The 72,089-nt window shown below is 35.8% G+C and overlaps 3 protein-coding genes across 4 annotated transcripts; 1 reads left to right on the forward strand and 2 right to left on the reverse strand.

Moving 5' to 3' along the window:
- Window positions 1–10,117: 10,117 nt before the first annotated feature.
- On the forward strand, window positions 10,118–10,897 carry LOC133815186 (uncharacterized). Its single transcript, XM_062248053.1, has one exon. The coding sequence runs from the start codon at window positions 10,118–10,120 to the stop codon at window positions 10,895–10,897; it is 780 nt and encodes a 259-aa protein (XP_062104037.1).
- An 8,649-nt stretch (window positions 10,898–19,546) lies between these two features.
- Window positions 19,547–20,671, reverse strand: LOC133815187 (uncharacterized). The gene has a single exon (XM_062248054.1). The coding sequence runs from the start codon at window positions 20,669–20,671 to the stop codon at window positions 19,547–19,549; it is 1,125 nt and encodes a 374-aa protein (XP_062104038.1).
- A 2,115-nt stretch (window positions 20,672–22,786) lies between these two features.
- LOC133818987 (transcription factor bHLH128) lies at window positions 22,787–28,105 on the reverse strand. Of its 2 annotated transcripts, none has more exons than XM_062252130.1 (6): window positions 27,302–28,105; window positions 25,990–26,312; window positions 25,247–25,378; window positions 24,778–24,843; window positions 23,750–23,818; window positions 22,787–23,199 (listed from the first exon to the last, which is right to left on the reverse strand). In XM_062252130.1, the coding sequence occupies exons 1-6, from the start codon at window positions 27,705–27,707 to the stop codon at window positions 23,146–23,148; spliced, it is 1,050 nt and encodes a 349-aa protein (XP_062108114.1). In that variant the 5' UTR covers window positions 27,708–28,105; the 3' UTR covers window positions 22,787–23,145. The 2 variants fall into 2 exon arrangements, with proteins under 2 accessions (XP_062108114.1, XP_062108113.1); XM_062252129.1 differs by having other exon boundaries at window positions 25,247–25,384.
- Between the last annotated feature and the right edge of the window lie 43,984 nt (window positions 28,106–72,089).

The following is a 72,089-nucleotide window of genomic DNA, read 5'->3' on the forward strand; positions in this document are numbered from 1 at the left end:
CCTTCATCTATTATGTCACCAAGTACTGCCTATTAGAAGAGGCAAATGGATCACGTTCCATCTACATAATATTTATTGGTGGCTTGATGTATGTAATGGTGTGTCATACCTGAAATTTCAAATGCTATGATTATGGTAAGTCAATTTGCATAATTCAGGCCACTGATATTTTGTTATGATAATAATAGAGGAATGCCATAATATTCTCTAGAGGCCGTTCTCTGCATATAATTGAGACTAGGAAAGAGTTATTTATGCTTATGACATGTTTGTTGCCAACTTGGGATTATGATTAATAATCCACATTCCCAAAATAGTTCCATTTGGGTGGGATCATTTATCTCACACTCAAAAGTGGACTCCACTTTACTATAATTACACATTCTAATACTAATAGATCCCACATATATTATTATTTAAATTAATTAAAATAAATAATTTAATATTTTTAAAATTAATATAATATTTATCTAATACTATACCAAACATAAGTTAATATTAAAATATATCACAGTCCCAATCTAATACAATCCTATTCAATCTTAGAAGGTCCCTAAGAGTAGCTAATAAAAGTGATTACAGGTTTCAACACTTTTTGAACTTAGATCAATATTTCAGCGCCCAACAGTGTATCGATGCATCACAATGAATTCTCGACAAAGTGGAGATCGGTGATTAATTGGCTCAAAATCATCAAGAAAAACTTGACCAATTTTGACTCTTGATATAGTGTATTTTTTTTTTCAGCATATCAACTTTAATAATTCTTACATATATATATATGCCACCAACTATTTTTTGCTCAAAAATACCCCTCCCATTTACTCATTTCTATATCTCTCTCTCAAGCACCACACCACCACCTATCTACAGTGGCAAAGCAAACCACCCCCACATGTTGCCACCGCCAATGATGTCTCCACCTCCCACTACCATTGAAGTCGCCACCTCCTATCATTATTGAGCTCTTTCTTCATTTTTTTTTTTAAAATAACAATGAAAAATTCAATCCAAAACTTAAATCGAAGGAAAAATTAACATATTACATTAATTTATTGGTTTTGAACACTTATGAACAAGAATTTTGGTTTTTATTAAGTTTTATAAGTATTTATCTTTTTCCTTGTATAAGTTTATACTATTTCCCTTGTATTTTATTTCTCTTTATTGTTTGTTATCCTAGTATATAGTTAATTTCTTCTGTTATTCAATTATGTTCTTGGTTTGTTGTGTCTTAAGATGAGTTAGTCAGGTTCTTGGTTTATTGTTCTGTTTTTCAGTTTTTCCTAAGAGCTATATATAGGGCCGTTCATTGGACCATATCCAATGTTTTTGGACCCATCCAGATCCAATCCAATTATACATCGGATGTTGGATTTCTCCAACCGATCCAATCCAATACTGTATGCTCAACCGAACCGAACCGATCCAATAAGTCATTGGATTGGATCGGTTCCATCCAATGGATATGAATCCCTGTATTGGATCGGATCCATCCAATATTTTTTATCCAATATTTATTAGATCGGATTGGATCCATCCAATATTTTTTATCCAATATTAATTGGATTGATTGGATCCATCCAATCTGATCCTTAGAAGAGTTAAACCTGATTTTTCACATAAACGACTAATATATTAGTTCAAAACATTACAAACCCAACATAAATCCAATGATATTTTAACTTTAAAAAAATATATATAATATATTTTTTATCTGAATATTAATTGGATGGTATTGGATCATTATTGGATTGGATCGGTCGGTTGGATCCATTGGATTTATATGTCATCCAAGAACCGACCAATCCAATATTGGATTTTTAAAAATGTCATCCAATCCAATCCAATCATGATTGGATCTCCAATTTTTAGCGGTCGGTTGACATTGGATCGGTCGGTTTGTTATTGGATCGGATCGTTTCTGCACATCCCTAGCTATATATATGCTCTTCTCTTCCTCTGTAGTTCATTCAATTCTTCAATAACATTCAGCTTGATGAAATTGTTAATCTTTATTTAATCCGCATTATGTTATCAGAGCGGGAACGATTAATCTTTCCCTGAGATCCTCTGGCGACCACGCTGCTCGACCGTGTCTTCTTCTCCGGCGACGGGCGTTCTTGTTCCAGTTTCTTCTCAATATCTCTAGTGCTTTTCCTGTTGTTTTCCTCTGCTCGACCAACACCAATCATCTTCATCTCAGTTGTTCCAAAGCTCCATATTCTTCGACCAAATCGCATTTATCTTTTTCAAAGAACTACGATCTCTTACGGTGAACTCTTTTCTTGGTATTTCTAAATACTCTTGATCTTTAATTGTTCACAAAATGTCTTCCCCGCCTTCTACAGAGGATAGTTCGATTCCCTCGACTGCCATCTCTCCAGAATGAGATGTACAACCTTCTCACAGTGCCCGGTCCACCCCGACTTCAAGAACAACGATGGAGGATGTAACTCCCCAAACTCCAGGGACCATTACAGTGTGCCTTGTAAACAGTGCTAAACTCGCTAATCGAGTCATTTGGCCAAAATCGTGTAACTAAGTATGATTAGCGGTTTAGGAATTAAAAATTTTGGTTAAGATGTAACGTTTCATTAGAACGTTTACTGTATACATTGGGATCCCAAAAATATAATTTCAGAGTCTATTACAGGAAAATATTTACAACAGGTCGATCTAAGCGGCAAAACAGGGTTTGTCACTAGTTCCTCTTTCAACCCTCGGTCGTGGCGGTCGAGCAGCCGCATATCTACACGTCGTCACCTAAGCTCTCCAGCTCAAGGATGGTCCAGCTTTCTTTTGCCTTTACCTGCACCACATAGCACCAGTGAGCCGAAGCCCAGCAAGAAAACTTAATATGCTCATGAACAGTAATAACATGTCATCAAATCATAAGGCACACGCCTAGCAGATATAGCCCTATTCTAGTAGGCAAACAAATCCACGTAATGTTGAGTATAACACATCAACCAATGGCCATAATAGTCATCCAGGGCTTTTAGCCCCAAATAGAAGAGTGACAGTTGTACTAGTCACTGAGGTGGGTTCCGTTCCCAATAGCCATGTGACGATAGAGTCACCGGGGCTTATAGATAAGTGATCCTTTCACTAGCTTAACCAAGATAGGTATCTGGTGAAATAGTCACCAGCATAAACCTATCGAGTAGATAAGTGATCATTTCACTAGCTTAAACAGGATAGGTATCTAGTGAAATAGTCACCAGCATAAACCTATCGAGTAAATAAGTGATCCTTTCACTAGCTTAAATAGGATAGGTGCATGATGACTAGTCACCAACATAACCTTCATCATGACCATAGAGTCATAACCATGGAACTCTGTTCCCTAGCCATGTGACAAGCAGTCACCTAGGCCTTAGGCCCTGGCTCTGAGTAACTAGTCCTAGACCAGCCAAACGCTTATAAGTTTCATCGACCTTAGGGTCGGTCCAGCATTAATACCCCATATGAGTCATTCAATGCTGATATCGATTAGATCTAATCTTCATTCAGCCCTACGTTCATGACGCTTATGCCGCTTTCGACTATTAGGTCTGTAGTACGCGACCAGTGCCAACCCTGACTAGTCAGTGCCATATACAATTAAGCAATGCCACCAAACATATATCATATATCAAATATTCGAACACAGGGCATTCAGCATGCTTACTTAACAATTACTAGCACAATTAGGATCATGCATAAACACAAAGGCTCAAGCTCTGAACAATATCATATTCAGTATACATAGCATGTCCTAATCACATGTTTCTCGTGCATTACATTTAAACATCCAGCATGCATCAAGAATAACCACGCATGTCACAAATACACAGGGTGCAGTTTTCTTACCTCCGGTTCGAGCGAGAATTAGAACAAGAATGACCCTTGAGAACGATCAATCATTAATCCTTTAGCGGTCACCTAATCATAACCAAATACAATCTTCGATTAATGAACATCAATAAAGATAGGGTCTTGACCTAAAGCCCACTCTCAGGACCTCGAAACATGCCAACACGGTGAGTAGATTTGATCCCGAGCCTTAAGGATTGAAACCCCGAGCCAAAAACCCTTAAAAACACTCAAAATAGGGTTCTGAAGAAACAGGGTAGCGCTACCCTCCTAGCGCCCCAGTGCTCTTCTCATAACCAAACCGCCCTAACCTCCCCAGCAGGTAGCGCTGTAGCGCCCTATACTGGGCGATGTGGCGCTACCTTCAGCCAGCAACTGCCCAGAAAATCCCTCCTTTGATTCCACCATTTCTAACCCAAACCAAAAGCTTCCAATCATCAAATTAAGTCCCAAATGAACCCAAATACCATCCTCACATGCCCCAAGCATCACAACCCCAAGAACCCTAGCCAAAACTCCAATCAATTCCCAACTTTTCAACTCCAAAAACCAGTTGAAACTTGACTAAGAAAACAGAGCAAAACCAAGAGTTCTAATGGCTAAAAACTCACCTCAATCTCAGCAGCACACCCTCTTCAATGGTGGAGCATAACCCTAGCTTATCCCAGCTTGGTTCCTCGAAAGAAGCTTGAAAATTCAAAGAGAAATGAGGGAGAAAAACCATCGAGAGAGAAGGAGAAGAGGACTGTGTTTTTGACAAGGTTCTACAGCCTTAATGGCTGATATACATCCTTAAGGGTGAAAAGACCTAAATGCCCTCAAGTCTAAAATATAGCCTTAATAGCCACCAAGGGCAAAATCGTCCTTTCGCACCTATTTCATTAATCATAATTAACACCCTCCAATTCCCGCTATTCTCGATATTCTCAAACACCAATAAATTATATCTCATTACCCCTTAATTCCTAGTAATGTTCTAACCATTAAAATCACCCTGAGACTCACCCCGAGCCCCGAACTTAAACCCGTTATGACCAGACTGAACACTTATATTTCATGATCGTCTCATGCCGAAAGGCTTGAACAAATCCACATATAATGTGGTACCATTCATAACTCACCCACATGCACGAAAATACACAATTACGCCCTCAACGGGCCAAATTACCAAAATGCCCTTATAATTATAAATACACCCATATGCATGCATTTATCATCATATAATAATATAATTCACATAAACATGCATATGATCACTAAATAACATAATAAATCAATTATGGTCCTCCCGGCCTCCTAATCAAGGTCCTAACCCTTATTAGGAAATTCGGGGCATTACAACTATCCCCTCCTTATAGAAATTTCGTCCTCGAAATTTATCTAAACAGCCCGGAATAAGAATTCCGCACAACTGATTCCAATTTCCCAGGTCGCTCCCTTGACCTCACTGTTCCAGCAACATACCTTAACCCAAGGTACACTTTATTCCTCAAAACCTTTTACTTCTGTTACAATCTGAACTGGCTATTCCTTACCGGAATACTTAACCTTAACCATCAGATTCTTATAACTCAACTCATGAGTTCCTTTAACCCATGTCCCCTGCATGAAAATACATAACACACTGCATTCAATTGACAGTGCCAAAAATAAGGCTAATCCCAAGTCCACCTAACCAGTCATATCCAGGATTCAAACTACCAAGATAATCTAGGGCTTAACTTGCCCTCAATTCCTCACCCCTTTCCATGGTGATACTTTAAAGAAGATACATTCTCCTACTTGGAATTCCACATTCTTACTTTTCCAATTTAGTAAAAATTTTCCATTTATTCTGAGAAGTGAGCATCCAAGCTTCAACCTCTACTAATCCCAATAGCCCCCTGAACCAACTCAGGATCCAGATATATATATTAACTCATTCATCTTATAAGATGTTCTTCCAATAATAATTGGATAACCCTCTCTCTCTGATTTACCATCAGTTTGAGAGTAATAAACTGTACTGAATCCATCTATATACTCATCGCCTTCTTAACTCTTCCAAAGCCTGGAAGTCACACCAAAGTCTTCATCTGATAAGATAGACCTTGAGTTTCATGAAGGCGCTCTATTTCTTTCTCACATAGAGATTTGAATACTGATCAGTTGTATTATTTACTCATTCTTACTGGTAGAAGTGAACTCACTTGGACTACTGGTCCATCATGACTCAATGCCAGCTCATACTGACCCACTAACCTGGCAATCCCACTGTGAAACCCATCGCGATGCTCTCTTATTTCCATTAATACTCAAAGGCTACAATGGCCTTGCTGATTTCTGACACTCTGTCCTGACCTGCTAACAGGCTAAGAATTTTACCACACATCCATTACATCCCTCTCCATCTCAGGCCATCACTACAAAGCTTTCATATCTTGTTACATTTCCATAATGCCCGAATGAAGAGAATAGGAGAATAACACGAGATTCATCCAGAATCTCCCAATTAATTCCAGTGTCCATCGGATCTCAATTCCGATCCTTATGCCTCAATAAATCCATACCTGCCACTGCACAACTCTTAGCTAATCCTGCTAAGACATTCTCCTCAATCTTCCTATCTGTGGTTCACTTAATCATCTTTCCTTTTTGATCTTCCCTGAGATAATAATCTCAAACATAAATATGGCCACCTGGCCCACCAGAAACTCCACTCTAGTTCTGGTCAGATCCTTTACTCAACACGTTGCATAGGCAATCATTTTTTTTTCTATTACTGAGATGTCATAACCACCTCCAAACTAATTCTGATCTGCAAGAAGACTCAGAATTAATTCCCAAGGCACCTGCAATATCCTTACCACCTAAGGAAACTCTTGCTCCTAAGGTGTTCCTTGATCTTGGCAAATCTTCGCAGAGAAAATATCACGATACCATCGTCCAAGACGATCACAATTCCATTCAAATAAACCTTTGAATGCTCTGTACATCTGATTCACAAACACTTGGCATTAAACAAATTCCCAACACATAACTCAGCACTCCCTGTGTCCTTACCTGATACAAACAATCATTTATTTATCCTTTTCCCTGATCTCTAACTGGTACTAACCAGTTCAAAGATCCACCTTAAAGAATACCATATTACTCATTAACTGGGCCTTTTATTCTTACAACTCTGTTGAGCCATTCAAAACAGTGCCCCAAATCCTGTTTCCATTCCTGGCATTAACTCAATCACCATTCTATCTCTTCACATAAAAGAAACCCTGGCAAGTCCCCTGGAAACACATCCAGAACTCACAGACCAATCCAATCTGTCCTGACCCCGTTGGCACAATCTAAGTGGTGTCCACCACACTAGCTAAGAGTTCCATGCATCTCTCTGCCATAGACTGTAGCTCTCACTACATATGTCATAAACATATCAAATCCATGCACAGTGCCAACTGTCACAAGGCTTCCCACTCTTAAGCTCAAGAAATACTATTCCTTCCTTGCCATTTAAAATTGCTCCATAATTACTTAACCAATCCATACCCTGGATCAAACCCAGGCCAGTCATAACCAGCTTTATCAAAATCACTAATGAGTCCTTCCACAATAATTCACCTGATCTCTTAAATCACCAATACAATATCACTTTTTCATCATAACATAACCATATGACCTGTATATCAACTTTATACCTCTCTATATACAACAAATAAAGGACAACATGGCACCAAATCAGTCAGCAATAAATAAAGGTCAGAACCAGAAATTGACCTGCCACCCCTGAGGAACTAGTCTCGGTCTCAGACTCTGACTACCTCGGAATAAACACTCGAGTTGGAATTGAGCTGTCTATCCCCTTTTGCTCATGCTCTCCTAGCCTTGGGAAATCCTTCTTGAAATGCCCAACCATTCCATGCAACCAATGACCATAATGTTGAGTATAACACATCAACCAATGACCATAATAGTCATCCAGGGCTTTTAGCCCCAAATAGAAGAGTGACAGTTGTACTAGTCACTGAGGTGGGTTCCGTTCCCAATAGCCATGTGACGATAGAGTCACCGGGGCTTATAGATAAGTGATCCTTTCACTAGCTTAACCAAGATAGGTATCTGGTGAAATAGTCACCAGCATAAACCTATCGAGTAGATAAGTGATCCTTTCACTAGCTTAAACAGGATAGGTATCTAGTGAAATAGTCACCAGCATAAACCTATCGAGTAAATAAGTGATCATTTCACTAGCTTAAATAGGATAGGTGCATGATGACTAGTCACCAACATAACCTTCCTCATGACCATAGATTCATAACCATGGAACTCTGTTCCCTAGCCATGTGACAAGCAGTCACCTAGGACTTAGGCCCTGGCTCTGAGTAACTAGTCCTAGACTAGCCAAGCGCTTATAAGTTTCATCGATCTTAGGGTCGGTCCAGCATTAATACCCCATATGAGTCATTCAATGTTGATATCGATTAGATCTAATCTTCATTTAGCCCTGCGTTCATGACGCTTATACCATTTTGGACTATTAGGTCCGTAGTACGCGACCAGTGCCGACCCTGACTAGTCAGTGCCATATACAAGTAAGCAATGCCACCAAACATATATCATATATCAAATATTCGAACACAGGGCATTCAACATGCTTACTTAACAATTACTAGCACAATTAGGATCATGCATAAACACAAAGGCTCAAGCTCTGAACAATATCATATTCAGTATACATAGCATGTCCTAATCACATGCTTCTCGTGCATTACATTTAAACATCCAACATGCATCAAGAATAACCACGCATGTCACAAATACACAGGGTGCAGTTTTCTTACCTCCGGTTCAAGCGAGAATTAGAACAAGAATGACCCTTGAGAACGATCGATCCTTAATCCTTTAGCGGTCACCTAGTCATAACCAAATACAATCTTCGATTAATGAAAATCAATAAAGATAGGGTCTTGACCTAAACCCCACTCTCGGGACCTCGAAACATGCCCACACGGTGAGTAGATTTGATCCCGGGCCTTAAGGATTGAAACCCCGAGCCAAAAACCCTTAAAAACACTCAAAACATGGTTCTGAATAAACAGGGTAGCGCTACCCTCCTAGCGCCCCAACGCTCTTCTCAGAACCAAACCGCCCTAACCTCCCCTGCAGGTAGCGATGTAGCGCTACCTTCAGCCAACAACTGCCCAGAAAATCCCTCCTTCGATTCCACCATTTCTAACCCAAACCAAAAGCTTCCAATCATCAAATTAAGTCCCAAATGAACCCAAATACCATCCTCACATGCCCCAAGCATCACAACCCCAAGAACCCTAGCCAAAACTCCAATCAATTCCCAACTTTTCAACTCCAAAAACCAGTTGAAACTTAATTAAGAAAACTGAGCAAAACCAAGAGTTCTAATGGCTAAAAACTCACCTCAATCTCAGCAACACACCCTCTTCAATGGTGGAGCATAACCCTAGCTTATCCCAGCTTGGTTCCTTAGCTTGGTTCCTCAAAAGAAGCTTGAAAATTCAAAGAGAAATGAGGGAGAAAAACCCTCGGGAGAGAAGGAGAAGAGGACTCTGTTTTTGACAAGGTTCTACAACCTTAATGGCTGATATACATCCTTAAGGGTGAAAAGACCTAAATTCCCTCAAGTCTAAAATATAGCCTTAATAGCCACCAAGGGCAAAATCGTCCTTTCGCACCTATTTCATTAATCATAATTAACACCCTCCGATTCCCGCTATTCTCGATATTCTCAAACACCAATAAATTATATCCCATTATCCTTTAATTCCTGATAATGTTCTAACCATTAAAATCACCCCGAGACTCACCCCAAGCCCCGAACTTAAACCCATTATGATCAAATTGAACACTTACATTTCATGTTGGTCCCATGCCGAAAGGCTCGAACAAATCCACATATAATGGGGTACCATTCATAACTCACCCACATGCACGAAAATACACAATTACGCCCTCAACGGGCCAAATTACCAAAATTCTCTTATAATTATAAATACACCCATATGCATGCATTTATCATCATATAATAATATAATTCACATAAACATGCATATGATCACTAAATAACATAATAAATCAATTATGGCCCTCCCGGCCTCCTAATCAAGGTCCTAACCCTTATTAGGAAATTCGGGGCATTACAGAGGACCCTTCAGATCCTTACTACCTGCATCACGCCGACAATCCAAGCAATATCCTGGTTTCGCAATTAATCACAGGCCAATATAACTACGCCGCTTGGAGTAGAGCCATGAACAAAATAGGATTCATCGATGGTACTATTCCTAAACCCCTTCCTTCTGACAATGCCATGTATAATGCCTGGTACAGGAACAACAATATTCTCATCTCGTGGATCTTAAATTCTGGATCCAAGGACATATCAGCGAGCATCATTTACGATGAATCAGCTTTGGAAATATGGCAGGACCTTAAGACCCATTTTCAGAGGAGAAATGGACCTCACATCTTCAATCTTCGACGGGCTTTGATGAAACTCAAGCAAGATATTCAATATGTTAGCAGCTACTATACAAATTTGAAATCGCTATGGGAAGAACTCTCTCAGTACCGCCCTTCTTGCACTTGCAACAAATGTACCTGTGGAGGAGTCAAATCGCTTCAAGAACACTACAACATGGAGTATGCCATGTCTTTTCTCATGGGGCTTAAAGAATCCTACTCTCAAGTCAGAGGAAACATTCTTCTAATGGATCCTTTACCCTCAATGAGTAGTGTGTTTAATCTAGTCACACAAGAAGAAAACCAAAGGGACGAAGGGACTCAATCTACTCAGTCAGACTCAACAAGCAATCCATCTATGGCCTGTGCCTTTTCAGGTTTGAAAAATAATCCTTCCAAACTTGATTCTGGTCAGTATAAGCAATACCCACCATGCAAGAACAGACCCTTTTTTTCTCACTGTAACATTCATGGTCACACCATTGAGAAATGTTACAAGATTCATGGTTATCCTCCTGGCTACAACAAGCCACGAAACAACACTCCAGCTGCTGCAAATCAACTTTAAGCAAGCGATGTCCCTACTTATAACAAAAATGGAGACAACAACAATTTTTTACCTCAATTGAATGCCACCCAATACCAACAGCTCCTTAATCTTCTTGCCAATCAACAAAATGGTAAAGTTCATTCTAACATCAATACCATTGGTGCAACCTCAGGTACAATCTTATCTACTACTCATGTTCCTAAGTTTAAAAATGAAATTTGGATTATAGATTCTGGAGTTACTAGACACATATGTTACAACATTTCATTTTTCATATCCATTGTCAATATTCCTCCTGTTAATCTGATTCTTCATGATAATTCTACTCTACAAGTCACTCAATGTGGTACAATATTGTTATCTGAAAACATTACTTTAACTAACGTGTTATATGTTCCTCAATTCAAATATAACATTGTCTCTGTAAGTGAATTAACTTCTAGTCAATATGTGAATATCAGCTTCTATACTGACTATTTTTCTATCCCGGAACTCAGCACAATGAGGAAGATTGGCAAGGGTAGATTGCATAATGGTTTATACACTTTTATACAACCTTCTATCACAGCTCATGTAAACTTTGTTAGTGATGATATTTGGCACACTAGGCTCAGTCACTTGTCCTCCAAACGACTAGAGTTACTTAGTAATACTTTGAATTGTAAAGTTTCTTATCTGCATTTAAATTCCACCTGTTATGTCTGTCCTAAAGCTAAACAAAGGAAACTTCCTTTCTCTAATAATAACCATTTTTCTGATAATCATTTTTATATTATTCATTGTGACATTTGGGGACCACATCATATTGTTTCTCATTCTAATCATAGATACTTTCTTACTCTTGTTGATGATAAGTCCCGTTTTACTTGGATTTATCTCCCACAACACAAATCTGATGTTGTCAGTATTATTCCACAATTTATTTCTATGATTGAGACACAATTTCACATGACTATTAAATGTTTTAGGTCCGATAATGCACCGGAATTAATTTTTAAAGATTTGTTTGCATCCAAATGTATTTTACACCAATTTCCATGTGTTTACACACCACAACAAAATGGTGTGGCTGAAAGGAAGCACCAAGACTTACTTAATGTTGCTCGTGCTCTTCATTTTCAAGCTCATACTCCAATTAAAATTTTGACTGATTGCATATTAACTGCTACCTATATTATTAATCGAATTCCTACTCCTAATCTTCATAACAGGTCTCCTTATGAAATCCTTTTTTATCACAAACCTGACTATGCTAATTTTAAATCTTTTGGCTGCCTTGTTTTTGCTTCAACTCTTCCTAGCCACTGAACTAAATTTGAATCTAGAGCTAGGACTTGTATCTTTGTTGGATACCCTCCAGGAATCAAAGGATATTGTTTATATGATATAAACACAAAATAATATTTTATATCTCGTAATATTGTGTTTCATGAGACGATTTTCCCTTTTACTAAATTGAATGATTCTACTGTGTCCATTGATCCTTTTCCTCAACATGTTTTGCCCTACAACCAATGTTACTAATACTAATGTGATGGATTTTCATAATCCTCCTTCTCCTACTGACTCTAACTTTGAGTTGCACCAAGACGATACTGATATTGCTTCAGATTCATCTAACAACCATTCTGTAGATAACATGGATGATTTGGTAGATTCAACTTTGATTTATGCTACTAATACACCTGTATTACGTATATCCACAAGGCACCATAAGCCACCTGCTTATTTACGAGATTTTGAGTGCCATACTTCCATTCATGCACCTTCTTCTACTATGTACCCTATTGACAAGTATATTTCTTATTCCAAGTTATCTAACAATCATAAGAATTTCGTTCTTGCAGTTTCCACACAAAAGGAGCCATCCTCTTACAAGGATGTTATCTTAAACAACAATTGGGTACAAGCCATGAATCTTGAGCTTAAGGCTTTTCAAGACAATAAAACATGGACTGTTACTTCTCTACCTCCAAACAAACGACCAATTGGGTGTCATTGGGTTTACAAAATAAAGTACCACAGTAATGGTACTGTAGAATGATACAAAGCCCGTTTGGTAGCTCAAGGATACACTCAACAAGAGGGGCTCGACTATTTTGATACTTTTTCACCTATAGCCAAAATGGTTACTCTAAAATTACTACTAGCGATTTAGCATTGGACCACCATTCAACTAGACATTAATAATGCATTTTTTAATGGTGATCTCAATGAAGATATATATATATATATATATATGAAAATACCACCTGGTTTACTAACTTATTCTTGTTCTCCTTCAGGAACTCCTCTAGCATGTAAACTTCACAAGTCTATCTATGGCCTCAAGCAGCCATCACGTCAATGGTATACAAAGCTTTCGGATGCACTTCTACAAGCACGGTTTGTTCAATCCAGAGCTGATTACACACTCTTTACTCGAGGATCAGGAGACAACTTCATCGCTCTTCTAATATATGTTGACGACATAGTACTAACGGGACCATCTCCAAACTATGTTCAGCAAATTCAAGACTACTTACATACCAAGTTCAAACTCAAAGCCATAGGAGCACTGAAGTATTTTCTAGGATTTGAAGTTGCACGATCATCAACTGGTTTATTTCTCTCACAGAGGCAATACACTCTACAACTACTTGATGACACGGGGTATTTAGCTAGCAAACCAGTTTCCACACCTATGGATCCCAAACTCAAACTTGATGATTTCCTAGGCACACCATTAGATGATCCTTCTTAGTATAGGTGACTCATTGGATGGTTACTCTACCTCACTCTATCAAGGCCAGATATTACCTTTTTGGTTCAAGCAATAAGTCAATTCATGGCTGCTCCGAGAACTCCACACCTTCAGGCGGTTCATCACTTACTTAGATATCTCAAAGGCAGACCAGGACAAGGGCTACTCTACTCCATAACATCCTCTCTTCAATTAAGATCTTATTCAAACTCGGATTGGGCTTCTTGTCCAATTACTCGAAGATCTACTACAAGTTTCTGTGTTTTCCTTGGAGATTGCTTAATCTCTTGAAAACAAAGAAACAACCAACAATTTCACGTAGTTCAACTGAAGCTGAATATCGTGCTTTGGCTGACAACAACCAACAATTTCACGTAGTGAGATAACCTGGATTCAATACCTGTTGAACGACCTACATATCCCACAATCTTCACCAGCTTTTATATATTGTGACAACAGCTCTGCTGTACACATTGCCAACAATCCTACATTCCATGAATGAACTAAGCATATAGAGTTAGACTGCCATTTTATTCGAGACAAAATTCAAGCATCTTCTATTCGGCTTATTTCTGTGGCTAGTCAACATCAACTTGCTGATACATTTACTAAATCACTCCCTTCTACAACTCTTCACTAACACATTTCCAAGATGGCTGTCCATGACATCCACAATCCATCTTGAGGGGAGGCTATTAAGTTTATAAGTATTTATCTTTTTCCTTGTATATGTTTATACTATTTCCCTTATTGTTTGTTATCTTAGTATATAGTTAATTTCTTATGTTATTCAGTTAGGTTATTGGTTTGTTGTGTCTTAAGATGAGTTAGTTAGATTCTTGGTTTATTGTTCTGTTTTTCAGTTTTTCCAAAGAGCTATATATATGCTCTTCTCTTTCTCTGTAATTCATCTAATTCTTCAATAACATTCCACTTGATGAAATTGTTAATCTTTCTTTAATCCGCGTTAGTTTTGATTGCGTTTTTTTTTTCTTTTTCAGATCTAATACTTAAAAATTTGTAGAAAAACGATATCTAACGATGCGGTAACGATGTGTTTGCTATGGTGGCTTAAAAACATGGTTTTTTGCCAAAACAATGCATTAACGATGTGGTAACGATGCATTTGCGATGGTGGCTAAAAACGACGCAATAACGAGGCGTTTGCAATGGTTGCTTGAAAACATGTTTTTAGGCCAAAATTATTTAACGATGCATTAATGATGCGGTAACAACGTATTTTCGATGGTAGCTTAAAACGATGTTGTAACGATACGTTTGCGACGGTGGCTTGAAAACATGTTTTTAGACCGAAACTATCTAACAATGCATTAACGAGGTTGTAGCGATGTGTTTGCGATGGTGGCTGGAACACATTTTTAGACCACACTATCTAACGATGCATTAACGATGTTGTAACGATGTGTTTGCGATGGTGGCTGGAAAACATGTTTTTAGGCCAAAACTATCTAACGATGCATTAACGATGTTGTACCGATTCATTTGCGATGGTTGCTTAAAAACTATGACTAACGATGCTTTAACGATTTAATAACGATACATTTGCGATTGTGGCTTAAAAACATATTTTTAAGCCAAAACTATCTAACGATGCATTTGCGATGATAGCTTAAAAATATGGTTTTCAGGCCAAAACGATGCTTAACAATTCATTTGCGATGGTGGCTTAAAAACATGGTTATTGGGCCAAAACGATGCCTAACCATCACAAACGCATCATTAATGCATCATTTTGGCCCAAAAACCATGTTTTAAGCCAACATCGCAAATGAATCACTACAGAATCGTTAACGCATCGTAAGATAGTTTTTTCCTAAAAACATTTTTTCAAGCCACCATCGCAAACGCGTCATCATCGCATTGTTATCGAGTCAATAGACATCATTTTTAAGTCACCATCACAGATGCATCGCAACAGAATCGTTAATGCATCGTTAGATAGTTTTGGCCTAAAAATATGTTTTCAAACCACCATTGCAAGCGCATCGTTTTAAGCCACAATTGCAAATGCATCGTTATTTCATCGTTAGATAATTTTGGCATAAAAATATGTTTTCAAGCCACCATCGCAAACACATCGTTATCGCGACGTTAGATATTGTTTTAAGCCACAATCGCAAACACTTCGTTAATGCATCGTTTTGGCCAAAAAAACTATGTTTTTAAGCCACCATCGCAAACAAATCGTTATTGCATCGTTAGACATTGTTTTTCTGCAAATTTTTAAGTTTTAGATCTGAAAAAAAAAACGCAGTCAAAACCAAAAAATCTTGTTGATAAGTGTTCAAAACCCATAAATTAATGTACTATGTCAATATTTCATTCGATTTAAGTTTTGGATTTGATTTTTCTTTGTTAGTTCTTTTTAAAAAAAAAATAAAGAGTACAATGGTAGTAGGAGATGGCGACTTCAATAGTAGTGGGAGGTGGATCATTGGTGGTGGCAACGTGTGGGGGTAGTTTGCTCTGCTGCCATGGATAAGTGGTGGTGGTGGTGTCGTGGTGGTAGAGAAAGTGAGAGGGATTGAGAGAGTTTGAGAGAGAGATAGAAATGAGTTAATGGGAGGGTTATGTTTGACCAAAAAATAGTTTGTGGCATATGTAAGAATTATTAAAGTTGGTATGTTGAAAAATACATTATATCAAGGAGCATAATTGGTCAAGTTTTCCATCAACAATTAGGTAGAATTATTCCTCAATACTCACCTAGGGTGAAAATTAGTAGTTTTCTAAGCTCTAGAGATGATAATCAAATTCAAACAGTGACAAACTATATGGCCTTCAATGCACTCTTGAGTCTTGAGCACGCTTTAAGCCCGTGTTGTTCTTGTGTTCAAGGCCATACCTATTATCATGATCACATTATTTATTTTTTTGGGTAAATCAGAACTGTGTATTGCCCAACTATCAAACAATTTACAACCTATACAGCACCAATAAAATTAGGCCTGTAATATTCTATTACAAATTTTCAAATCATTCTCTATCTATCAATTTTACTTTCTTTGGCATTACACCTTGTATTCTATTTTTCACATCACTTCGTATTCTTTTTGTGAGCACCAACACCGTACAAACCCCCTGGTTCCATATTGCAACATTCCGGCAATGCCAGATCTGGTATACTGTAGCTGCAAGTGCCGCTGCCAGAACCTGCTTCCTGAAAGGTGAGAGCTTTGCCCGAGCAATCCATCTTAGCAGTTTTGGAATTGTTGTTGTAAACACCTTCCAATCTAGCCATTCTTTTATGCTAAGAAAACTGAGATTACTTAAATGACAATCAAAGAATAAATTATCTCTAGTTTCCTTACTCATTCCACACATTACACATTGGTCATCTTGGGTTATCTTGAACCTGTGAAGCCTTTCTTTCACCTGTAATCGATCAAGGACCGAGAGCCGTAGAATAAATCTATGCTTCGGAATGGCAAGTCTATTCCACACCTCCATTCTCCAATGGACTTTCGAATGAGATGAGCAAAGGAGAGTGTACCCTTCTGTACGCCCTGGTTTTCCCACGGGCTTATTAGCAGGTCGAGTCTCGGACTAATCATGGTTTAGTCGAAGGACTCCCCCAGGCCGGAGATCCTGTTTCCAGATCGTACCTTCTTAGCTCGAGGGATCCTCAAAGGCTCGCCAAGGGCCCCCAAGACCGGAGGAAGGCATCAGAAGACCTGAAGGCTGAAGGTCGGTTCAAGGAGGCAGCTCGTTGTACGAGCTGGCCATGGATCTCTGACCCTTTGTAAAGTCAATACACGCAAGATAAACGTGCATATATCTGACATCACGTGTCCGATATCCCCCTGACTTCTCGGACACGCAGCAGGAACGTGCGCATTCAGACACCCACGGCTGGGTTGGGCCGTGCGGCCCATTATCTCCTTACATACTGATTAGACCACACTTATGTGTCAGGTTTAGGAATTAATCATAATTGTCGCAGAGTTCATATGACAAATGGTAAGGTCACAGGATGACCTCCCTACCAACTTCCAGGTGCCTTCTCCTATAAATATGGGGACCCTGAGAGTTGATAGGGGGTTGGGAAAAATAGTCTCTGAAGAGCCATATACTTTGTAAACCAAATACCCAGAATATATGAATAATATTGACTAGTAGAGTAGAAGGATTTTAACCTTTGAACCACTTAAAAAACATGTCTGGAGTCACCTAGTTCATTCTCTAAGATTTCGTATCTGTGACAGTTCTATTTTCAGTACTAATCCCTTTCTCTTCTTCTCTTAATTACCTGTTGGCGAAGAACCGCGTCAACACCTTCTTTAATTTTGTATTTACCCAAGGAGATCAAGTGGACCAAGTTGAGTTGCTTGTATGCTTCTTTTACCCGAACAATCTAATGCCAGTACCAACTACTGGTACTTGGGGCCGTATAGGCCCACCAATCCCCATCACCTATGTAGACCGCATGTACCCATTGTACCCATAGTGTATCTTGTTTCGAAGCCACTGCCCAAACATACTTGCCAATAGCTGCCTCATTCCACTTGGTAATCCGCCTGAATCCCAAGCCCCTTTCACTCTTAGGATGACACATATCTTCCCATGCAACCTGACCCGAACTAGTTGAGTCAACCATACCTTTCCATAAGTAGTTCCTACATATTGTATTAACTCTATGTAAGACCTTCTTAGGAATGATCATGATTTGCGCCCAATATGAATGGATAGCCATAAGAACCGAGTTCACCAAAGTAGCCCTTCCGCATAAGAAAGGTTCCTTGAACTCCAAACTCGAATTCGTTGTACCATCCTTTCCAGTATCACCTCACATTCCGCAGCTGGTATTTTCTTTGCACAGACAGGAATCCCCAAGTAAGTAAAGGGAAGGGAGCTTCTCTGAAAGCCTAATACTTGGATCGCTCGCTGTACTTCATATTCATTCATGTTAGCACAATAGATTGATGTTTTTTCCACACTAGGCTGCAAGCCTGAAGATTGAGAAAAGAGCTTCAAACCTTGTAGCAGGCGGTATATGGACTTGAAATCACCATGACAAAAAAGTAGAACATCATCCGCGAAGCATAAGTGATTCAATTGGAGTTTCTCACATCTATCATGGAACTTAAACTCCTCCTTGCCTATTTTCATTAGAATTCGGGATAAATATTTCATTCCAAGCACAAATAACAGGGGTGACATTGGGTCTCCTTGTCTCAAGCCTCTTTTAGCTTCAAAAAAGCCATGTAAAGAACCATTAAACATTAGGCTGAACTTTGGAGTTCTCACACATATCATAACCAGTTGAATAAAATCACACGGAAAGCCAAGTGCTTTTAACATCTCTTCAATAAAATCCCATTCTATAGTGTCATAAGCCTTCCTCAAATCTAATTTAATCATGCATTTCGGTTTGCCTTTCCCTCTCCCATAATGCCTCACCAAATCTTGACAAACCATGATGTTGTAAGCAATATATCGACCTTCGACAAACCCACTTTGGTTCTGAGCAACTATGTCTGGCAGCACCTTCCTCAGTCGAGAACAGATCAACTTTGTGGCAATCTTGTAAATGACATTACAACATGCGATGGGTCTAAACTCCATAACTGACCGAGGGCATTTGTTCTTGGGGATTAAGGTCAAAGTAGTGGAGTTTATTTCTTTGAGAAGCTTACCTGAGTGTAGAAGAGACTGCACCGCTTTGCACACATCATCCCCTATCATTTCCCAATTGTCTTGAAAAAAGAAGCTGCTGTATCCATCCGGGCCTGGTGACTTGTTTCCCGGAATTGCAAAAGTGGCATTTTTAACATCTTCATCTGTATACAGGTATTGTAGCATTCTTTTGTGAGTTTCATTAATCATTGGCTCTTATTTAATCACCCCTAAAATCACACTTTTCCTGTGAGCCATGGCCGTTCCCAAGAGATCTTCATAAAAACTCAAGAAAGTTGTGTGACTAGTTGAGGCTCGTGCACCTGGCAACCATCTTTATCCTCTATAGCATAAACTCGGCTAGATGTTCTTCGGGCTCTGATACTCACATGAAACATAGAAGTATTCGCATCCCCATCCTTAATCCAATGCAATTTAGCTTTTTGCAGAAGGAAGGAAATGAGACTTGAATGAGCTTCTTCATACCTCTCCCGAGCCTCCTTTTCTTTGATGATAAGCTCCTTATCCCTCGGATTATTTTGAAGTTCCGACTGAAGGGAAAGGAGCTCCTGTAACTTAAATGAGGCAGCCACATTAATATCTCCTATTTCCACCCTATTTAAGTCTTTCAACTTTCCTTTAAACTTCCTTAATTTCTGTACTAGTTGAAACATTGGAGCGCCATAAACTTGCTCCTGCCATACCTCGCGAAGTTTCTCTAAGAATCCAGGAGCCTTTTGCCACATTCGGAAATACCGAAAAGGCTTCCTACCTGACCGCACATCCGGGTAGACCTGTAAAAGGGCTGGACAGTGATCAAAACTGCCTTCATTCATGAAAGCCACCTCTGCATTCTGGTATCTATCCAACCATGCTTGATTCCCCATTACTCTATCTATCTTGGAGTACACTCCTGTTTCAAGGCCTTGTTTATTATTCCAAGTAAAGTACGCTCCCGAAAACTTGACATCTTCCATTTGGCAATAATCCATACACTCTTTGAAAGCCCCGGAGCAATGATGAGTCTTGCCGCCCCCTATTCTTTCCTCTACACTCAATATATCATTAAAATCCCCTAGCAAAAGCCACGGGTTTCTCACTGTTGTTGCAACTTCTTTCAAGTCAGCCCATAACATATTCCTACCAATTTCCTCATTGAAAGCATACACAAATGTAATAAGAAATCTTTCCTTGTTAATTACCGTGATAACTTCCAAATGCACAATTTGACTAGTACAATGCATTATATTAACCGAGAACATACTCGGATTCCAACTAATAATTATTCTCCCACCTTTATGCCACGCATTATTTGATGTAAAGCACCACCCTGAGAACATATTAAGATATACAGACCCTAAATTCTTGATCTGCACTCTAGTTTCAAGGATACCAACTAAACCCACATTCATGGTGTATATTAATCTCTTCACCTCCTCTTGCTTGTGGCGTTTATTGATCCCCCTAACATTCCAACTTAGAATTCTATCCATTCCCAATGGGAGGTCCACCCCCTCCCACTGTATGTTCTTGTTCCTGCATTGCCTGAGAACTTTCTCCAATTTCCCCTAACACCTGAAAGTTGTTCGAAATCATGGTCTGCTCAACTACAGAAGAAATCACTTTCCCTTTCTTCTTAACCGGAACAAAGACTTCATCATCAATTCCTTTTTCCTTCTTTGGTGCCTTCTCTTTCGCATCATCCTTCTTGACCACCCACATCTGTTTCCCTTCCTCTCTTTTCTCTTCCTTTTTCTCAACTTTCTTCCTACACACCTCAGCAGTATGCCCCATTCCGTGGCAAAAACCACTAGTCACTGGAAGCCATTCATATTTGATTGGTAATGTGACATCTTGATCTAGCTCATTTGTAAAAGAGACCTCCCCTGGAAATTCTTGATGAAGCTGAATTTCTACCAAAACTCTAGCAAAATTAAGTCGTTCCTTATTCTTTGTCACATCGGTCTAGCTGAATTGGAGTACCCAATTGACCCACAATCTTGAATAAGGATTGTTCCCCCCAATATCTAATATCCAATCCCGGAATTTGGATCCAAGTTGGTACCGATGATACATCCTCTTTTGAGTAGTCCGTATAAGGTTCCCATTGTTTCATGATCACTGGTTTCTTATCAAAAAATAAGAATCCTCCTTCCAAAACTGAATTTCGTTTCTCCTCTGTTAAAAACCGAATAATGAAAACTCCAGGAGAAAGCATACCAACCTTGTCCACATCCCCTTTCCACATTCTTCTGCAGAAACCATCTAAAACACTAAATGGTGGGTGTGCCCCTAGAACATAACAAACCATTGAAGGTTTCCAGTACTCAATCTCCTCTTTAATATCATCATATTCAATTTTAACTCCATTTTTCGGCCTCTTCTTCCCCCCAATATCATTATCCCCAAATCTGTTACTCAGGTTTTGAACAATATGCGAAGAATGTAAAATTGGAGGAGTTGTAGCCTTACCTGATTTCATATTAGATTTGCATCTCATAGTTACTTCCAGGTAACTAGCCACATCCATACGAACCTCCTGATCTTGTTGAAACCTCTTCATTAGAGCCCGAGGAGAAGAAGGACTTTGTTTCTCCATTTCTGACTGCATTAGACTGCTCTGCACTATGCCGGGATCTGGTTGAGATCACAGATCTGGACCCAGCGCCTCCCCGAAGCCACCTTCCTCATCCATCGAGTCTCTGTCTTCTTCCCCTGCGTCCGAGAAGTCAATGGCGGAAACTCCTGTTACCTCATCAACCGTTCTGGTTTTTTGGACATCCGCAGACGTCGGACCTCGTCTCCTCGCCGCCCTTACCACCGGCGAGATCTCCACCTTCCGTTTAGCCTTCCCTTTCTTCCCTGTTCCTCTTGCCATGGCTCCAGCACTTGCTGAGAGAAAGTTTCGAAGAGAGAGAAAACTTTTTTTCTATTTGAATTTATGATCACATTATTATGTTAGTATATTTTGTGTTAATTTTCTGCATGTTTTCTTTATTATAGTAGTTAATAATAAAATTAATAGAATTTTTTTATTAAACCGAGAGAATGGGAATTTTGGAGAAAGGAGCCAAAAAACAAAAATTAGATTCCCAATTTTTTAATACAAGTGGACTGGTAAGTAGGAATAATTCATAATGCCAACTTATAACCTCAACAGTAGTAGTAAAATAACAAAATATATCAGTTGACAAATTCAGTGCAAAAACTAACCGAAAATAGTATTTCAGTTTACCTACATTTACTAAAACAAAGCATGTAAAGGTAATATTTAGTTTTCAAAATTCAGTTGGAAACCACTAAAATGGGCAATAAAGCATAATTTGATGTATCATATACTGAAAGGTTAAATGAAGCCATAATTACTGCTACATAAAATAGATCGAAATTTTCCATTTTCCCCAACGACTAATAACAAATAAACCATGGTCCATCAAATGGCTTTCTGGCCACAATAATTTTGCCCTGATGTGTCACAGTTTTTATGAAACTCTATCTAGATGAGTAAAAAGATCAAAGCTTATAGATACAAAGACCAAAAATTCACAGTTCACTGTATTTTCTTTGTTCTATTTTTGTTACATTTCCTTCCAAGGAAGAAATAAACAATTTCCAATCATTCATGAACTAAGAGATGACGGTTAAACCGTCATATATACATTGTTTATTGCAAGAACCTCGGCAAATCAAATCACTACAAAATATGCAAAGAAACTTTCCTCAATGAACATTCTGAGACAATGTTCCTCCACTTACTAGTTCTATCAAGTCTAACTTGTTGGTAAAGGAATAAAATTAATCCCATTTTGATCCATCCCAAACTTCTCAACCCCTAAAACTCTGAGGCCAGTTATGTTGTCTACTGCAGTGTCGTTAGAGACAGCTCTTATGTATTTTGTTTACAACCACAAGTGCAATTCTCAAGTTCAGTATGGAGCTTCTGTATTTATAAAAGAAGAAAAAAAAATAGACATCAAGTTCACAAAATGGCTTAAACAAGAGAAACGATAATTTAATGATAATCAATTGTTAAAAATATTTGATAATTTAATCCTTAAGATATCATTGTATCCCTCTATCTTTTTACTTGAAATTTGTTGAGTCAATTTAAAAAGATGACATCTACCCACAAGCAAAATTAATGTTATAAAACACAGATACAAGCTCTCCATAATTTAATATCCTTAGCTAAGTGAAAAGGTGCGATGAAGACTTTGCTAGCTCATTATTTCAATCCTAAGCTATCATAAGATTATCATGGCTATATAAATAGAGAGATGGCAGGATAATGCCTATCATTAACTATGATTGCCTTCAATAATACTAATTCATGGATTTTGTGGCATTCTTAATTTCTTATTATTAACACCCAAGTTATAAAACTTATGATTCATGATTATTCAAACTAGACATTTCCTTAAAGAAAAATTAAATGAGAATAAATAAAGAACATTGCTCTATTTATTTCTCTTTATGGCATTGTCACAAACCTTGACTTGGTTTTGAAGACCCTTGATATGTTGAACAGCCAAGTCCAACATGTCTGCATAGCTTGTTTGCTGCAACAACAATTTAAAAGAAAAGAAGTCAGATTCATTGGTACTAGTTTGTGGTTGAACAAAACCAGCTTCCATGATACAAGCTCACACACACTTCAATCTAGATTGACTAAAACATTAATGGTTCTGCTTCTGTCTACAATGGATGCATCCGTGGAACTTTCCACCACTGACTTGTAATGTCCTCTTTCTCTTTCAATAACAATGCTTGAGCCCAATGACCTACTTGTATGTATTGGAGGCAATATAATTCTAGCTTCAATTTCGGAATTAGCAAGTACCCTTAAATTATTCAACTATTTCATGAAATTACATATCTGTATAATGGATGGTTTCAATAATGAAATAATTAAAAATGAAAACCTATAGTTTTTCCTGATTACCATACAAGTGCGGCTAACTAATAAAGTAATTCTTTAAACAAAGAATATTCACAGCTAGTAATTAACATCAACTCAATCATATTTTGAACAGAAATTTTCATGAGAGACAGCTATATCATCTTGAGGAATCCAAACACGTGCCTTAAAGACTATGAAGCACCATCGTATTGCAAACTCTCAAGAGAAGAAATTTTAGAAATGCATAATGCCATGACCCAAGTTAGAACAAAATAAATTCTCAGACAACGTATGCTACGGTGCCCCACTTATCCAAAAATACAAAAAAACTAGACATCTCTTCTGATGGACCAAACTTTTGACATAGCCATACTAATAATCACAGATGTTTCAGTCCTCAGTAGCTGTTTCCTTGAAATTGTGCACATGCAGTAAGTAATATATTATTTTTCTTTCTTCTTTTTACACAAATAATAGATTTCTATATGTTTAAAAATAACATTGGAATGCATTATTCATCGGATGAGGGCTTAACTTTGAAAGGTCAAACAGTTTTTTAACAGAAAAGATAGTCAGTGACATAAACATAAGAGAGTTTCAGAAATACGAAACTGTTACCTTATCCATGTTTGGAACAAGATCCTGAAGTTTCTTCAGTTTCCCACTTATTCTAGTTCTCCTCTCCTGTATATATTTACAGATATGAGGTATCTGAAGTCAGTACAATATTATAGGATAAATATACCCAGATAGATAAAAGTTCACATTAATGCCTTCGTATTTTTTAAAAGAGAAAGGACAAAGGAGTAAGGACTACTTGTGAGCGACCAATTATACTACCAAACGTTGACTTGGTTGTTAAACATACAAACCAAAAATATATATATAAAGGGAAGAAAGAAAAACTAGCCCTCATGAGATGCCATATATTAAGATGACTGCTAACATATATCCTTCTATACACAATGATTTTCTCCAAAGTGGAGGAATAAAAAAATCCCTACTGTGTGTGAGAGAGAGAGAGAGAGAAAACTTGTGGACTAGAATAGAAAAGGGCAATAAAATTATTTCTTAAAAATACACTAACCCTTTCCGCAATGCTTCGTGGATGAGTTGCACAGCCTCGCTTTGCACGGATTTTGCAAGGGACAGAGTCTTCGGGAATGTGAAGTAATTTCTCCACAGCTGCCATTTCTAGAGTCGTCTGTGGAAGGCTAAACTGAAACTTACAACAAATAAAAAATATAACTATAACTTTATCTACTTATCTAGAGCTTCATGTGAATATTAGAAGTGATCTAAAAAGGAAATATATGGTTTTTTTAAATTTCCAAAACTCAACCCCCCAAAAGGTGGAAATCTGATAACATCATTATAGGTATTTATTTGTAAATATATTTCACTTAACACATGTATAGAGTGTGGAAGTCCGAGAATTCTAGTAATAAAAAAGTATACGAAGGTACATTACAAGTCAACTTTGATGAACCACATCTGGTAAGATTAACTGAACTTCAATTTATTAATCAACTTCAAAAGTTGAATAAGAAGTATTCTCTAGTATCAATTTTTAATATCACTGTAAAGACCACAAGGTACAAGTGCGTGCACGTGATTCACATCTACTGAAACAGAAGTCATTATAACCTTAAAAACTATAAACTGTTCTATTACTAAGTCATACAATTTGATTTTGTTTTCCATACTCAGTTTGGTGATGCAGAATATGCACTATTGAGATTACCGGAACACGTGTGATCATGAATAAAAGGTTTATTTGATTAGCAATCACAATCACAACTTGAAACAAGAAAGTAGGAGTTAAAGTACCTGAGTATCCAGAACATTCAGACAGTTATATAAGTCTCCATCCATATTCTTAGCTCGTTTGCTTTGAGGAGCAGAGAAAACAATTGAATTGGTATTATTATCCCAGGAGTCCATTCCAAAGCTAGTGGCAAAAGAATGACTTGCATTATGGTGACCATTTTCAGAGCTCATACCATCAATCACATTTTCACTTACTTCAGAAATTTGAGAAAGACAATCCTGTCTGGTAAAGCTCAACTGAGACTTCAACCTTGATACTCCAGGGCCACAATTGGTGCCACCTTGAGAGCCATAACCTCCAGTTCCCCTCGTCACAGAAAAACCTGCAGTTCACAACATTCTCAGGAAACGTGAGAAGATTATACATAACTAACCCTCTCATCGATTACTATACATGTATCCCACATCGAAAGAGAGAGTATCGGAACATCGATCCATTTATAATAACGTCACCACATCACCTAATAGAAAGGTTTTGTTGTACAATATTTCTCTTCACAAAATTCTAATCTTTTAAAATTATAATATGATATAAAATATATATTAAACCCATCACAATGGTTTTGATGTAGAATATGTTGCTTCACAAAATTCTATTTATTCATTTTTTTTATATTCGTCAAATTTACATTTTTTTTTAAATGGATAAACTTCATTCAATCATCTTTCAAAAAAAAAAAAACTTCATTCAATCACATAACAATTACGCAGTAGGAATCGGTATATCAGCCCCATATGCCGAATACACGGGAGAAAATCCCCATTACAAACGCCACAAGCTTTTGTAGATAAAGTTAATTAAAGTAAACTATGAACAAAATTACAATCTATTTAAATATTATCTTATGTTATATTTCTTTTTATGCCTATTAATATTAAAAAATATTATCCATCATAAATAAAATATTATAAATTTTTATTTTTCACACACAACTTGTTCCTTGAATCATATAGAAACAAAAACAGCTATTGTAATTCTATTTTTGGGTCTTTTAAACCATGTATTCACGAAGTTTAGTGAAACATACCAACTAATTTAAATGAGGTGTGTATATATATTAAACTAATTTTTACAACAAAAATAATCGATACAAAATAAATGAAAAGGACTAAGCAGTAAATATGGGAAGCACACCAAGCCCCTCATTTTTTCAATTTTTTTTTTTTTTTTTGAAAGAGTAGCTCAACTGCACACGTGGCTGTTGAAGTTCATACTTCATAGGGGCTTCTCATTCGACACGGACAAAATAGTCATTTCAGACCCAAAAGTCACAAAATTGAAAGTAAAAAAAATGGAAAATATCTATTATACCATTTTTATCAGTAACAACGTTACCGAGATGGCTGAAGAAGCCAGCTGGGGAGCTCCTCTGGCGGACCAAAGACGAAGAAGGAGAAGCCGAAACCGAAGCCGAAGCTGAAGACGAAGACGACGAAGAAGAGGATCCAATCCTCGCCGCTATCTCGTTGAGTCCATGCGATCTGTGCAAAGAGGAGTTGACTTTGCAGCTTGAATCGGAGGTAATGGACGAGGAGTCGCCTGAGAAGTAGTGTCCACCGAGTGGCGATCTGAGCGTGTTGAACTCGCGCTCGGCTCCGATGACGGAGTCCACCGCCGTTGCGAGGAGCGAGCCGGGAGCAGAACCGTATCGGGTTAGACCGGTTGGTGGCTGTCCGGTTGGCTTCTGAGACGACGAAGATGAGTTCGAGTTGTACATCGATGGTATGGTGGCTTGATTGGAACTGATGAGAGAGAAAGGATAGAGAGAGAAAGTAAGAGCGTAGGAATGGGGAAAGGGAACACGAGAGGAAGACGATGGTTGATTTAGTTGTTGATGGTGCAAAGTCTACGAGTAACAATTGCGTCACCCGTGGGTGACGGAATCCAAGGAATATTTTTATTTCTAGTGGATTGATTATTTTTGTATTTTTAATTTTCGTGGAGATTTTTTTTTCTAGTCTACTTGATAGAACTGACCAATCGGGGAGAGAAGAACAATGAGGATTAGGTTGTACGGATTTTTCACCGTTGAATAAATTCTTATTCGGTGTGTGTTTCCTTGCTCGGTGATTACGGTGAAAATTGTTGGATTATTTAACAAGTCATCAAAAGTTGTATACTTTCCTTCAACATATAACATAAATTTCCTTTTTCAATACTCACATAAAAGCCTTGTTCGAATATGATTTGACTTATTATTACAAAAAAAAAATTATACTTAATTAACCTATGGAAAAAGAAAAAGAAAACAAATTAGTCTAACTAAGCTTAATTAATATAATGAATGTTTAATGTAATCACGTGTAACGACCTCCTTTCTTAACATATATATATATATATAGTGTAAAAACAAAGTTTAACCTGAATATCTTCTTTCTTAACATGTATTGTTAGGAAAACTTATACAGAATATTTATTTATTTTCATCTATATCTAATATTAAACAAATTAATACGAGATAGCCTCAAACATATTTCTAAAATTGAATTCAAAGAGAAACAATGAACAGAATACTTACAGTATACGCAGCGGAATTAAAGAGTCATTCCTTCAGTTTCTCTAACTCTTGTATCCTCAACACATGAGATAGATATAGAGATAAGAAGATAAAATAACAAAGAGGCTTAGAAAATGACTTGTGTTTAGAGAGAATCTAAAACTATTAGAAAACCAGTGATTAAACTTATGTTTTGACTTCTCTCTAAGCACTCTTTTTATAGACTCAATTATGTAATTTAATTTAATTAAAAAAATCAATAAAATAATAGCCAATTTGAAGCCCTAGGTCAAAATTATCATGGGTTTTAGGCCCGTAAAATTTTTCATTTGATTATAAGCTCATTGTACTTAAAATCAAGGCTTGTATTATTTTCTATTGATTTAATTAATTAAATAATTATTTAAATCCTTTATCAAATCAATTATTTATAATTTGAACCTTGATTTAAACTTATTTATTAATTTAGATACCAATTTATCTTAATTAATAAATCGGTCATAATTTCTCTTTTCTTCTCAAAATTACACAACTCTGTGAAACTATCCAAAATTGACCTGATCAACTTTGATAATTCTAATTGATGATTAAATCAATTAATTGAGACTATCTAAATGATTTTATCCAAGGTACAATGGGACCATGGGCCTATGAAATCAAGCTCCAATAAGTTATCATAAATCTAACAAATAAATTTACTAACTTATTAATTCCCCGTGACTCCACTATAGACTCAAAATTGCACTCTTGAATTCATAGAACGCTCTATGTCAAATATAGATACACTATTAATTATCCATTATTACAACCACAATTGTCACTCAATCCTCTATAGATGATCTACAATGATTTACCCCTCATTGTATTTTATCCTTAAAACACTTAGTTCCTTGTAAATGATATTTCAGCAAACTAATTTAATTACTGAAATGAGATCTCTATCATTTAACACCTTGAACCAAACTAAAAGGAAACCATCGTTTCACTTCTTCATCAGAAGCTATAGATGTTCATATCTATGATTAACACTCCCACTCAATTATACTACCGAGTTCCCAAGATGTAAGTATGGGCTAGTCCATAGGGTAAGCTGGTAACGAACAAGTCAAAGAACTCAAATAATACAATCAATTAGAATACTAACCACTTAGAATTGAGATTGAATTGACATATGGTCAACTATATGATATGACTAGAATAGATAATAACGGTATGTTTACTTATCTTATCAACTGTCAATATCGGTCCTGTCCGATGTAACAAATACATCTGATCTTATCTACTTTGCTAATGTTCTGGAAAGAACATAACACTGTAATGTTTAAGTAGATCATATCATAGATTGGCAAGTCAGTGTAAATCCTGTGCACTGACTAATCTTAGGACTAACTTACTTTGAACATATAATCATATTTATATTCTACTGTGATTACGTCACTATAAATAAGATTAATTGTATGCTCGGGATTTAATAGATGTTTATATTAAACAAATAATCATGAAAATAAAACATGTGAGCAAAGTGATTAACCAAGTCAAAAAATGATTTATATTATTTTATTGATAATAAAATGAGATTACAAAGAATTTGAGTTTTAATTAGGGCATAAAACTCTAACAAACTCCCACTTGCACTAATTGAAACTAATGCCTTAATTCTACTAATCTCATTTCCTTGATATGCTTATCAAATGTAGCTTCTGGTAGTGTCTGTGTAAACGGATCCGCAAGATTGTCTTCAGTTGCAATCTTCATAACCTTCACATCTCCCCTAGCCACATATTCTTGAATAATGTGATACATCCTTTCTATATGCTTACTCCTCTTGTGACTTCGAGGTTCTTTTGAGTTGGTTATCGCTCCTGTATTGTCACATAACAACACAAGCGGTTTATCCATTTCTGGAATAGAACTTCTTTAGCCAGACTATTTCCTTAGTTGCTTCTGACGCGACCATGTACTCAGCCTCCATGGTGGAATCTAAGATTGCAGACTGTTTTACGCTTCTCCAAATCACAGCTCCACCCCCAAGAGTAAACACCATTCTAGAAGTAGACTTCCTGTCATCGACATCAGTCTGAAAATCTGAATCGGTGTAGCCTATAGGGTTCAGAACACCACCCTTTTAGACTAACATATAATCCCTAGTCCATCTCAAATACTTCAGGATATGTTTAACTACTATCCAGTGTTCCGGTCCTGGGTTTGACTGATACCTGCTCACTACTCCCACTGCATAGCAGATATATGGTCTAGTACACAACATGGCATACATTAGACTTCCAACTGCAGATGCGTAAGGAACTTTTCTCATTGCATCTTCCTCTTCAGGAGTCTGTGGAGACTGCTTCTTTGAAAGATGAATTCCATGGCGGGACGGTAGACGCCCTTTCTTGGAATTTGTCATTGAGAAACGTTCAAGCACTTTATCTATGTAAGCTGTTTGAGATAGAGCTAAGAGTCTGTTATTTCTATCCCTGATGATCTGGATACCTAGAACATAACTTGCTTCACCCAAATCCTTCATCTGGAATTGAGTGCTCAGCCAATTCTTCACATCTGATAATTTCTTAACATTGTTTCCAATGGGTAAGATATCATCTACATAAAGAACCAGGAATACCACTATTTGATTTGTCTTCAGTTGGTAAACACAGGGCTCATCAATATTTTGTTCAAAGCCATAGGTCTTGATTATTTCATCAAACCTAATATTCCAGGAACGAGAAGCTTGCTTAAGTCCATAGATGGACCTATTCAACTTGCAAAATTTTCCTTCTTGTCCAGATACTTTAAATCCTTCTGGTTGATCCATATAAATGACTTCGTCAAGCTTTCCATTAAGAAAAGCTGTCTTGACGTCCATTTGCCAGATCTCATAGTCGAGAGCGGCTGCTATGGATAGGAGGATGCGAATGGATTTGAGCATGGCTACCGGACTAAGAGTTCCCTCATAGTCCACACCTTCTCTTTGGGTATAACCCTTTGCCACTAATCGAGCTTTATAAGTCTCGATATTTCCATCAACACCTCATTTCTTCTTGTAGATCCACTTGCACCCAATGGCCCTAAAGTCACTAGGTGCTTCCACAAGATCCCAGACGGAATTTGAGTACATGGACTCCATTTCCTGTTTCATGGCTTCGAGCCATAGTTCCTTTTCAGGGCTAGCCATTGCCTGCTTGAAATACAATGGATCATCATCACTAGTGTCACCAACAACCATATTGGTTTCACCATCCAAACCATAGCGAACTGGGTTCCTAGAAAACCTCCCACTATGACGAGGCTCCGTGACTGTTTGCTCAAGAACAATGGTATTTTCTTCATTTAAATCGACTTGCGTCGGTTGGACGTGAAGAGTGGGAATTTCATCATCAACTCGCAATGATGACGATGGAACATTGGTTGGAGTCAATTCTTTAACCATCTCCTCTAAAACTACTTTGCTGTGAGGTTTAAAGTTTTGGACATAGTCATTTTCCAGAAAAGTAGCATTTGTAGAAGTAAACACTTTCTTTTCTGAATTACTATAGAAAAGTCCACCCCGAGTACTTTTAGGATAGCCAACAAACATGCAAACTTCAGTTCGCAGTTCTAGCTTTCCCTCCTTTTTCCTCAGGACGTGAGCGGGACACCCCCAGATTCTATAATGGCGTAAACTAGGTTCACAACCATTCCAGCGTTCTAAAGGTATTTTGGGGATTGATTTTGACGGCACGACATTAAGAATGTCATTCACGGTTTCAATTGCATGTCCCCAGAACGAAGTTGGTAGAGTTGAGTAACTAAGCATGCATCTAACCATTTCCAATAAAGTTCTGTTCCGGCGTTCCGCTATACCATTTTGTTGCGGAGTACCTGGGGTAGTAAGTTGTGATAAAATCCCAAGTTCAGTTAAATGATCTTGGAACTGCATATCCAAATATTCTCCACCCCTATCAGATCGCAAGATCTTTAACATTTTACCTAATTGGTTTTGAGCCATTGCTAGGAATTCCTGAAACTTTGAAAATGTTTCTAATTTCCTATGCATTAGGTAAAGACATGAGTATCTAGAGTAATCATCAATGAAAGTGATGAAATATTCAAAACCACCCCTGGCTTGTACATTCAAAGGTCCACAAACATCTGAATGCACAAGACCAAGTGGTTCTTTGGCCCTATCACCCTTTGCAGAGAATGGACGCTTCGTCAGTTTACCTTCTAAACAAGATTCACAGACAGGTAATTCACCTAAGGTGAGTTCCCTCAAAGGTCTGTCCTTTGTAAGTCTTTGAATCCTATCATAGCCAATGTGACCTAGTCTCAAGTGCCATAAATACGTCATATTATTGTTATCGGTCTTTTGACATTTATTGGTCCTAGGTTTAGCTACTTTGAATAAATCATTATTAAGAGCGAGGGGTTCGTTAGGTCGCAGAATATAAAGCCCATTTTCCAAACATGCAATACACAATTGTGATCCATTGAAAGAAATAGATATCTTAAAACTTGTGAAAGTCATAACAAATCGTTCTAATTGCAACATGGAAACTGAAATTAAATTTCTACTAAAATCCGGAATAAAAAATACATCTTTTTAAATTAAAAATTTATTTTTGAACTTCAGACGAGTTCTTCCTCTAGCTTGGACCGCAACGAACGCTCCGTTTCCAACTCTAAGCTTTAAGCCACCTTCGTTCACTTCCTCCCAAGATTCAAGAAGTTGTAAAGAGTTACAAACATGGTTAGTAGATCCAGAATCAATAATCCAAACATAGTTATCATTCTCTAAAACATATGTTTCCAAGATAAATGAACTATAATCATTACCTTTTATTTTTATCTGCAAGAAACTTGGGGCAATCTTGTTTCCAATGCCCCTTCTCTTTGTAGTGAAAACATTTACCTTTACCTTTCTTGTTTTTCTTGTTCTTCCCCTTAGGCGTCTGTGCACTTGCCTTTGCAGGCTTGGGGTTGTTCTTTTGTCCACCTTTCCTCTTGTTTCTAGCTTTCGAAGACGAAGCTGGGTTAGCTTCAGCCTTAGCTAGATTAACAACAACATCAGTAGTCTTATTTTCTCCTCCTTTACTAGGTCCACTCATGATAGGCTCAAAAGTCTGAAGCTCGTTCATGAGCTACGTCAAACCATAGTTGAGTTGATCACGAACGTGCAGACACGGTGCCATCCGAGAATTTACGTTGTCGTCACATATGTGTGGAGATGGTATTATCCAAGCATTTACGGTGCTATCAAGAACGTGCGGACACAATGCTCGTTCTGGGGATTCTCCAATCATGACGAACTTGGAGTCGTCACCAATCAACTCTATGTTGATATTCTGCTTCCAATTAAGGAAGTTTCCTCCAGGGAGTTTCTCCATCGAAAGTGGAGAAAGGATGGGAGTAGACACAACCATAACTTAAAACTACAATTACCAATAAAATAGAAATCAATCACATTTGCTCAATAAAACTTCTATTCACACATATTTCAAGAAATAGCACAACATATACCAAAAATATTTAAGATATGAGAAAAAATACCAAAAACAATCATATCTCTATTTCTTTAGGTTTTTAACTAATCCATGATATCCTTGTCCCAGTTGGCGAGAGTAAAAAATACCACTAGTTAAATAGAGTTGTAAACTCATTTAATAATGGACACCACTATTAACAACCTACTATTCGATCAAAATAAGAAAACAAAATCTCTTATTTTATGAGCTAGACCCACGGTTTCAATAATCATAGATTTAGTCCTAGTAGTCATCGTAGGGGTGAGTCTAGTAGAATTTGACCTATAATTATCTATCTTTCGAAATCTAACATTGTCAAAATAACTAATGAACACCTTCCGTAGAGGGACAAATCAAAGCACCTCGAGGCCCCATTAATCTATTGACTATGTTAGACCAACGGTGGAGGTCGAATAAAATTCTTAAAATAAGCTCATTATAAAATTAAAAATAGTATTTTTATTATTTATTTTAAGAAAACTAATGACTATGGTTTTCCCAAAAAAAATTAAACAGATTAAAAATTTTAAAACCAAAGTCCTATAATTTCCTATTAATTCTAAAGTGTCACATTGAAACAAATTCAATTAATTCAGAATTAATTTGTTGCTAATCAATATTTAGGTTTAACTAATATAATGAACCTATACAATTAAGTCCAACTCAGGTAAATAGGCCTTAACAATTAGGCTTGTATGGAGGAGGGCTGGGTCCAGTATGTCGTTTCTACTACAAAGGCCCCCTATCTTTCATACAAGGTCCAAAAGACAGGAATTTAAACCTTCATTTTATTAATTGTTATTAATTGATTATGTCCACTATAGTCATGCAAAGCAAATGGATCTTCACAAGTGGAATCACCCACAAGAGAGAAATTTAAACTTTGCACTTTCTAATGGGCTCAAATAAAACCTATCATTTTATGAATATTTTATTTGGCAAAATTCATATATCTAACAAACATATGGGCCACTATATGCATCTAAGCCCAATTGCAAAAATGCTACATATAGTGTAAATAGACATGTTATAATTGGATGGGCCTAATCATGTTACTATATGAGCAATTCTATGAATTTATGCAAAAATACCACAATTAATTTCATTTGCAAAAATACCACAATTAATTATCTAGAATTTATTAAAAAATTCAAATTAATTAATTTTTTACAAAAAATAAGTCAATTTAAATTTCATTTATCAACAATTAACAATAGTTAATTTAAATTTCATTTATCAACAATCGACTTGGTTTAGGTTAATTTGAAAAAAAAATTTTAATTTAAATAGGATTTATCAACAATTAACCAAAGTTAATTTAAATCCCATTTATAAAAAAATATTTTATTAATTGGCTGGAAAAAAAATGATATTTTTCAAAATTTAACCAATTTTAAAATCAATATCTTAACTATTTTTCAAAATATTTTGTGTTGTTATAACTATTAGCTAATATTTTAACCATTAAAAAATAAAATAAAAATATAAATAGTTATAACAATCCTAAAATATCTCAAAATAGTTAAACAAATTCAAATATCCATAAAAATATCTAACTAATAATATTCAAATTTCAAATAATTTAAATATTAAAAATTATATAATAAAAAGATATTTATATTTTCAAATACCTCCTTTCTTAACATATATATATAGTGTAAACAACAAAGTTTAACCTGAATACCTTCTTTCTTAACATATATATATAGTGTAAAAATAAAGTTTAACCTAAATACGATAATACTGAAATTCTGAATTTACAAAAAAAAACTTTTTTAAACAATACATAAACTAATGTTCATAACTTCAAACCATACAATACTCACAACCAAATAAAAACTTTATCTTACATACAAATCTTAATACTTTTATAAATAATTTCTGTGGCGTTACTACACCTTAACGTAGAACTAGAGATGTATCCAACCGATAAATTGAAAAGCTTTATGTAAATTACAAAGTTCATGAAATACTTTTAAAGCTTTATGTAAAGTTCACAAAATATTTTTTATGAAATATAAATATAAAATCAAGTTTCTCGTTTATTTATAATATAGCATAGCAGAACTCCACTCCCTTCAGGTCAGCCCCATATATACAATCACGTTGGCTCCACGTATACTCATCAATAATTTATATTTGTGGCATCTTACCTACAACACAAACATTATCTGATGAGCTAAGGCTCAGTAAGCAGAATAACTACCTCATATGTATTAAAATAAACGTGCAACATGTTATGTATTTTCTTTCTTTCACTTTCCTTTCTTTGGGCCCTAGAGGATGCTGTTGTCGGAATTACATAGGGAATCACATTCCCACCTGAACATAAACATGATAATAGGGAATTTCTCCCTCATAAACATTCATTATATAGGGAAGAACGTCTCCCTTATTACATTTTGGGACATAGGTCTCCCAAGCAGCACCTCTACTTTAACGCTTTCAATAACTTGTCTGTGAACATTAAACGTAATATAACATTCTTGAAAATAACTTATGCATAAAAACAATATGGCAGAATAATATGTAAAGCATATAAATGCACATAAGACACACAAAATACTTGTGTTGTAGATGAGGATTCTACTTACCTTGCGTCCTGATAAAACAATCGAAATTGTTAGCTTCCTGATAAAAACACAAACTATTAACTTACATAAAATCTACATGATGTAATTTTAGTTTATAATAGTTATTATTCCATTTTTTTCTATTTTATTGTTTATTTCATGTCCAGGCGTATGGTCATACTATAATTGTCCATGACAAGATCCCGGTCTAAAAGTCATGGTCATGGTCATATGGAAATGTCCAGGTCATAATATCAGTCCATAATAATAGGGAATAAGGTCATATAATAAAAGTCCATAATAGTCTAAAGTGTGACCACAACCTATATAAGTTTAGTATTATAAGGATACATAAGAAATAGTTTATATTTCAATTTTGGCATTGTAAATTATAACGACATGGTAAAATAATCTATATATAAATTTCGGCATCATAACGGCATGGTAACATAACCTATATATAAATTTTGGCATTATAACGGCATAGTAAAATAATCTATATATAAATTTTGACATTATAACGACATAGTAAAATAATCTATATATATAATAGCTAAATAACTGAATTGCAAGGCTCGAGAAGGAGCTTACCTAAAAGGTTTTCGTAGGCTAGCATTACAGACAGAACTTTGCCTAGATCTTAGAGATTTAGAACTTTTAAAAGAGTGTTAAGAAGATTTTTAGAGTGAGAGAAATAAAATGATGTTTTGTAATTCAAATTCAGTTTTGGAAGAGCTTATTTATAGGAAAACCTTGGGTTACTATGCTAATAAAATATTTAAAATATCAAGCATGGTGGAATAATAAAATATTCAAAATATTATGCATAGTAGTTTGCTAAAGTCATCATTGTATCACTATTGTATCAACATGTGGGAACCATGGGGTGGCCCCGCTGTGGGACCCTTGCAAACCCCACTGAAGGACCCACTATGAATAGTACCCGGTGAATAGTAACAAAAAAAAAATGAAAACTTCTCAATCTTCTTATATTACTTAGCTCAAAATTTTTGACTCACAAACTTTTCTAAAAAAGTTTCTCTAACATCCATAAATTAATTATTATCATGTGTTAGCTACTTCAACAACTTAGAATTGTTAAAATGCCACAATAGAATACAACTATATCTCCAACGGTCAAGTTATTGTTTCCAACGGTCGGATCACTATTCACCAACGGTCATAACGGCTAGTTTTTGTCCTATATATACTTGTTCCTTCAACCATTTACTTGCAACAACTTCTTCATCTCTTACCCTTCTAGATAAAATTCATCATCAAATCATGAATTTCCCTTTATTGCTCATAACTTTAGTGATTGTTTGCTTGTATTTTGCATCATTCTAGGGTATTATACTAATGAAATGCCCATGAATATTATAGTTGCGTATTCATTAGTTATTCTTCCACTTTACTTAATAGCTCTAGCCTTCTATTAACATTGTAATGCACTCAAAAGTATGAATAAAATATATTCTCTTATTTTTCATAATTGTTATAATGTGTTTGTAGAAAGAAGTGGGAGTTACAATATACCCTCCTTACAAATTTTCGTCCACAAAAATCTAGAGTAAATCGTGATATTTAGCTTTCATCTCATCTTCACTCTCCCACGTAGCCTCTTCTATTGTCTGGCTTCTCCACAATACCTTGGCCAAAGGTATTTCTTTATTTCTTAAGACCTTATTCTTTCGATCCAAGATTTGGACATGTTTTTCCTCATAGGTAAGGTCTTTGTCCACCTAGATAACTTCATGTTGCAACATGTAACTGGAATCAGGAATATATTTCTTCAGCATAGACAAATGGAATACATCATGTACATCCGACAACTCTGGTGGCAGTGCCAATTTATAGGCCACTTTTCCAATTCGGTCTAATATTTCAAAAGGTCCAATGAACCTTGAATTCAACTTTCCTTTTTTTCCAAATCTCATAACACCTTTCATTGGTGTTATTCGTAGAAATACTTTTTCTCCGACTTGGAACTCTAATAGTCTTCTTCGTTTTTCTGCATAACACTTTTGTCAACTTTGGGCTGCTGCTATACTCTATTGAATTTTTCGACCGACTTCCGTTGTTGACGTCACAATATCTGGTCCAATTTGTTGCTCTATGTACTTTCTTTCACCCACCTCATGCCAATGAATAGGCGATCGATATTTTCACTGTTTAACGCCCAAACGTGACTTCCACTTAGCGGTAGTCGTAGTATAGATGAGCGGTCGATTCCACAAGGAGGTAAAGAAACAAGTTAATCAATAAATAAATGTTATAGATAAATAATGTGAGGAAAATAGAACAAGTGATATTTTTGTTGTTTTTGAAATTTAAAGATTAGAAATAAAGACAGAATAAAGTGTGATGTAACAATAGGTAACAAGTAGGAATGATCAAGAGTCACCAATATGCATACTTATTTATTTGGATCTTTGATTCACAAAAGTTACACAAATGAGAAGTTCACATCCCAACTATTCATTTGGAAGATTTGACATTGATGCACAAATATATTTTACAAAAATGTATTCAAGTGATTATTATTCTTTACCATAGAATGATGAGATAAATCTTATAAGAAATCTAAAAATGACATTATGCCATTGGCAATAATGCAATAAAAGATTGGACATAAAACCTAACACAAATATTACTTTTACTATTTATAAAATACATAGAAAGAGCATGACTAATTCTATATAGATTTTAGCAAAAGTACATATATATGAGTGAGATGGAGAAAATGATAAAGATATTATCTATGTTATTTTCAATAATTTGATAATACATAGAAAGTGCTTGACAAAATCTATATACTATTAGTAAACATAAATATAGATAATAAGATGAAGAAGTAGAGATGAAAGAAAATAAATCACTTAAATATATAAACTTTAAGCACATGGTGAATCAAAAATACCAAACAAAGTCATAGTGCATATATGATCATCCTAACCTTCCTAAGAAGGTTAGCCTACTATGCTAGACATTCTCATAAAATTCTAGAGAGAAAATATGAGAGATGAGACTAAAATTTGGTAGAGTTTTGCTACCTAAAAATTACATAGAAAATGTGAAGAAAGTGTCCCTATTTATAGATGGAGAAAAGGACTGAAAAGAAATTAAACAACAATTTGGGGTTTACAAAATAAATCTGAAATATTAATAATAAAATATGATTTTGAAAAATCAAATCTTATTATAAATATTAACCTAGTTATTTTGGTGTATGGTCAAAATGCCATTTTTCAAAAACACCAAAAAAGATGAGCTTTAAAGCTCAAAATGGCAATTTTGAAAGGCCCAATACCCACAAAATATGGGTTGAAAGTGGCTGGTGGCAGATGAGGGTTTTGACCCACTCCCAGCCAATGGGAGCGTGCCACGTAGGCGGCTGGGATTGCTGGGCCAACGTTTGGGCATGCTTGCTGGGAGAGGTGAACTCTGCTGGGCTTTCATTGGGCCTTCAGAGCTGATGAGGAAATTGAAGATTGCTTGGGCCAACGTTTGAAGGAGGCAAGGGCTTGCTGTTGGGCTACTGGAACCATGGGCCTACTGGAGCTATGCTGAAGGAGGCAGGGGAAAGATGATGGATAAAGAGTTGGGCGCATGGCTGAAGGAGAAGGGAGCTGGGACACGTGGCGCTCTGGGATGCGGACACCTGGCACTGAAGGTGGAGAAAGAGGCCAGCAGGCCTGGGCTTTCGTTTGGGCCTTCGGGACTGGGCCAAACTCCTTCAAAAATGCCATTTTCTTCATTCCTTTCTTCAACTTTATTTATTTATTTATTTTTTTTTCTTTATGACAAAATGCATATTTAATCCCTAAAAAATAACAATAAATTAAATTATAATTAAATATTTTTATTTATAAAATAAATCATATTAATTCAATGAAAATATTAATTAAACTTAATTTATTTTGGCTATTAAAATCAATAAATAATGCAATTTTCACCACTAATCACAACCCCCAACTAGCTTATTGCTAGTCCCTAGCAATTCAAGCGGATAAAAATTATTACCAATATGAATTAGTGAACTAAATTATGCAAAATCATTTAACAAAATGTTTAGTGAGAATTTAGAAAATGCTATTTAAAACTATCAAAGTTGTAATTCAAGAGTTTTGTGTGTGTGCACCAAACCATAACATTCCTTCCAAAATTAACACAAACAATATTGAAAAATCACCAAAGAATAAAGTCTCAACTCCAAATCCTCACAATACAAAGGTATTGAAAATATTTTTATGGAAGATGGTTGACACTCTTGGAGTTGGAAATTAATCAATTAACACTCAAAAATGGATGTTATCGTTTTAGGACAAACAATGTTAACGAATATTGATCAAAAGATAGGTTAATCAATTAATTGGGATCTAAATGACATAAGAACTTTCGGGATTTTACAAAATGATATTAAGAGCCAAAATAAAGAACAAAACAAAAAATAAAATACACAAACTTTTTTTCTTTTGTTTTTGTTTTTGATGACATAAATTGAAAAACAAAATTAGTATTGTCGATATTTTTTTTATTTGACAATTTTTTTCAACAAAACTACAAAAGATAAATGTGAAAAATGTTGCTCTTGTTCTCTTTTTTTTTTCTTCTTTTTCTCATTCATTTTTTTAATATAATTCTTCTTTTTCTTTTTCTTTTCTAATTTTTTTATATATTTTTTTTACAAGAGACAACATAAGAATAAAAAAAATACAAGAAATTAAAAGGAAAATTAAAATACAACAAAGGCTCTTTAAAACAAAAATTATCCCTCTAGTAAATGTCATGTTTTAAATCCCAAAAATTAATTTTACCAACTCAAATGATCAATAAAAGTTTTCAAAGTTGTTTTCTCATTCTCACATCTCACAAAAATTAAAAGCTTTAAACTTTGGGATTTTTCTCAATTGAATGTGTTAACAAATTTTTTTTTTCAATGTTTGGTTGTGCACGAAATTACTCTAAAAAATTACTTCCTAATAGTAAAAATAGCAAAAACTATCTCACCAAGATTTTGTTGTCATGAATTTTGCAAAAAATTAACTCAAAATTTCAAAATGGTAATCAAAATATATTTCAACACATGAATATGCATACTACCCCCAACTTTAAATGAGACATTGTCCTCAATGTCTAACGTGAAGCGCATTGTGCAAGAAAAAGGGAATATGATCACCAACAAAAACAACAAAACCCTAAAAAGTAAAATTTGCAACATAAAATAAAGACACAAATTAAAATAAAACACACTAAAAAGAAAGATAAAACCTGATCAGTCTTTGGTAGACAAAAGCACCGCTCTCAAGTAAGTCTACCAACTACATATTTGCGTACTATCCTGTATCGAAAATGAATTTTCTTTTATCCTGCGTCTCAAAAATAGAAGCATTAGTAACATTTTCAGGATAAATAAAATGGTTGGGGTCAAAATCACTGAGGAAATTGGGTGAATGTTTCATTGCAAATATGTTTATGATTTTCTCAACGATTAAGTCTATCACATCAGTATGATAGCTTCCATTGTTCTTTGGAGTGGTCGAAAGAATTTCGGTATGGGAAAGAGTTTCACTCCAAATGGTAATAGCATCATCCTCATCGGGTTTAGAATTGAGAATAGGAGATGGTGTTATGGCCTCAGGTTGGGACGGGAATTGACTTAAATTATGTGAAATAATAGCGTTGGTCAATTCTGAAAGTTGAGTACTAGTTTCCCTAAAATCTTCCACAAATTGTTTATTGAATTCTCTTTGCTCCTCTATAAATGTGTGTAAAGTGTCCTCTAAGGAATTCGTATTAGTGCAAACATTATATGGAGGTTCATGTGGGAAGTTAGGAAAATTTTGCTCAAAATTTATGGGAGGTGGTGCATGGTAGTTGTACTCAGGCTTCCAACTAAAATCTACGCGGTTGGTCCAACTAGAATTATGATTCCTATGGTCGACTCTTTCAAAGTCACAATAACGTTCATCATCATCTGTCTCGGGAACCTCGTAACTTTCTCTTTCAAACGTAGTTTCTAAAACCTCAAGTTCTCGGTATTCTCTTACACTAAGTTTGCATGCACTCCTAAAATGGCTAGTACCCTCAGTAGCACTAGAATTATGGTTGTTTCTAACTGAAGGATAATACATCAGAAAATACAGCTCGAAACGTTTCTTCTCTTCATCATTCATTTTTTTTTTTAAATTTTGTTTTTAGGATTTGTTTTTTTATTTTGTTTTACTTGTTTCCAGGTCGATTTGAGGTTTTTAGAACGGTCCCACTTAAGACCCACACTTTATCTAGAACTCCCCGAGGTTGCTAGATAATTGTGGAGGGGTCACAATTCATAAAAACAGTCCTCTTACAACCAATACTTACTAGAACTCCCCAAGGTTACTAACTAAGCATGGAATGAACTTTTACTCAAATTGGCCTTTAAGCAAAAATTGCTTATGTTGACAAAACAAGCTTTGTTTGTTTTTTTTTATTTTTTTTGTATTTTATGAATTTTTTTAAAGATTTAAAACCTAAATTTTTTTAAAAAACTAATAACAAGAAATAGAAAATAAATAAAAAAAGATACAAATCTAACAATAGAAAAAAAAATCCTACAACAAAAAAAAAAAGAAAAACAAGTAAAATCTAAAGTAATCCTACAAAAAAAAAAAACACAAGGTAAGATAAAGAAAAATGTAACAAATCCTAAAGACAAATAATTAAAATAAATAAATAAATAAAGACTAAACTAGCAAAAGATAAACATCCAATTTATTTGTTTTTTACTAAAAAGAAAAAGAAATAAGTAAAAAAAACAAATTAACAAGTAATACTAAATACACACAACAATAATAAATAAAAAAGAGAGAAAAAAAATAAAAAGAAAAACAAAAGGAACAATAACAAATCCTAGAAAAGAAAGGATAGCAATTTTTTTCTTTTTTTTTTCTTTTAGCACAACAATGAAAAAAAAAATGAAAAACTAACTAAAAATGAACAATAAAAATAATGATAGTGATTTTTTTTTTACTTTTTTTTTTGAGTAAATATGAAAAATCTAAAAAAAATAACAACAAAATAAAATAAAATAATTTAAAAGAAAAAAAAAACTAAATAAAATAAAGTAAAATAAGGTACAAGAAAAAAGACTAAATAAACACACAACAAGTTTTTTTTTTTAATTTTTTTTCTTACATCAATAATAAATAAAAAGAGAAAAAGAAAACTAACAAAATAACAACAAAATAAACTAAAAATAAATAAACTAAGAAAAAGAAAGGATAATAAAAAAAAATTTGGCACAACAATGACAAAAAAAATGAAAAACTAAAAGAACAATAAAAAAAATAATGATAGTGATTTATTTTCTTTTTTTTAAGAGTAAATAAGATAAATCTAAAAAAAATCCTAGAGAAATATACAAAAAAAAAATGATAGAATTACTTACCTCTTTGCAAAGTTTATTGAAAAACTTTTTTTTTCACTATTACCTCCCCGGCAACGGCGCCAAAATTTGTTTAACTCCCAAACGTGACTTCCACTTAGTGGTAGTCGTAGTATAGATGGGCGGTCGATTCCACAAGGAGGTAAAGAAACAAGTTAATCAATAAATAAATGTTAGAGATAAATAATGTGAGAAAAATTGAACAAGTGATATTTTTGTTGTTTTTGAAATTTAAAGATTAGAAATAAAGATAGAATAAAGTGTGATGTAACAATATGTAACAAGTAGGAATGATCAAGAGTCACCAATATGCATACTTATTTATTTGGATCTTTGATTCACAAAAGTTACACAAATGAGAAGTTCACATCCCAACTATTCATTTGGAAGATTTGACATTGATGCACAAATATATTTTACAAAAATGTATTCAAGTGATTATTATTCTTTACCATAGAATGATGAGATAAATCTTATAAGAAATCTAAAAATGACATTATGCCATTGGCAATAATGCAATAAAAGATTGGACATAAAACCTAACACAAATATTACTTTTACTATTAATAAAATACATAGAAAGAGCATGACTAATTCTATATAGATTTTAGCAAAAGTACATATATATGAGTGAGATGGAGAAAATGATAAAGATATTGTCTATGTTATTTTCAATAATTTGATAATACATAGAAAGTGCTTGACAAAATCTATATACTATTAGTAAACATAAATATAGATAATAAGATGAAGAAGTAGAGATGAAAGAAAATAAATCACTTAAATATATAAACTTTAAGCACATGGTGAATCAAAAATACCAAACAAAGTCATAGTGCATATATGATCATCCTAACCTTCCTAAGAAGGTTAGCCTACTATGCTAGACATTCTCATAAAATTCTAGAGAGAAAATATGAGAGATGAGACTAAAATTTGGTAGAGTTTTGCTACCTAAAAATTACATAGAAAATGTGAAGAAAGTGTCCCTATTTATAGATGGAGAAAAGGACTGAAAAGAAATTAAACAACAATTTGGGGTTTACAAAATAAATCTGAAATATTAATAATAAAATATGATTTTGAAAAATCAAATCTTATTATAAATATTAACCTAGTTATTTTGGTGTATGGTCAAAATGCCATTTTTCAAAAACACCAAAAAAGATGAGCTTTAAAGCTCAAAATGGCAATTTTGCAAGGCCCAATACCCACAAAATATGGGTTGAAAGTGGCTAGTGGCAGATGAGGGTTTTGACCCACTCCCAGCCAATGGGAGCGTGCCACGTAGGCGGCTGGGATTGCTGGGCCAACGTTTGGGCATGCTTGCTGGGAGAGGTGAACTCTGCTGGGCTTTCATTGGGCCTTCAGAGCTGATGAGGAAATTGAAGATTGCTTGGGCCAACGTTTGAAGGAGGCAAGGGCTTGCTGTTGGGCTACTGGAACCATGGGCCTACTGGAGCTATGCTGAAGGAGGCAGGGGAAAGCTGATGGATAAAGAGTTGGGCGCATGGCTGAAGGAGAAGGGAGCTGGGACACGTGGTGCTCTGGGATGCGGACACCTGGCACTGAAGGTGGAGAAAGAGGCTAGCGGGCCTGGGCTTTCGTTTGGGCATTCGGGACTGGGCCAAACTCCTTCAAAAATGCAATTTTCTTCATTCCTTTCTTCAACTTTATTTATTTATTTCTTTTCCTTTCTTTGTGACAAAATCCATATTTAATTCCTACAAAATAACAATAAATTAAATCATAATTAAATATTTTCATTTATAAAATAAATCATATTAATTCAATGAAAATATTAATTAAACTTAATTTATTTTGGCTATTAAAATCAATAAATAATGCAATTTTCACCACTAATCATCCGCCCATATAACGCTTCATAGGGTGCCATCCCTATGGTTTCCTAATAATTGTTGTTATAGGCAAATTCAATCAGCGGTAAATATTTACTCCACGATCCTTCAAACTCCAGGACACACGCTCTTAGCATATCTTCAAGGGTCTGTATAGTCCTTTCTGTTTGTCCATCTGTTTGTGGGTGGAAAGCTGTACTAAATTTCAATCTTGTCCCCATAGCCTTGTGCAAGATTTGCCAGAACTTTGAAGTAAATTTTGAGTCTCTATCTGACACTATGGAAATTGGAATTCCATGTAATCATACTATCTCTTGCACATAAGCTTCCGCTAACTGGTCCCATGTGTACGTCACCTTTACCGGAAGGAAATGAGCAGATTTTATTAATCGATCGATGATGACCCATATCGAATCATATCCTTTGCTTGTTTGTGGAAATCCAATAACGAAGTCCATTGCAATCTGCTCCCATTTCCATTCTGGTATTTCCAAAGGCTACAGTTCTCCTCCAGGTTGTTGATGTTCTGCCTTAATCCTTTGGCACGTAAAACACCGAGCTACATATTGGGCTACATCTTTCTTCATGCTAGGCCACCAAAAGTGTTCCTTCAAACTTCTGATCGTTGTTGAGCCTAGGTGTACTGTGTATGGAATGTTATGAGCTTCATTAATAATCTTTTTCTTAATGTTCTCTCTTGCAGGTACGCAAATTCTTCCGTTAAATTTTAATATTCCTGAGTTAGAAACATTAAAATTCTTCACTTTTTCTTCTTTGACTTCTGCTTTGACCTTGGTTAGGTGAGGATCTGATTCTTGACCTTCTTTTATTTCCTCCAACAGAGTCGACTGCAACGTCAGATTGGGCAATCCTCCGATTACTACTTCTATACCCAATCTTACTACTTTTGGTTATAGCGGTTTGGACAAGGCTTGAAGGAACATCAAGCTTGTCGCATCTTTCTACTTAATGCATTCACTACTTTGTTAGCTTTACCAGGGTGGTATAAAATTTCACATTCGTAGTCTTTGACTAATTCTAACCACCTTCTTTGTCTCATATTAAGTTCCTTTTGGGTAAAGAAGTACTTCAAACTCTTGTGATCAGTAAATTTTTTACATCTTACTCCGTAGAGATAATGTCTCCAAATTTTCAAGGCAAAAACTACTGCAAGTAACTCTAGATCATGTGTGGGGTAGTTTTTCTCGTAATCCTTTAATTGTCTGGAGGCGTAAGCTACTACTCTCCCTTCTTGCATCAATACCGCTCCTAATCCTATCTTTGAAGCATCACAGAAAATTTCAAACTCGTATGTACTATTCGGGATGGTGAGGATTGGAGCATTAGTTAGTTGATTCTTTAATTCCATAAAGCTCTCCTCACAAGCTTCTGTCCATATGAATCGACTATTTATTCTAGTGAGCGCCGTAAGTGGGGTTGCAATTTTGGAAAATCCTTCTATGATTCGTCGATAATATCCAGCTAAGCCCAGAAAACTTCTTACTTCAGTTGCATTCCTTAGCTGAGACCATCCTTTTACTGTTTCTACCTTAGCTGGATCCACCAAAATCCCACTTTTTGACACAACATGTCCCAAAAAGTTAATTTTATCAAGCCAAAAGTCACACTTCTTGAATTTGGCATATAGTTGTTCCTTTTTTAGAGTTTCCAACGTACATCTTAGATGTTCCTCATGTTCTTTTTCTGACTTTGTGTATATAAGGATATCATCGATATAAAAACAACAAATTTATCCAAGAAATCCTTAAATACTCTATTCATGAGGTCCATGAAAGCTGCAGGAGCATTAGTTAGTCCAAATGGCATCACCAGGAATTCGTAATGTCCATAATGAGTTCGAAACGTTGTTCTAGGAGTATCTTGTTCCTTCATCTTGAGCTGGTGGTATCTCGAACGAAGGTCTATCTTTGAAAATAATGCCGCTCCTTGTAGTTGGTCGAATAAATCATCAATCCTAGGTAGCGGGTACTTATTTTTAATTGTCACTTTGTTCAACTCCCTGTAATCAATGCACATTCTCATTGTGCCATCCTTATTCTTCACGAATAGTACTGGAGCTCCCTATGGTGAATGACTGGGTCCTATAAACTTCTTTTCCAAAAGTTCCTCCAATTGAGTCTTTAGTTCCTTCAGTTCGGCAGGCGCCATGCGGTAAGGGGCCTTTGAAATTGGAGTTGTACCAGGTAACAACTTGATCTCAAACTCAATTTCACGATTGGGAGGAATTCCAGGAAGATCTTCTGGAAATACTTCCATAAATTCGCGTACAATATGAACGTCTTCAAGTCTCACAAGCTTTTCTTTCAAGACATCACAAATTGTTGCTAGATATCCAGTGCATCCATTTGCTAATAATTTCCTTGCCTTTGCTGCAGAAATCATTGGTGAAGGGGTTCGTTTCACTTTTCCTTGAAAATGAACTTTGTCTTCACCTACCGATGCAAAAATGATTTCTTTCTTACTACAGTTGATTCTAGCGTTATACGTTGTTAGGAAATCCATTCATAAAATGACGTCATAGTCCTTCATGTCGATAATGATCAGGTTAACATATAGTTCCCTGTCATTGATTGTAATTGGTATAGTCTTATACCAATTAGTTGAATATAGCACTTCCCCGAAGGGCAGTGCTATACTAAAAATTGTATCCATCTTAACAGGTAATCCATTCAATCCACCAAAAAAATGCACTGATGCGAATGAATGTGTAGCTCTAGAATCAATTAACACTGATGCAGGGATGTTATTGAAAAGAAGCTGACCTGAGATTACTGTGGATGGACTTGCTTCCGCTTCTTCCCGAGTCAAGGCAAAGACTTTGCCATTTGTTTTCTTTTCTTCTCCTCCTTTATATTGTTCGTTACGGTTGGAACATTCCCTTGCAAAGTGCCCCGGCTTCCCACATATGTAACAAGTGTTAGTCCCAACCTGACATTCATGAGGATGATATTTGTTACATTTTGGGCATTGAGGAAATCCTGGCTTTTCTTGGGACTGATCCTTTCCTCTCTTGTGGTTGTTGTTAAAACTCCATTGGTTAGGCTGCTTCTTGTCACTATTCTTCTGACTTGGACAACCTTTCACGAAATGGTTATTTTGCCGATTTTGGATGTTCCTTGCGCCTTGTCTTTTGTTTTCAGCTTCTTTCTCCTGTTCTTGGATCAATATCGCCCTTTCGATCTTCAAAGCTTTATCAGCTACTTTGGAAAAAGAAGCTCCCTCCAAGTCTGCTACTTTGAGATCTTTACGAATGCCAGGATGAATAGCATTTTTGAAATGCTTGATTTTTAATTCATCAGTGCAGACCATGTGTGGTGCATATCTTGAGAGTTCATTAAGTTTCCGGATAAACTCCTCCATCAACATCTTTTTCTGCCTTAGGTAAGTGAATCTCTTGCTTTCTCATCTTTCAAGGTAGTTGTAAGGTATCTCTCTTCCAATAAGGTTCGAAACTGTTCCCAAGTCATCGTGTCAACTCCATGGATGGCCGCCATAGTATCCCACCAATAGCTAGCATCCTCCATCAATAACTATATCACTACTTGTGGGACTCGAGCTAAATCAAAAAGTCTTTCCATCGTGCAAATCCAATTCTCTGTTACTTTCGAATCAATGCTTCCATAGAATTCAGGAGGGTGGAATTTCATAAAGGTCTCCGGAGAGTAATTGGCTGTTGCATTTCTGACTTCTATTGGAGGAGTCAGAGGTGGTGAGTGTTGTTGTGCTCCATTTGTTGGTGGGTGGTTTGCGCTATCTTGTGGTGATTCTTCATTACCTTGTGATCGTCCTTCATTTCTTTGTTGCCTTCGGAATTGTTCTAATAAATCTTCTAACTGTTGATTTTTCTCTCTTTCCTCTTGAAATTTCTGCATTAGCTCAGCGACATTTGGAGTAGTTTGCTCTGCAGTAGGCTCCCCAGTTGCATGCCCTTCCATTCTTCAATTCTAAGAGGTTATGAATTGGGATGATTACCATGAATAAAACTTTCTTGAAAGTAAATGACCATATCACTAATTTACACGTCAAGTAGCGCTTGATAAAACTTTGCTAAGGGACTAAATTTAACGCTAATAGTTTTTTAAAGGACTTACTTGATGAGTACCACGCTTACCGTCATTGTAACGCCTTGGATAGCCAAGACCGCTACATTGTGTATTTATAAAGGTGCAGGAACTTGCTAATCAAGTCATTTAGTTAAAAACGTGTCACGAAAACCATTTAATGAGCTAGGGTTAAAAGGTTTTGGTCTCAAAAGATACATTTCATATAATTAAACATTTTACACAAAGGATCCCAAAAGAACAACATTTAAAAGTAAGATTACAAAATTTCTAGTGTACGAACAACCACTAGCCACTCTAAGGGCAAAACAGGCGTTTATGGTCCTTCTGTTCCTGTCAACTGTGGCAGTCGAGCAACTGATCATGTACATTCTGCCTTCAGAGCTCTCTGATTCAGAGCTGATCAAGTTTGCCCTTGCCTTTACCTGCACCACGTAGCACCCGTGAGCCAAGGCCCGGCAAAAAAATATAATGTTATAGTACAAACAATGATAACAATTGAATAATCTTTAAAGCATGTTCATATACCTAACATACCACCCTAATTACATAGTCCATAAACATAAGCAAAGAATCAACAAACCAACACTCAGCTATTCAGCATGACAAATCCACCAATCAATAATAATAATTAAATCACATGATAATCAAGGTCGACACCCTTAGGTCGCACCCACTGTATACCCCACTGACTTCGGTCCGCTTAAACCGAGCTCAGTGCATAATAAGTTGTCCTCAGCTACTAGTGGCTGAGCCGCTCCCTGTGCGCCAATGTAAACTCTGGCACTCTTAGGCTGTTTGTTTATTATTCACATGGCATAATACCATCCTTCAATAAGCATACAAAATAGGGAGCCCTTAGTCTCAATATCAATTCACAACCGGGTGCAGTTTTCTTACCTTTAATTTCCAAACGCTCTGATTATGAGAGATGCCTCTTGAGCACAATCTGTTTTCTGAGCCCTAGCTTAGTACCTAGTCACAACCAAGATAAGGGATACCATTAATAATTGTAAAAAAGGCTTCTAGATAAGGTTTTAGTCTCCGGAACATCTAATTCCACCAAACACGGTAGTAGATTCGATCCCGAGCACCCTAGGTTAAATTCCCATGCTTAAAATCCCAAAAACCCAAATTTCCTTAAGGGTTGCGGCTCAAGCTTCCTATGCCGTGGCATGGCCCCAAACAGAGGCTTATCCTCGCCCAGAATCAGACACGGGCCGCGGCCCTACATGCCCCATGCCGTGGCCCGCCCTCCATCTTCAGCACTCATCAGCCTCAGAGGGCCGCGACGCTCCAAGAACTATGTCGCGACTCGACCCCTTCGAACCCAGAAAAGCCACCATTTTTTACTCTAAAACCTCACTCAAAATCAACCAAAACTATCCCAATTCCACAACTCAATTATCACAAAACTTCTAACACGATTCCAGCAACACAACCCAGCAAAAACTTAGCCTAGAAACTCACCAAAATCCCACTTCAATCTTTGAAACCCAATAGCTTAGAAACATCAAAACCAGTCAAGAAAACACTAAGATTCAATCATTAAATCATAAATTCGAGCATACCTTCACTGATAAACCCAATTCTCTAGGAAATCTCTGAGCTAACTCCCAAGTTCCAAGCTTTAATTCAGTCCTTCAATGTCAAAACTCATAAACACCTCAAAACTCAACCATAACCACAGAACTTAACCACCATGCATAAAGCTTATGACTTACTTTAATTCTTGATTGAATCCTCAGCTAATCCTTGAGCTAATATCCTAAATCACAGCTCCAATTCTCTGAATTTCAGCCAAGTTCTTCTTGGTTCCTTGTGGTTTTCTTTGAGAGAGAAAGAGAAGAGGAGGGAAGGTCGGTTCTTAATGTTTCCACCATGTTCTGTGTTTTACTTAGTCTATCCTTAGGTAATTAAGTCAATCCCGAGGCTCGGGGTACCGGAAATGTCCCCGAGGGCAAAATGGTAAAATTCCCCAATATTCCCACCTAAGCTTCTTAACCTCGAATATATCTCCAATTATTTATTTCCATAACCCGATAACCCAAATAACCATCTAATACCTGTACCCCTTGACTTGCTCCAAGTCAAGTATTAGGTCCCGTTGTGACTTTCCCGCTAACTAGCTCCCTCGGATCGCCTCAAGTCGCATGCTGCAGAATTACCCACATAATAATGTGGTCCTAGCAATTCTAGCATATAATCATATTTACATTCATATAACCATACAAGCATGCTTATCACAGAATCATGCATTAAACTAATAAATTCACGCATAAACCAATAATGCCCTCCTGGCACACTAATCAAGGCCCTTAAGCCATATTAGTGATTTTGGGTCGTTACAGTCATGCTTGTACATATGAGATTATCTTCAAAACCGATCCGCTCTAATACCACTCTGTAACGACCTCCTTTCTTAACTTACATATATATATATAGTGTAAAAACAAAGTTTGACCTGAATACAACAATACTGAAATTTTGAATTTACAAAAAAAAAACTTTTTTAAACAATACATAAACTAATGTTCATAACTTCAAACCATACAATACCCACAACCAAATAAAAACTTTATCTTACATACAAATCTTAATACTTTTATAAATAATTTTTGTGGCATTACTACACCTTAACGTAGAACTAGAGATGTATCCAACCGATAAATCGAAAATCTTTATGTAAATTACAAAGTTCATGAAATAATTTTAAAGCTTTGTGTAAAGTTCACAAAATACTTTTTATGAAATATAAATATAAAATCAAATTTCTCGTTTATTTATAATATAGTATAGCAGAACTCCACTCCCTTCAGGTCAGCCCCATATGTACAATCACGTTGGCTCCACGTATACTCATCAAGAATTTATATTTGGGGTATCTTACCTACAACACAAACATTATCTGATGAGCTAAGGCTCAGTAAGCAGAATAACTACCTCATATGCATTAAAATAAACGTGCAACATGTTATGTATTTTCTTTCTTTCACTTTCCTTTCTTTGGGCCCTAGAGGATGTTGTTGTCGGCATTACATAGGGAATCACATTCCCACCTAAACATAAACATGATAATAGGGAATTTCTCCCTCATAAACATTCATTATATAGGGAAGAACGTCTCCATTATTACATTTTGGGACATAGGTCTCCTAAGCAGCACCTCTACTTTAACGCTTTCAATAACTTGTCTGTGAACATTAAACGTACTTATGCATAATAAATATAACATTCTTGAAAATAACTTATGCATAAAAACAATATGGCAGAATAATATGTAAAGCATATAAATGCACATAAAACACACAAAATACTTGTGTTGTAGATGAGGATTCTACTTACCTTGCGTCCTGATAAAACAACCGAAATTGTTAGCTTCCTGATAAAAACACAAACTATTAACTTACATAAAATCTACATGATTTAATATTAGTTTATAATAGTTATTATTCCATTTTTTTTCTATTTTATTGTTTATTTCATGTCCAGGCGTATGGTCATACTATAATTGTCCATGACAAGATCCCGGTCTAAAAGTCATGGTCATGGTCATACGGAAATGTCCAGGTCATAATATCAGTCCATAATAATAGGGAATAAGGTCATATAATAAAAGTCCATAATAGTCCAAAGTGTGACCATAGCCTATATAAGTTTAGTATTATAAGGATACATAAGAAATAGTTTATATTTCAATTTTGGCATTGTAAATTATAACGACATGGTAAAATAATCTATATATAAATTTTGGCATCATAACGGCATGGTAACATAATCTATATATAAATTTTGGCATTATAATGACATAGTAAAATAATCTATATATAAATTTTGGCATTATAATGACATACTAAAATAATCTATATATAAATTTTGGCATTATAACGGTATAGTAAAATAATATATATATATATAATAACTAAATAACTGAATTGAAAGGCTTAGGAAGGAGCTTACCAAAAAGGTTTTCGTAGGTTAGCGTTACAAACAGAATTTCGCCTAGATCTTAGAGATTTAGAACTTTTAAAAGAGTGTTAAGAAGATTTTTAGAGTGAGAGAAAGAAAATGATATTTTGTAATTCAAAATGAGTTTTGGAAGAGCTTATTTATAGGAAAATCTTGAGTTACTATGCTAATAAAATATTTAAAATATCAAGCATGGTGGAATAATAAAGTATTCAAAATATTAAGCATAGTAGTTTGCTAAAGTCATCATTGTATCACTACTGCATCAACATGTGGGAACCATGGGGTGAACCCCGCTGTGGGACCCACTATGAATAGTACCCGGTGAATAGTAACCCAAAAAATGAAAACTTCTCAATCTTCTTATATTACTTAGCTCAAAATTTTTGACTCACAAACTTTTCTAAAAAAGTTTCTCTAACATCCATAAATTAATTATTATCATGTGTTAGCTACTTCAACAACTTAGAATTGTTAAAATGCCACAATAGAATACAACTACATCTCCAACGGTCAAGTTATTGTTTCCAAAGGTCGGATCACTATTCACCAACAGTCATAACGACTAGTTTTTGTCCTATAAATACTTGTTCCTTCAACCATTTACTTGCAACAATTTCTTCATCTCTTACCTTTCTAGATAAAATTCATCATCAAATCATGAATTTCTCTTTATTTCTCATAACTTTAGTGATTGTTTGCTTGTATTTTGCATCATTCTATGTGTATTATACTAATGAAATGCCCATGAATATTATAGTTGCGTATTCATTAGTTATTCTTCCACTTTACGTAATAGCTCTAGCCTTCGATTAACATTGTAATGCACTCAAAAGTATGAATAAAATATCTTCTCTTATTTTTCATAATTGTTATAATACGTTTGTAGAAAGAAGTGGGAGTTACATCACGTGAGCTTCTAGAACTCTCTGTAGGGTTGAATCTATGCTCTTCTGGTATCATTTGTGGGTAGAGCGTCCGTCCAACCCTGTGCTCGGTGGCAGTGATTATTGTTTCCATTAATACTCACTGGCAACTTCCTTCCCTCCATTAATGAACTGATATGTTTGTTCCCTTGCAATTATTATTTGTCTTTTCCTTACTATCCAAATTCTCATCCTTTCCCTATTTCCACTCATCGGTATACCCTTCTCCTTCTTTCCTTTGTTATTCTTAGCATATCTCTCCAATTTTGGGTGTACGTTTCCGATGCTTGTGGTGATTATCTCTAGAGGGGGATCCGATTCTTGGAGATCTGAAGGGATCAGACTATCATTAGCCGACGCTTTGGTGATTTTTGAAGTAATTGGTACGATTTTCTTCTACTATCTTCTATGGCTTGTTTGGATTTTGTTTAAATCTCTTTTAGTTTTTGTATATATCAATGTTCTTCCTACTATGTTCATATGTGTATATGCTCTGTTTAAAAATTTCAAAGTGTGTCCTCTGGTTTGCCCTTTTCTGAGTGTTTCCATGGATGAACTTGTTCAAAACATAACCAATGCTCTATTTTTAACCTATGATGAAAACATTGTTTATACCCTTTTTGAATCATCTAATCCTTCAACCACTCCTTTTTTCTTAGTTTTTAGGGTTTTCACTTCTAAGAGCTTTAAAAAAGAACCCATGAAAAACACACTTTCTGAACACTGGTCTAATCTCTATCGTTTCCCTGTGATTGTCACTGACCATTCTGAAGGACTTTACTTAGACCAATTCGGTTGTGAGGGAGATAGGAAAATAATTTTATCAAGTCAACCATGGCATTTTGCATAAAGCCTAATCCTATTTGGTATCCCTGATGGTACATGTAACGCCCTGGTTAGCCAAGACTGTCATACTGTGTACTTTAAATAGTGCTTAACTAACTAAACAAGTTATTAGGCCATAACACATGCATCTAAGTGTTATTAATGGGTCAGGGTTAAAATCTCAGTCAAAAGGAATGGATATATTTTAATTAAAACATTAAACTGTGCATGGGAACCCATAAAAGTGTTTACAAAGTTGTTTATAATCCAAAATGGTCATTACAGATCAAAAGTTACAATCCACCGATCTAAGCGGCAAAAATAGGGTTAAACCCTAGTTCCCCTGAAACACCTTGGCCGTGGTGGTCAAGCGGCCGCATATGTATACGTCACCACCTAAGCTCTCCACTCAAGGCTAGGTAAGCTTTTCTTTCCCTTTACCTGCACCACATAGCATCCGTGAGCCAAGGCTCAGTAAGAAAACTTATTACTGCATGTATATAAGTATTAATAAATGATCATTCTGGGGCTTGCAACCCTAATCAAATGATGAATGTTAAGTCATTCTGGGGTCCTGCGCCCTGTATTAATGACTACTAAGTCATTCTGGGGTCTTGCACCCTAAATAGATCACTAATAAGATATCATGGGGTCCTGCGCCCTGAATAGATGACTAATAAGACATCATGGGGTCTTGTGCCCTGAATAGATGACTAATAAGACATCCTAGGGTCCTGCTCCCTAAGCCATGTGAACATCAAGTCACCTGAGCCTTTTAGCCCTAGCTCTGAGTAACTAGCCATAGACTAGCCAAGCGCTTTAGTTTTCTTTGACCAATAGGTCGAACGAGCATATAATGCTCTTGTTGATTAGATCTAATCATATCGACCAACGTTCAATGCGTCATTGCTGCTCTTGACTCATAAGTCAATTCCATATGACCAGCACTCAGTACTATTACCGATCCTGATTGGTAAGTCAAAGCTTCACGACCAGCACTTAAAACCATTATCGTTTCTGACTAATAAATCAGTGTGTTGCTCAGATAAACAATGCATTCAAGCATTCATAGTGCAACAGATATCCAAATATAGAGCAATCAACATGCTTTGACAATAATCATGTATGTCACATAATGGGTGCAATTTTCTTACCTCAAGCTCGAGCGTAAAATAAGTTAAGAATGACCCTTGAGAACGATCCTGACCTTAGGCCCCTAGCGGTCACCTAATTATAACCAAACATGAAATCCCATCAATAAAATGAGTAATAAAAGATTCCCGAACCAAGTCCTAGCCCCCGGGACCTCGAATCCTACTAAAACGGTTAGTAGATTCGATCCCGAGCCTTAAGGTTCAAAAAGTCACGCTTAAAACTAAGTAAAACCGGGCCTAGCTCAAAAAGAATAGGCGGGCCGCGACTTGCCCCAAGGGTCGCGGCGTGCTTCCCAGACAAACAGGCCCTCTGTCTGGGTGCCAGGGGTGGGTCGTGACTTTCCCTTGAGGGTCGCAGCGCGCTTGCCAGATAGAGCCCAGTGAAGGCTCTAGGGTTCGCTCAAGTCGCGACACCCATGAACTCGGTCGCGACTTGACCCCGCGAACCCAGCTCCCCTGCATTTTCCTCAATTCAAACTCAGCAAAAAACACAACCCAACAATCCCAATATCAAAACCAAACCCCAACACAACATAACCACCAATTCAGCAATAAAACCCAAGCTTAGAAACACTCAAAACACCATCAAATACCCAATTCTTAGATCAAACTCCCAAGCTTATATACAACCTTAAAAACAGAGTAAAACCAGTCACAAACAAAATTGAAAACTCACCTCAGCTATAAACTGAATCCCTTCAATTGCTGTAACATGCTTCTAAACCCTCAAACCTCAAAACCTTAAGCTTGAATCTCCTAATTTATCCTCAAACACCAAATCGAGAGAGAGAGAGTGAATAGTCGGGAGAGAAGGGGAGAAAGTACCTTGTTTTCTGCTAGTGCAATCTACAACCTTCCCTTGGTTTAATCAAGCCTATCTAAAGTCTAAAATGACAGAAATGCCCCTAGGGCCATCCTAATCCCTCAAAGCCACCCAAGGGAAAATTTGTCATTACCACCTACCCCATTAATCATAATTAACGTCCTCCAATTCCCGTTACTCCCAATATCCTCAAATAATTATTAAATCATTTCCCATTACCCGCTCAATCCCGGTAATATACTAAGCACCAAATTATCCCTAGGCTCACCCTGAGCCCGATAATTAACCTCGTTATGACCAAACCACTAACTTGCTTCCTAGGATTTTCTTATACTGAATAGCTCAAATATAATCACATAATAATATGATCTCACCCATATATCACATACATGCACATAAATATACAAATATAGCCATATAATAATACAATGCACATAAATATGCATATAATCATATAATGACGCATTAAATCAATTATGGCCCTTCAGCCCCCTTAATCCAAGCACTAAGCCATATTAGGGAATTTGGGAGATTACAGTACCATATCCATTTCCCCTTCACCATTTTGGGTCCAGGTCTTTGCCATTCCTTTTGGTAGACGTTCTTTTGATCTAGTCAAGCTATTGGCTTTAGGGAAGGGGAAATGTTAGAAGTAGATTTGGGAACCCTATATGAGGGGTCTGGACCTTACCTTAGAGTTAGGTTTCTAGTGGATGTTTACAAACCCCTAAAGAAAGGTATGAATGTGAGATTTCTTGGTATTCAACAACCCAAATGGCTTGAATTTAAGTATGAGCGCTTGCTAGAATTTTGTTACTATTGTGGTTGTATGGGTCATGCTTATACTCAATGTATTTGTTAGCTACAAAAAGTTGATGAATCTCTATCCACCCTTGGTTTTATCTATTCGGCTGACCTTAGAGGGAAGGAAAAATCTAATCTTAGAGCTCCTCCATTTGCTTATCTTGCTACTGGCTCTTTCTCTGTCCAAGAGATTTCTTCTCATGCTTGGAAACCCATGTCCTTCTCTTAAGATGTTATGCTAGAATAAAAACTATTCACCCGATTCTCCTGACTCAAATGCCCTTAAACAGTCATCCATGATGAGTTTGTAGTGACCCACTAATCTAGACTAATTGGACCATTATCGAAACTATACCTAAAAACTTACATTTTACGAAAATACCATAATTTATTGAGTAACTTGAAAATAAGAGTTATTTACAAAGAAACAGAATACTAAGAAGGATTTTGGGATCCCATTGTCTTTAAAACAAAATAAGATTTAAAATAAAAGACATTACATAATAATGCGGAAAATACATGTAAAACCATAAAAAAACATAAAAGGAGACTACATCCTCGAATCGATAACGCTCGGCCCCTTGACTCCATTCATCATTGATACACATCCTCCCAAGCATCACGAATCTTACCGCCTCTAAGCTTATTTTCCTGCACATAAACAGAAAGGAGTGAGCCTAATGCCCAGCAAGGAAAAACCTAACACATAGTCATATACACAATTTCATAAGAAAACATAAAGACTTAACATAATACATATAACATACACTTATTATAATGGCCATTATTACTTGGGGTCCCATAGACTAAACAAGCATATGCCCATGGGGTTAATGGGGTCCTACTAGCTAAGTAGGTCATATGCCCATAACCCATTTGGGGTCTTGTTAGTCATATGGGTCATATGCCCAAGCCTACATACACATATACATATCATAACACTTTTAATAACATAAACATATAGATAACATAAGCACATAACATATTAATTCTAGCCTATTTTCCTTACCAAAGTTACCGGGATAAAATGGACTGAGTTAGGACTTTTGGAACACTCCTAAAACCACAATGAACAAGGGTGAGTCTAAAGAAAGGAGATGAAATGAAAGAGAATAGGAAGACTAAACCATTAAACGAAAATATGCTTACCACCACTTAAGTGCTTAAGAACTTGGATTCCCTAACCAAAAATAAGAATAAGGTTAGGGGACTGAGTAGAAGGTTTTGAGAAAAGAAATAACATAGAATACAGAAAGGACTAGAGTTTTGGGTTTACCTCAAAGATTGCAAGATCAATCTAACATCCACCGAAATACTATAGCACTCACTTACTTCCCAAGTGTTTGATAAGCTTATGATGTTTAAGCTTATAGTTTTTCCCCAAACCAAGTGTTTACACTCTCTCACTCACTTAACACTAGCAGCCTCTGAACTTAGAGCAAATGGTGAATAATGGCTGGGTACTAGGTCCTATTTATAGAGTTTGGGAATGAAAATATCTTGATTTTACTTGAATAAAAATAATGGCTTTTTAGGTGAAAATCATTTGAATAATCGTTCAGCAGAGGCTGAAGACTCGTTCAGAAGATGCTGGACTGTTGAAGGAGTTTGAATGGCTGAAGGGAAAAGAATTCAAATGTATTTGAATTCATGCTGGTGGAGGCGATATATCGCCCCCTATAGGCGATATATCGCCTGGACCTTTGTTCCCGAGGCGACCGTGCATCGATTCGTGTTTTCCGTATCTACGTGCTGCGACATATCGCCCCCTATAGCTGCGATATATCGGCATACGCTGAATATTTAAACACGAATTTACACATTTTTAGCTGAGTTTGAATGGAGTAAACAGCCTTGACTAAGCCCTCAACGTGCTCAAAGCTGCTGACTGACCCTATACATTCAAACTTTTACCCTTATTTAATTTAATCCTCAAAAATACTAAATCCTTAATTACCATTCAAAACATGTGCTTAAAATCCTATTGGTTGATGTCTAAACCTTATAATATAATAATATATTCCTTAATATCAGACACATTAATCAAACCTTAGGTTATACTTAATATTCTTAAACTATAGGTTAAACTTAGAAAATCTATAAGTACTACTATGAGTGTCCGAATAACTCCCGGTCTGAACCAAAAATCCAAAGTAACAATGATAACACTAAACATACTATAATACTACTAAACAATTAGCTAAGTAAAGTTCTTGGACTCTACAGAGTTCTTCTGGATACACTACACATATCCTTATTATGAATCCTCTATCAATCCAAACATTGCTGACAAAGGTAAAGTGCCCATGAATTATTTACCACTTGCTGATGAGGGAAAAGGGTTGCTTTTCAAAAGACCAATTAAACCATACAGCTAGGCTTAGGAATCCCTTCCTCTATAGCCGATTTTTTAGCCATGCTACTGATCAATTGCAACAGGGGAAAAATATCACTTGGCTTATCCCTCAACAACCAACCATGCATGAAGCTACGTCTCCTCGGTCAAGCAGCATTTGGAGGTGACACATGCAAATGTTCATGTTGTCTCTTCCGAATCTTTTCCAGTTTCTGTTGCAGGTTTGGGTTTTCTCACTAGCTCTGCAGTCAAACAACTCGTATTCAAGCAACAAATTGTGACAGTGGGCAATACAACTTGGTCTATTTTCAAAAGAGCCAGAGCTCACATGGGTGAAACTGGAGACCCATATCATCCTTCCTTTGATGAACAGGCAGGTGTTGTTGTGCAACCCCGCCCAAAAATATGAGTCTTATAAGTTGGAATGCCCGAGGATTGGGGAGTCCTCGTGCATTTAGACGTCTCTCCCTTCTGACCAAGAAGCATAAACTAGATATTTTGTTCATTAGGGAAACTAGGTTACCTCCTGGTTCTGTAAATAGATTAAAAAATACTTTACATTTTGTGGTTGAGTTTGAAGTCCCTTTGAGGAATTTTGGGGGAGGACTCTTTTCTTTTGTGGTCTCATAATGTAAATATTAATATTTTATCTATAACGACCCAAAATTACTAATAAGGCTTAAGGGCCTTGATTAGTGTGCCGGGAGGGCACAACTGGATTATGTGTGATTTAAATTATTAAATGCATGATTATATGATAAGCATGCTTATATGATTATCTGGATATATAAGATGCATGATTATGAGTATTAGTATGCATGTAGGCCCTGATTAGGTTATAAGGGCATATTCGTAATCTTGGCCCGTTGAGGACAAAAATGTAATATTTGTGATAAATTGTTGAGACCACATTATTATGTGGATATATTTGTAGCTTGTGACTCGAGGCGATCCTGGTGAGCGGTTTAGCGGAAAAGTCACGGTGGGGATTTATACCCGGCTCGGGGGAGCCCGGGGGTATTTTTGGGAAATATATTGGAGACTATTTGGCATTGAGGAAAATAATTGGTGGTTGGTTAGGTGTCGAGGTTTAAGCGGTAATTATTAGAGACACTTGATGAGTTAGCGGGAATTGGAAACAATGACCAAAATGCCCTTAGGATGATTTAAGACTTAGGTTTTAATGGGAGGGCAAAATGGTCTTTTGGATGGTTTAAAAAGATAAGTGTTATTCTGTTTTGGCCTTAGTGGAAATTGTAGATGATAGTGGAATCAGAAGGAAGGAAAGAAAGAAGGAAAACAGGGGCTCTTTCTCTCTCTCGATTTAGGCCATTCTTCACCATTTCTTGAGGAGTTTTGGAGCTGTAATTCAGAGGAGGCTTAGGCTAAGGCTTAGAACTTTGGTCCTTGGTGAAGCTAGGAAGTTCATCTATAACTAAGCTCAATTGAGGTAAGGTTTAAAAATTTCCGATGAGTTTTTTCTGAACTTTGTTGAGATGGATTTCTAAACTTGAACTTTGGATGGAATTAAGGGAATTAAGCTTGGGGAATTGAGGAGTTTAAGGCTGGAAGGATACTAAGGACAACTTTTGCAGGTTGTGCTATATCTATACGAGGATGCTATAATTCACTCATTGTTGAGGCAATGGCTCTGCATACAGCCCTAAAATGCTGCCTATTAGTATATCTCCCTATTTCCATTGCTGTAACAGATTGTAAATCTTTAGTAGACGAAGTACATTATGGTGTTTTTGATGGTTCGACACTAGGAGATGTACTTAGAGACATTCATAACTCATTGCCATCTTTTAATGATCTAGCCTTAACATTTGTACCCAGAACGACAAATGTTTTAGTGCATAATATAGCACAAAAAGCTACTAGGCTTGACAATGAGTTAATATGGAATTGTTTTTTGTCATCCATCTTCTAAACTCTATACTTCTTGTGCTTAATGCTTATCTTTTAATGAAGGTTTCTTTAAAAAAATACATAAATTATAAATGGTATGTTTGACATTGTTTTCTGTTTTTTGTTTTCAAAGTTGTGTTATAAAAAATGAGAACAGAAAACAGTTTTTGTAGTTTTAAAAAACAAGAGGCGTTTGATTAATGTTTTCTAAACACCATTTTTTAGTTTTATTTTTTGTAAATCTTAAATAAAAAATTAACTAATATATTTACAAAGAGAAAAATCTTTTAAAAGTTTGTAATAAATAATGAGATAAAATAGTTTGAAAGAAAAAATTATGAAAAATAAGGAGTGAGAAAGTAAGGAGAGAAAATTTGAAGAAATAGAAATTGAGAAGAGAGAAATTGATCCAAGAAAAAATTAGAGAGAAAGTGAGGAGAAAGAAAGTGAAGAGAGAGAAGTGAGTAGAGAAAAAGTGACGAGAGATAAAAAATGATAAGAGGGAAAATGAGGATATACTAAATGATCAGAGACAAAGTGAGTATATAGTAAGTGATGAAATAGAAAATGATGACATAATAAGTGATGCAAGAGAAAATAAGGAGATAGAAAATGATGAAAGATAAAATAAAAAGATTGAAAGTGAGAAAAGAGAAAATAGCTAGAGAGAAAAGATAAGGAGAGAGAAAATAATGAGAGATGAAATAAGGAGATAGAAAATGAAGAAAGAAAAACTAATGAAAGATAAAATTATGTGACAATAAATAATGTTAGATAATAATAATTAAAAAAGTAATGTGAGAAAAAAAAAATAAACAAAAAAAATTTGAGAACAACAGAAAATAATTTTTGTTGTTCTCAATTTTTTTTGTTTTTTATAACTTTGATTTTAAAAATTATTTTCTAAAAACAACGCCAAACATCTAAATTTATTTTCAAAAAATAACTTTTAGCTTTGAAAAACAAAAAATAATATTTTAGTTAATAAGTCAAACACCCTCAAAGTCACTCGACCTAATTTTCTACTTGATTTGCAATGATACATAATTTAGGCACAATTTAATGGAAAATCTTTATATTGTACAACAAAGAGTGGTTTTAACATTTTTGGGTGGTGTCTCTGTGTCCACTGATGAAGAGAATTGGATAGGTTATGTAAATTTTCTATTTTAGTTTTATTTGAAATATATTCTAAAAATAAAAAAATGGAAACCATAAACTCACGTGCTACTTGCTTCAACCCGTGACAACCGCTTTTTAATTAGTGGTGGAAGTCCCACTTGTTCACGTGCATATATAATATTTACCTTTCTTAAATAAATAAAATTAAAAAAAATTGTGAAAAAAGGACATATCTATGATTAAATATTTTTTTATTTCATTAACATATATATAATGTAATCCAAATTGGGGTTAAGATGACCTGTCATGGTATTGGTCCCCAACTTCCAATAGCCAAAGGTGAAAGCAATGGTTTTAAAAAGTTGTATTACAAAAAAACTATGGACTCATCTTTAAATAATAGAGAGACTAATTGATTGAGATGTCCAAGGCGACTTGAAATTGGGTTCAACCAACAATTTTGTTGAGATTCAATGTATGTCAAACTCCAACAAAATTGACATCATATATCTTAATACATTAAATAACTATATTACTCGTATTTTTTCTAGAATTATGTCTTTTTATTTTTATTTTTTATACATGCCTTGGTGTGCTGTGCTACTAGACATGTCCCCAAACTTATTACAAGCAATACTATATTTTGAAAGTAAATTTTATTAATATATAAAAAAAGTTTCAAAAAGCACGTTCATTCATGATCACACTCAGTTAGATTAATCATTAATTACAAGTTGCCTCCCTTTAATAAGGTCTTGAATTATATAATCTCCTCTCATTTTATAAATCAAATAAATTGTTTATTATTTATTTGATGGTTTTATATTTTTTTGGATTCTGTGTTTTTTTCTATTATTTGTTTGGATTCTGTATTTTGATAAATTATTTTTTGGACCTTATGTTTTATAAAATAGTTAAAATAGAACCATAAACTCAATTTTGATGAAGAAAAAATTGAATATAACAACACAATTTTTAAGCAGAATGATTTTATTTTTGTTCTGAATTATTAGTTTGGTAAATTATTTGTGATTTTAGTTGAGAAAACATTGACCAAAATTGAGTTTAGGATTCTATTTTAACTATTTTACAAAACATAGGATCCAAAAAATAATTTGTCAAAACACAAGGTACAAACAGATAATGAGAAAAAACACAAGTCCAAAAATGTATAAACCCATCAAATAAATAATAAACAATTTATTAAAAAATAGTTCCTTCACATTCAAACTAATTCTAAAAGGCTTTGCATTTTCATTTGGTTCATCAATTTCGAATGTGGAACCCATCCAAAATCATATTTATGTTTTTTTTCTGTCATTTTTAATTACTTAGATTACTCAAATTTTTTCTGCTGTGAAAATTTTACACTAAGATTTTTTTATTTAGATTAATAAAGTATAATATTAGTAGTTTTATTTATTCGACATTTAATAAAGATTGTTTATATAAATATCAAATAGCATTATTTTGTTTATAATTTATGTATAATTATGAGTTTTTTTAGAATAGACTATATTACTATTTCCATTCTTAAGAAATTATGAGAGTATTTTAAGTATGCAAAATATGCTAATTTACATAATTCTATTTATTGAACCAAATTTGTTTGCATTTGGTGTTTAAATTCTATAAATACTAAATAGATTTTAATATGTATAAGAAAAAATAGATTTTAATTTATTTTGTAATTAATTAATTAATGGATTTTGCATCCAAAGCCACCATGAATGAACACTACTGATTACTTGTAAGAAAGCTAAGAATTTTAGATTAATTAGACTCATCTCACTTTGGATGATTTGCTATTATTATTTATGTAGTGAGTAGTGAGTAGTGAGTAGTGAGTGAACTAAAAAGTATTTTTTTGAGCTAAAAAACTAATAGTATTTTTTTAAAAAAATAATACATTTTATTTTCAATATTTAGACAATATCAATATTTAAACTAACAGGAAAAATACAATAGAAAAAAATAAAATAAATAAAGGGGCCTTCAATCCCTAAGCCACCATGCAGCTCCCTTAATATACGTGGAGTCAAAATCTCTGACCTTAGTAATCATCACTTATGGATTATTTTGTTATTTTGTTATTGTGGGAGGGAAATTTCATATTATATGCATAATAACTTTGTAAATTTTTTTAATATACCACTATAATTTATTATCACAAATATATGACAATTTTAATTTTTCAGACAAAAATACTCCTAACATCGAAATTGCATCGCAATTGCATCGAAAAAGCATCGTTTGTGATAATAATCAAATTTTCATGATTGCATCGATGTAGCATCGAAACACCATCGACATCAATGTACCATCGATTTTGCATCGAACTTGCATCGAAAAAGCATCGTTTGAGATAATAATCAAGTTTTCATGATTGCATCGAAATAGCATCGATGTATCATCGATTTGGCATCGAAACACCATCGGCATCGATGTACCATCGATTTTGCATCGAAATTGCATCGAAAAAGCATCCTTTGGGAAAATAATCAAGTTTTTATGATTGCATCGAAATAGCATCGATGTAGCATCGATTTGGCATCAAAACACCATCGACATCGATGCTACATCGATGCCGATGGTGTTTCGATGTCAAATCGATACTACATCGATGCCGATGGTGTTTCGATGCCAAATCGATGCTACATCGATTCTATTTCGATGCAATCATGAAAATTTGGTTATTATCCCAAACGATGCTTTTTCGATGCCATTTCGATGCAAAATCGATGGTACATCGATGCAATAATGAAAACTTGATTATTATCCCAAACGATGCTTTTTCGATGCAATTGCGATGCAATTTCGATGTTAGGAGTATTTTTGTCTAAAAAATTGAAATTGTCATATATTTAGGATAGTAAGTTATAGTGACATATTAAAAAAATTTACAAAGTTATTATGCATATAATATGAAATTTCCCTTGTGGTAACATTTACTGTACAATCTCCTTTCAATCAAGCTTAAAAAAAACCTGCTAATTTATGTTTGTTTAGTAAATATTATATAGTATAGATGCATGTCAAGTAGGGTAGGGTAGAGAGTGGATTAAATTTTTCCTATAACTAGTGCAAAGCTTAGAAGTAAAATACTATTAGGATAAATAAAAAAGATGTATTATTATTATTATTATTATTATTATTATTATTATTATAGTTTCTCTTTACTTTGAGACAGACTCTTCGAGCAGTGCACCCCTAATCAATTAATGGTCTCTTACTATTATGGTTAGATTGCCAATAATTTATTGTATATGCTGTATATATGTAGCTGTGATGTGAGGAAATATTCATTTTGGTACTTTTGGAGCTTAGTTTTCTTTTCCTCTCAACAAAAAAAGGGCTTAGTTTTCTTTCTTGAGCTGTTGAGTCTGATTGCCAACATAAACTGCAAATAGGCTGATCCATAGATCTGATCAATTATTCATCTTAATTATTGAAATAAAAAAAAATTGATGATAATAATAAATAAATGGAAGAATAAAAGGTGGTGTGCTTATATACCCACAACCTAGTGTAGGAGGTGAAAAGAGATATAAAGGGGGTTTAGAGAATGACATTTATGTAAATTATCAAATCATTTTTTTTTCATTGGCATATTTATATAATTATCAATTTTGTTTGTTTGGTGCTGTTATATAATTATCAATTGACATTAATGGGACTACATCATTTTACTACTTTTTCTCTTGTGTGTTTAGTATCAGTTTACACTTCTATAATTTAGTCAATACAAAAATAATACCTTCTATTTTACAATTCAATATAAAACATACTTTGTGTAGATGTCAAAATTCACATCAAGTAAAGCACCCAAGAGGAGTCCCAAGAGATAGGAAAAGCCTCGGGGATCAAACTCGCACCTTCCTGGAGTTTGGGGCGAGCTCAAGCCTCCATGGAGTTAATTATTTACTAAGCAACTAATGTGAGCATGGAGAAATGACAAGAAAAGCCAAACAAGACGCCAACGCCCAATAGTTGCTTTGAGGAGATGGGGGAGACACGAGGGCCAAGCTCACACCCCCTAGGACCCCAGGGGTGAGCTTAGGGGGCGAGCTCATCTAGGGGGCGACCTGGGGGCGAGCTTAGTAAAGGGGCGAGCTAAGGGCCCCCTAAAGCCCAAGCACAAGTTCAACCCCTCCCTAGGCCAAGAAACGTGTGTAAGACTCCCTAGAAGCTAAGGAGCTGATTTGGATGGCCTCAACAAACTTGGAATACCAACTTAAGGCCATCCCTAAGTTTGAAAGGAAATAAGTTTAGAGAGTCCCTATAGCCTGGAGGCAAAGTACCTCTTGGGCCTTGAGCTATAAATGTCTTGCACTCAAGCTCTCAAGGACTTATTAAGGCATGGGTAAAGAGGAGGAACGAAAAAGGCCCGAGTAGTACGGAGTACGGACTAGACACAAATATTAGAAGAGTAGCGGTCGTACAAAGTACTAAGAGGAGGCAAACCTCCTCCCACGCCTTCAACAAATGTCAGGATCGACAGGCCTGAAGCCCAACATCACTAACTCTTACTCCATGATCCTCTGAGGTGCCCTGTCATACAACCACCTCTTTGTCCCCTTGGGACCATTTTTGTACTAAGAGCCATTAGAGCTCCCCTATAAATAGGACATTCCTTCAACTAAGAAAGGGATTGGAAAATGAGGCATTGTAACTAGAAGTTCTTGAGTAATACGAATATTCTCTCTATTTTTACTCTGCAACTTGATTCTAAGTTCAGATAGTTATCCTAAGTTCTTCTAAGTTTATGCACAACTCTTCATTTATTTTTAAGCTCATAAGATTTCCGATCTAACTTGGTTGACGAGTTCTTACCGTCAACATTTTGGCGCCATCTGTGGGAAGGACAAGTATCAAGTCGTTGTTCTTCCATCAATTCTGACAAGAAGAAATTCCACCTGCGATTAAGCCGTTGTTCTTCCATCAATTCTGACAAGAAGAACTGCCAAGGTGTTCAAGACGCCTACAAGAATCTCAGGATGTTGAGAGCCATCTTGACGGAGACCAACTAAGAGCCTCCAGAAGTGACCCTCCACCACCTGAGGATGGAGGTATGCTAGAGGAACATCCAGCCCCTGGAGAGGAGAATGAGGCATCATCCCCGACTGTCCAACCACGCGATCTGTGATTATGTTATGCCAAGTACCATCCTTGCTAACATAAAACAAGGCAAGAGTGAAAGCCTGAAGAGCTATATCCATAGATTCAATATGGAAGCAACTAACCTGGCAAGTTCAACTAATTCGGAGCTCAAGATGGCTATCACAACCGGAGTTCGTCCAAGAAGCAAGTTATGGTATATCATGCTCAATAGGGAATTTACAAACTTAGACGACTTCTTGAAAAGAGCACAACATTATATACGTGTCAAAGAGGGCCATGAGAACTTGCATGCTGAGGAATGCAAACCTTCCTCCAATCCCCTTTCTACCGGTACGTCTGAAGACTTCACGTAGAAGAGATCATTGTGATAGAGAAGTCGCTGATCAAGTTTAATATTGGAAGAGTTCTACAAGAAGGGTTCAAGAAGAAGCCAGTGGGATTCATCAAGGATAACCTCTGATAAGACTCCCTTTATTTGTGTCACTTAGGAACCAAAGAAGTCATCTCAATTGGCCCCCACAAAGTAGCAGCAGTAGTTTCTCTTTATTTGAGTTATGCCTCTTAAGGAATCAAAAGTTTCACCATAGTTGACCTCTCACAGATGTAATTTATCTTGATAGAATCCAAAGAGGTCACCAAGCTGACTCCAGGATGTAATATGACAATAACATTGTGCTTACCTTTGCATGTTTCCCACTATTACTAATGTCAAGCACCTATCTTATATATTACATCTCTCATTTCCAAGGACACTTATATGACGCACATACTGCCATTGTCAATTGGAATTGTCAAAGCATATTGGAAAGAACAAAAAACAAAGTGCTTGGCAAGATAGATCCCATCAACCACTTAGGAGGTATTATACCCAGCCTCAATAGACACTTAGCCATGTGCAAAATACGTCCCTAACCTCGTGAGCCTCAACAGGCACCTAACCATGTGCAAAATAGGTACCTAGTCTCGCAAGCCTCAACAGGCACCTAGCCATGTGCAAAATATGTGCCTAGCTTCGCGAGCCTTAACATGCACCTAGCCATGAGAAAAATAGGTGCCTAGCCTCGCGAGCCTCAATAAAACAGGTGCCTGGCCTCATGAGATATATATAAAAATACCTATAATATATATATGTATGAGCGGTGAACCTTATAAGACAACATTTGAATCTATAAGGACTAGCTAACCTTATAGAGTCTAAGAAAGCCAAAAGGTCCCTCAAAAACACACCCACCCTACAAAGGGACCACGTCGTAGAAGAAAAAAGGGGAGCCCAAAGAGATCCCTAAGTCTAGATCGACCAAGTCGCCTTACCAAGGCAAAAAAGGCCTTAAAAGAGGTTTTTGCAAAAAACTCCATCTCAATCAATAAAAGGGCCTTGAAAATAGGCGCTTGAGAGGCTTCACAAGTACCATCTCCCAATAAGGGTCCCAACCCAAGGGGAGATCACCTCAAGGACCAAAAAGGGTCATCATAATAATCCTATGTCGACCAAAATCACCTAGCCCAAAAAGGGTCTCAAAGAAGACACTTGCAAAAAGGGTCTCGAAGAAGACGCTTGCAAAAATAGTACTATGCATAATGACGAGAATGATGCTTCTCGCGCAAAATAACACGCGTGCACAAAAATATATAAAACGATAGCGAGAACCTAAAGGGTCAACATATCCTTACAAGTAGTCAATGTGCACCAACAAACACGAATCACACGCAGTTTAAAGGTCCCATAGAGAACCCTTTCAAAATAAAGAGGTGCTAATAAGAAGCCCATGTGCATAAAAGGAGATGATAATGTTCCATTACAGAATAAGCATAAGACATAGCAAGACTTATTAAAAGTTCCTCATGAAGAAAACAAGAGACTTAGAAAAACCTCTCAGGCAAGATAAGTCAAGTAGCATTACAACTAAATTGAAGTAAAAGGAAAGAAGCTACTCACACATGGGATCAAAAGACAGGGCAAAAAAGAAAAGAAAAAACTTAATGGTTTCCCGCTGCGAGCACTCCATTCGGTAGCCATAGCAACAGCGTGGTCACCAAACGAGGAGAAGTCGAAACCAGGGTTCTGTTTCCACACACCATATAAGAACTTTAGCTTTCGCCCTTTTCTTACTATTAGATGAAGAGGAATTCTACGTTATGGCTGCTCCTATCTTGTGTGTGGCCTCAACAAGATGCTTCTTATGTCCCCGAATCTAGACAATAAGCCGATCATTCTCCGTCCCTACAAATTATAGATCTTTTGTCGACATCAATTATACTTCAAGGGTATGAATCAACGAGCAAGTACTGGTAGACTTCATGGTTGAGTCGACCTGCTGATAGTGAAGAAGAAGCCAACAAGACAAAAGGACTACAAGAAAGAATTGTCAAAACACTCTGACAAGCACTGGATGCACATAAACCACCTAGGGCAACACCTTAGGAGCACCACACGAGGGCTCAACCTGGCTAGACGCTACTTCTTGAGCCCCCCTAGGTAGATGTTGGAAAAAAAATCAGAGTGCGCAGCAAAATGGGTGTGGTGGGCCCAATGTTTATAACACAAAAGTTTTCCATCTCTCATATAAACAGTTTATATGTTCAAGAAAACATCCAGATAGAAATATTAATATACAATATTATTAATCATGCAACATATATATAAATATACACATATTTATATATATATCATATACACAAATAGTCAAGAACAAAAGTATTTACCTCTTGAAGCTCATCAAGTGTCCTTGAGTTTTTTTGTATATATAACGTTCTTCATATCCAACGCTTTGAGTACTTAAACCACGATCTTCCGGAGTGTTCTCTACACCTCAAGATGTGTGTGGGCACATAGAGAGCATGTGTTTGTAATTTAGGAATCACAAGTATATCTCAACACATGAGAACTTGGATTATGGCCTCAGAAATATTAGAATAAAAGAAGAAGAATAAGATAATCTTTGTCTGGCAAATTATGAAACTTTTTATGAATTCTCACTGACTCGTATATCTGTATCTCTTCTTTCTTGTTATTCTATAATATATATATAGAGATTATGTATTACCTTATTATTCCTAATAATAATAGTAATATAATAATAATATTATAATGATGATGGGAATTGATTTAGGTAAATATCTAACTTACCAAATTTGAAAATATCTATT

The sequence above is a fragment of the Humulus lupulus genome, chromosome 2 (assembly GCF_963169125.1).
Source record: "Humulus lupulus chromosome 2, drHumLupu1.1, whole genome shotgun sequence".
NCBI classification, from domain to species: Eukaryota; Viridiplantae; Streptophyta; class Magnoliopsida; order Rosales; family Cannabaceae; genus Humulus; species Humulus lupulus.

Bases quoted from the DNA above. Each gene is read 5' to 3' on its own strand.
- LOC133815186 (XM_062248053.1), top strand. From the start codon at position 10,118: ATGAACAAAATAGGATTCATCGATGGTACTATTCCTAAACCCCTTCCT.
- LOC133815187 (XM_062248054.1), bottom strand. From the start codon at position 20,671: ATGAATGTGGGTTTAGTTGGTATCCTTGAAACTAGAGTGCAGATCAAG.
- LOC133818987 (XM_062252129.1), bottom strand. From the start codon at position 27,707: ATGTACAACTCGAACTCATCTTCGTCGTCTCAGAAGCCAACCGGACAG. The intron at 25,385-25,989 runs GTACTTTAACTC...ATTTGTTGTAAG, and splicing joins TGAATGTTCTGGATACTCAG to TTTCAGTTTAGCCTTCCACA. The intron at 23,200-23,749 runs GTTTGTGACAAT...TTATAAATACAG, and splicing joins GTCTTCAAAACCAAGTCAAG to AAGCTCCATACTGAACTTGA.